Source organism: Sturnira hondurensis, unplaced genomic scaffold (assembly GCF_014824575.4).
Source record: "Sturnira hondurensis isolate 20B ecotype Veracruz unplaced genomic scaffold, ASM1482457v3 Scaffold0009719, whole genome shotgun sequence".
NCBI lineage: Eukaryota > Metazoa > Chordata > Mammalia > Chiroptera > Phyllostomidae > Sturnira > Sturnira hondurensis.
The window spans coordinates 16,337,707-16,408,857 of record NW_028082350.1 but is presented as its reverse complement, the minus strand read 5'-3'; the positions used below and the strand labels follow the sequence as shown (position 1 = coordinate 16,408,857).

Below are 71,151 nucleotides of genomic sequence, written 5' to 3'. Positions count from 1 at the left end.
GCCCACTTTCTGCTCTCCTTGAACTGCAGGAAAGAGTGTCACGTAACTCCCTGACGCTGCAGGCAGCACCCCTGTCCTTCAGTTCCCCGTGTTTTTCTGTGCGTCTCCTTGAATCCCCGACTCATGCCCTCCTCAGAGGCAATCTGGCTTCTGTGAACAGTCTCTTCCAACCAGCACTCTCCCGAAAGTCCTTGCAGCTTCTGTCTGCCTCCTTTTCTGAAGCCATTTTGGTATTTTTAGTTATTTGTCACTCTGGGACCCCACTTCTAAGTACCAAAATCTGTATTAGTTATCTGTCCCTGCATAACAAATTACTCCAGAACTTAGGAGCTAAATTAATAAACATCATTTCATCAATCTGCAGGTCAGAGCTCGGAACAGCCAGGCCGGGTGGCTCTGGCTTGAGAGCACTCATGAAGCTAAAGTTGAATTTTTGGCTGCTGGGGGCTGAAGTTCACTGAAGGCTGGGCTGGGCCTGGGGGGTCTGGCTCCCCTGGCACGTGGTTGGCAGGAAGCCCCCGTCTGTCACGGGCTCCATGCAAGACCTCAGCTCCTCACCAGGGATTCTATTCCTAGGGCTGTGTTTTTCTTGTCATTCCTATTTTATAGACGATTCTGGATCAGTTTGTGGACAGTAGAAGCTCTCACACAAATAAGGAGGATGCCTTGCCTCCTTTATGCCCATTAAAGTTGTGGTTAAAACAAAATCTAGACCCTTGGTTTTCACTGGTCTCCTGTCACAGTCCTCTGGCCGAGTCCCTGGGGAGCGGGGCTTATCGGTGATGAACACTGTGCTTCCCTCTGGTCCAGTGCCTGGCCCCTTACTTTGGAATCAAATTTTGACACCCCCCCCTTCTCTCCATTTTTCCTAAATGTTAATTGTAACCCTCCACCTCCAGCTGGAGTCTCTTCAAACCTCCTTTTGTGGAAGCCTTGCAGGCTCCCCTTCCCTCCAGGCTTGCTGAGTCATGTTTGTGCTGGAGCGGACACATTCCCTGCCGCCAACACTGGAAACAACTAAGAAACTGGAGGGCAAGGTGAGGCTGGGCTTAGGATATCCACTGCTTAGCTGCCTGAACAAGCAAAGTCCTTTCTCAGCCTAGGAGGCTGGTTCCTTCTTTTCTCATCTGTAGCTCACCTCTGAGTAGTTAGAACAGAAAACATAAATGATACCATTGCTGGGTATCATTTTTGATCACAGTTTTTGGAGGCAAAAGATGCCTCTTAAGAACAAGATAGTTCTGAGTTGATGAAAAGTAGAATAAGAGCCAGGGAAGTGTGGACTTCTTTGAAGCGTTCGATGCCTGACAGGAAAACAACCTCTTTCTCAGAGCACAGTTTTCCGGTCAAGGTAGCGAGTGCCGCTCCACCCAGGGCTTCCAAGACAGCTCAGGGGCGTCCTTGTGGACTGGCCGGGGCCCGCGTCTGCCTCCACCGCTGGACGCTCCGGGGGTGCTGTGTGGTGACGCCCACCCACAGGCTCTGCGGGGTGCTCTGGGCTGGCACCCACCGCAGGAAATAGCTGCGTGGCAGCCTTTAAAAACAGTGCTGGGGACCACAGAGACCTGCGATGACAACGATGAACGCTACCATTATTTTTAAAATTCCCAATTGATAAATTATTTCATAAGAGCAACCTAGAAGCATTTAAAAGGGGGTCATATGAGAGGATTGTGAGGAAGAAAACTGACCCTCGCAGGGCTGTGATTTGTGGTTGTCTTCATCACTTCACCTTGATTTGAATGCGCTAAGCTCGGGCTTTACCAGCTCCTCATTCAGCCTCTTCAGGGACCATATGTGAGGCGGGCCCGAGCAGGCTCCAGGGAAGGACCAGGGAGAAACAGAGAGAGGAGAGGGCATGTGGGAGAATTCCAGGAAGAGTCAGAGAAAAACCACAGGCCTGAATGCAGGGGGTCCTGGGCGGCTGCTGGGGAGACAGAGGAAGGAATAGGAAGCCGGACCCTAGGCCCCTGGGAACGGTATTCGGTGAGTGATTGCCCCAGGTGGCTTATGGCCCAAATAGACTCATTGGTCATTCAGTAATCTGCCTCTTTGCTCATTTATTCATTTGCTCTCAATAGACGTTTCTGGACAGCAACCCTATGCCAAGTACCACACTGACCCCCCCAGCCCCAGCCCCGGCAATGGTCTGGCCGGCCCGGTTCCAGGCATGGCCCGTCCACACGTACGGGTGATGCCAGCATGAGCCCATAGCCATCCTAGCAGCCAAGTGCCTGTGCTTTTCACTCCAAGACACAGCAGAGCGAGAGCGAGAGAGAGAGAGAGAGAGAGAAAGGGAGGGACGGAAGGAGGGAGGGGGAGGGCAAGCCTCAGACACAGCCCTTTAAAAGCCAGGCATCAGGTAGTCCGGTGTATTTCCCATCTCGAGGCCAAAGGCTGTGTGAAATCAGGTGATAGGAGGCCAGTGCTCCAAAAACATTCCCTGGGGGGTGACGTTAACCCGACCGCAGCGGGAGCCGCACTGCTGTTCTCTGCTCTGGAAAGGTCAGAGCTGATTTCAGCCAGGGCCTCTGAAGTGGTTTGTGCCGCTGGCACAGTGGCAAGGTCTCTGTCAAAGGCAGAAGGCTCCCTGGAACACACTCCGTGTCTCCCTCTCTGGCTTGCTCACTCGCGTTAGCGGTCCCGTGGGTGTGCTCCCACGCCTGCTGTCCTCCCCCCAGAGGTGTGCAGTGACGTGCGCTCCAAGGCCTGCTTTGCTGCTCTGGCTCAGTCTTTGCAATGTACGACTTCATTACCGATCACCTGAAAAGGCAGGAGGGAGAATAGAACCAAAGTCAGAACTTCGCACAGCCATTGGGCTGACGCAGTTATTCATTTGGGGGAGATGTGTAGAAGGAAATCTGCAGGCCTCTTCAGGCGGGGCGGGGGGTGCAGCACTTGCCCCCAGCCCTGCCATGGGCAGCGGGCCGTGGAGGGAGGCTGCTGGAAGAAGCTGTCCCTGTGTCTCACACCTGCTGGGGCTGGAAGCCGCAGCCCTGGGCAGTTAGCATGGTAACAAAGTGACAGCATGAAAATTTAAAAAATAACGGTCTGTGGAAAATGTCTTGCAGCTAATACGCTTTGGGTTTGTGCGTTAGCATGGCTGTGTGGTGGAAACGCATGCAGACCTTTTCCTACCTGGAGTGTCGGTTTTGCTCCGAAGCTAATGTTCCATTGGCTGACACTGTAATGGCGCTGAACGAGCCCTCAAGGGCTATCTGGCCTGGGAGAAGCCGAGCTCGCACCTGCTCTGTAATTCGGACGCTCCAACCACCCACACCGACAACCGAGTCCTATTTAATCGTACTTTGCATCTGCAGAGAGAGTGGTGCTGGGTCGGAGCTCAGGCAGTTGAAACAATCTTATCTAAAACACTGTCCCTGTTTTAGATAAGATTTGGTTTCTTGCCCTGAGTTCTTCATTACCTTGTTGGACATTATGCAAGTCACTGCGTCACAACCAATCTCCGTCTGCGTGGAAGAAAAGTGACCATCTCTCAACATAAAAGAATTGAGCAATCGACTGAGTCATTTCTGTGCATTTAATGATATTTCCTATTAATGAGTAAAAGACACTGTGAAGGTTTCTATAAAAATCCCACATTAATTATTTGCTAAGGTCAGAGGAAAGCTTGACCTGTCTGAGAATCCGAGTCAGATGTCTGCCCAGACAGATTATTATTTTAAAAAGGAGGGGAAAAAAACCCCAACAATTTGGCGTGTGAGCCTTGGAGGACTTGGAGGTTGCTTCATTTTGCTCTTTTCCTGAGGTGCAAATGCGCCTTCCGCAGAGACCATTGGCTTTTGGTGATGTTCCTGCATTGATCTCCTATGATTAAGTGTTATTCTCCAGCTATTTCACCCAATTATCATCGTCTCCCCGAAGGCTGATGGAACAAGGAATTGGAGCTAATTTTGCTCCATGGCTTGTTAGGCATCCACATGCCTGCGTCAGTGTGCTAAGTGCCGTATGAAGCACGTTAAATAGCTATTATTCCTGCCTTCCACACAGTCACTCCCGAGGTTCCCTGCCACCAGCCTCAGCCCAGACAGTGAAGGGCTGTGTGGCAGAGGAGAAACCAGGGTGTGTGGGCGGAGCAGCTCGGCTCGCAGGGAAGGAGGGAACACGGACACTGTCCACCCCTGTGGACAATGCCACTTCCTCCTGTGGAGGCCTGAGTCGGGGCACGGGGGTCGGCCCAGGATAGAAGTGGGGGTGGGGCGTGACAGCTGTCATTTTTCATTTCACTTGTGACAAGACCGTCCACACAGTAGCCTGTTGTATCTGGGGTTCTCTCTGGCTCTGGCCTTCGTTTTAAATTGGCGCATCCTCCCTTCTCTTTGTAGACGGGGCCTTTTCTGTGCACTGAGGACCGAGGAAGCAGCGGGGCGCGGGAAAACCACAGGCTGGTGCTCGCGCTGTGCTGTGTGCCCCGGCCGACCTCGCATGTGGTGAGTCGTCTAAAATGCACCCGAGTCCAGAATACGGAGAAATGATTAGATGGCCTGCATTGTGTTCGACTACTCTGTGGTGTCAGTAAATTTAGTGAACTTCCCGGCCAAAGGTACCTCACTGTGGATATCAGCCTTGCTAAAGGGAGTGTGTCCTGCAGACACCTCGGCCAGCAGGGAGGGGGCGGCCCTCAGCTCTTGTGGGAGCCCAGTGGGTCCTTCCCTTGGAGATCTGGGCTGGGCAGACATCTAATCACAGGGCGGGGTCCTGTGATTAGAATCATCAGGCGTCCAGAGCCCTATGCCCATCCCAACGCACAGCCAGGCGGAGACCTGCTTGGGCAGAGTAACTCGCTCAGCCTCGCAGCGCACAGAGAAGGGGACCAGGAAGCGCGTTTCCTGGGACGCAGGTGAGTAGGGGCCTGAGAGAGATTGGCGGAACCGATCAGATTTGACACATGGCAATATACTAACCCTGCCCACGACTACATTGATTTCTGGGTCTCTGCTTGATTTCACTAAAAATACTGTAGCCCAATGAGTGGAATTCAAAAGAGAAGATCGTTGTGACCTTATGACACCTGAAGAAGTGGACCTTTTCCTTTAATCCTTGTCCCCTCACGTCATTGTCATCATAAAGGGACTATACTTCTGTATTCGGTCTGCTGCGTGAATCAAAGGTGGTGCTTCATTTTCCCCATCAGCGCAGTGATGGCCCGTCCTGTCCTTGTTTCTTTACGTGTCCGTTTCCTCCGATAGACGCTCCAAAGCTCCGTGGTACCATCCGCACCATTCCCTGTCTCTCCAGTTCTGCCCAGTCCTGCCAAGTCCTGGTGGGGGTGGGAGGTCACATTCATCAAATGGACTACTTGTCAGTATTAATTGGCTTCGGTCAGCTGAAGTGTTCAGAGCAGACTCTGGCACGTCAGAAGTGCACAGTGAGTGTTAGTGATTCTTCACACGGCTGAGCCTTAGTGTCTGTATCGTGTTCTGTAAAGCATGATTTCTCGAAACGTCGTTTTCCATATATGGGGCTCTTTCCCATTGGTCCAATGTCGGAAACCACATTAGATGAATATTTTTGTGCATAGAGCTCATCACCCTCTTGTTGTTGGTTTTCCAGGGAAGCTTTTCAAAAGGGGAATTATTAGATCAACAAATAGATGATTTTTATAACTTTTGAAAGTGATTGCCCTGTTACTTAAGCACGCTTATTATGGAAATGTTCAGATATACACCGAGCCCCCATTGGGCGACCTCATTCGTTTCTTTATTCCATTCCCTGTTGCCCTGTTGCCCTGTTGCCCTGTTGATGGACATTCCAACCAATCCCTCTTTGTGATGAAAAAACTGCTGCGGTCATTCATATAAAAGCTTTTTAGTAGATATGTTTCATCTGTGTGGAGTAAACACCTGACCGTGGAGGTGTGAGCTGTACAGTAAGCGTGTGCTTAGGTTGACAAGAAAGTACCACATCTTTTCCTGAAACGGTGAGGCCGTGTTGTCACCAGCCATGCCTGACAGTTCCAGCTGCTCCGTTTCTTCGCCACCATTCGGAATTGTTAGACATTTTCGGTATTAGTCATTCTGGTGGCTGGGTCCATATTTAAAGGTATTGCTATTTTGTAGTTTCCTTTGCTCTTCTCTGGTGACAATGATGTTGAATATATTTTCGTGTTCTTACCAGTCATTCGTATCCTTTTTTTTGGTGAAGTAATTGTTCACATCATTTGCCTGGGTTTTGGCCTCCATGTACTAGAGTCTGTCATATATTCTGGGTACCCACCCCTGTTGGAAATGTACTGGGATTGTTCTGGGCCGGCCTCTGACTTTCTTGTCATGCTGTTAATACTTATGTTCTAAAGAACAGAAGTTTGAAATTTTGATAAGGTCCAATTTATGAAATTTTTCATGGTTTGTGTTTTTTGTGTCCTGAGAAAGTTTGCATCCATTTTCTCTTCTATTTTCTTCTAGAAGCTTTATAGTTTGAGGATTCATGTTTAGGTCTGTGAATCATTTAGAAATAATTTTTGTGCAATGTTAGGCTGGTTGTTCATTTTAAATATAAGTGTCTCATTGCTTTCTCACCATTTGTTGGAGAGATTATTCGTTCCCCTTGTTTGGGTCTATTTCTCATCTTAAACTCATTTTTGTAGAGGGTCTGAGATGAAAGTTAAGGTCCATTTTTTTTTCCATATGGCTCTTCAGTGGTTCCAGCACACTTTCTGAAAAGATTTTCCTTTTCCGACTGAATTGCTTTGATGCTGCTGGTGCGAATTGGATCGGAGTGTGGATTTATTTCTGGTCCCTCTTCTGTTCCTCTGATCTCTTTAGACTGTGTTACATTTCAGTGCGTGTTTCTGCCGGCCACAGTGATGACATTTTAAAAGCATAAGACAGTGTCTTGGGCTTCCTTAGAAGGGATGACTGAGACGGGGATTTTTATGTGAACGGTTTAGAGAGCGTGTGCATGCCGGAGTAACCTGTGAGAAACCCCAGGGGAGGGAGGCGCTTCGGGAGGAGACCAGCCTCGGCCTGACCCCACGGCAGGCTTTGCCGCAGGAACAGCTCAGAGGTATTGGCGTGGGGTGGCTGTATGCCACGCCAGTTGTTAGTGGCTGCAGGCCACCTCCCCAGGGAGGCTGTCACCTCCGGGGACTGTCCAGGTGAGTGGGCTTCCCGCCGTCACAGACAGTCCCTGGAGCAGGATTAGCTCTGAATGGATGGTGGCTGACACCCACACAAATGGGGACGAGTGGACCTCACCAGAGAAACCTGTCTGGGAGGGCACAGGGGCAGCTGTGACAGGCACACGTTTGAGGACAGCAAGGGGAGTCCCTGGGCTGTGCACAGCACGTCCATCATGCTTCTGCCACCACACCCTTGGTGAGCCTGGAGACCTCGCGCTGCCGTTTTGCCCGCTTCTTTTTTAAACAACCCCTTTGCTATCTTAAGGCAAGACTGTCCGCGGTTATGGGGAGAGTTAACATTGCTCAGCACTGGGTGGGTTAGCATTTTCCTTTGTAATGCAGTACGTGGGCAATATAGTAATAAGAGCAATACCTATGCTCACCAAGGTGTGTCTTTAAGGTGCACTCCTGTCCATCAGCTGAGAAGTGTTTCTCAAATCACGATGCTTTGCAACGGCTCTTAGAAACCCAAAGTTTCTACTATTGCTACAGAAAAATAAGATACTTAGGAACAGATTTAACCAAGGAGCTAAAAGATCTGTACTTGGAAAATTATGACACCGAAGAAAGAAAATAAAGAAGATACAAATAATTGGAAGCGCATGCCATGTTCATGGATATGAAGAATTGACATCCTTAATATGTCCATACGACCCAAAGCAATCTATAGATTCAGTGCAATTCCTACTGAGATACCAATGAGGTATTTCAAAGAACTAGAACAAATATTCCACAAATTTGTGTGGAACCACAGAAGACCCCAAATAGCTACAACAATCTTGGGAATGAGGTACGACATTGGAGGAATCACACCACCTGGTATCAAACTATACTACAAGGTCATAGTTATCAAAACAGCATGGCACTGGCATAAAAACAGGCACGTGGATCAATGGATCAGAATAGAGAGCCCAGAAATAAACCCACAGCTTATGGTCAAGTACCACTGGCAGAAGAGGCAAGAACCTACAACGGGGTAAAAACAGTTTATTCATGAAACGATGCTGAAAAAAAAACTGGACAGATACATGCCAAAAAATTACACCACACACAAGAATAAACTCAAAATGAATGAAAGACTTACATGCTAGACTTGAAACCATAAAAATCACAGGAGAAAATATAGGCAGTAAAATCTCAGACATTGCTCACAGCAATATTTTTTCTGATCTATCTCCTTGGGCAGGGGAAACAAAAGAAAAAAACAAAGAAATGAGACCATGCCACACGGAGAAGGGCTTGCACAGCCAGGGAAGCCATCAGCAAAGAGAAAACACAACCCACCGACTCGGAGGACACATTCACCAGGGATAACAGTGGTGCAGGGTTATTTTTTTCAAGTCCTGAGCTGCAGAACATTGGTGATACCAACTAATTTCATGGTTCGTGACGGAACATACAGCTTCCATTCAATCGCAGACATTTAAAAGGTATTTGAAACAGAAAGGACAGTGGAAATTCCTAATATTCAGCTCAAAATGAGGCATTGTCATAATAGCAGCAAAAAGATTTGCAATAACCTAGTCATTTAATAGGTTTTTAAAACATCCATCACATTAGAGAAGAAAACTTAATCCACATGATGTAAAAAGAAAATGATGCCTGTAAATTGAATCGTAGAAGAGAGACTATGAAGAAGAAACCCCCCTGCCCGCCCGCCCCCTCCCTCAGCTGCAGATAACCACCGTACTGTGCCGCACGCACGCAAACTCTGTAAATGCCACGGGGTGGATGAGTTCGTGAATCTCTATGACTTTTATTTATAATTTTTGAGCATCCTTCTAATAGCCAGATTCTAGCTATATTTTGTTTCTAAAAACAATTTAAAGTGAAAATGATGTTCAGAAAGATAACTAAGGACCGATTCAGGAATGGATGCAACAGGCAACATGAAACCTCCCAGCTCTGGGCGCCTCCTAAAGCCCAGGCGCCTCCTGAGCTGAGCCCTGGAATAGAAGTCTGGGGGTGTCCTTCCATGTACTTGGCATCAGACACACAGGTGGAATAGGAACGCCCCCTCGCTCAGCTTTTTCATGAAGCTTCTTGGACGAAATACACTTTGGAAAGTGAAAAAATCTTCAGTTCTCTTTTGGAGATTGTAATGTCAATTTAACTTAAAAAGAGATATTTTATACATTTATTTTTAGAGAGAGGGGACGGGAGGGAGAGAAACATCAGTGTGTGGTTGCCTTTCATGCGCCCCCTACTGGGGACCTGGCCCACAACCCAGGCATGTGCCCTGACTGGGAATTGAACCAGTGACATTTTGGTTCACAGGCTAGCGCTCAGTCCACTGAGCCATACCAGGCAGGGCTCAATCAAGCTTTCAATTGCCTTAAAAACTTTTCTGCTTTCAGTAAGGAAACAGTGTTAAAGCTTTGGTTTGGAAAGCACAGCTTCAGAGAGCTCGCCACTAGGAAAGTGTCTTGCTTTTTGTCATTGAAAAGTTCAGGCTAACAAGGAAATGGAGCTTTAATCCTTTTGTAAAAAAAGGTGCCAGGTTACCTAATTTTAGTTTTGAGTTAAGAATGCAGCCTTTCACTCCACACAGCACGGTGTGAGAACCCAGGGACCTTCAGCTCATTCCGCTCTCACTCCTCTGTCACAGTCACAGTGGGGCGCTCCTCCGAACAGGCAAGTCCCAGCGTGGTCACTGACTGCTGATGTGACCCTGGGCATGTCACCGCATCACCCTGGGTCACAGCTTCCTTATACGCGAACCACAATGCTGGGAATAATGGGAAGCCACGTAGCTGGGCAGCAGTGAAATCGTAAGAGAGGATCCGTGGTGGGCAAGGAGCCAGGCTGGCGACAGGTCAGTTAGAGCTCGTCCCGTCCTGCTGGCTCGGCTCGGCGGGGGGCCAGCCGCTATCTGCAGCCCTACAGTGATGTGAGACCGTGGTTTCAGTGTTCTCTCCAGGCAAGTGTCTACCCAAACGATTAAGCAAGATGGCTTTTCATCTTATTTTTAAATATTTCTAGGAATAGCATCGTTTTAAAAATGCATTAGGGAGTCTTTCTGTACAGTCACAGTTACAGCAAAAGTATTTTTGTTGTTGTTGTTCTTGAAGTATATTCTTTTGATATCATTTTAGTACACTGCTTCAGCTATTCCTATTTATAATGGTTACATATGTGAAAATAGATTCTCTCATATCCTGTCTCTTCCCAGGACAGATATTCTCAACATTTCCCCCTCCTAGCTTTGTGATTCTGTTTTTTTCTCATAGCTTTGTTGCACCCCTCCCTCTCCCCTGCAGTTTCTTCTCATTCCACTTTAATCGCTTTTGTCAAAATGTATACATTCATCTAGTCAACACACATCGACGTGTTATTACATGTCTGGCACTGTCTCAGATGCTGGTGTATCGACACGAACAATTCCCCCAGTGTCTACAGGCCAGTAATCAAGACGGACAAGTAACTGCTGGTTATAATATTGGGCACGACGATCTCACAGAGAAGTGCTGTTCAAGTTCAGACTGAAGTCCCTGGGTGGGCGGTGCTGGGGGGGAAGTGGGAGGGAGAACAGGAGGGAGGCCGTTCAGAAAGGCGGGGGCACTGTGTGCGAGCCAAAGGGGCGTGGGGGAGCGGGATGCAGTCGAGAAACAGGGAGGCGGAGATGGCCGCCCGGAGGAGCTGCGGTCTGTAATGGCAGACGGACGGAGAGCCGGACCGCTGGGCTGAGTTCAGGTCCCCACAGGCCTGCGACTCCGTTCAGGAGTACATACCTAGGCTGCTTCCACGTCTTGACTGTTGTGAGTACCACTTCGGCGACCGTGGGTGCACGTGTCTCTCTGAGATGGAGGTTTTGTTTGCTCTAGATGGATACACAGAAAGGGGATGGCTGGACCACGTCGTGGCCGCAGTTCAACTTTCCCAGGGACTGTCACTACGATTCCGGGCGTCCGCGCCAGTTCCCCTTCCCACCAACAGTGCGCCCGGCTCCCCCGTCCTTCGTGTCCTCGCCGGCATCTCTCTGTCGTCTCTCTGACGGCGGCCTCTCTAACATGTGTGAGGTGATCTCTCTCTGTGGTTTGCTTTGCATTCGCCTGATGATTGGTGATGCTGCGTGCCTTTTCACGCATGTGTGGGCCATCTGTGTGTCCCCTTTGGCAAATGTCTGTTCAGCCCCTTTGCCCATTTTTAAATGGGTGATGATGTGATGAGGAGGAGGAGGATTTGCTGCTGAGCTGCATGAGTTTCTTACATATTGTTCATGTTAACCCCTTATCAGATACGCACTCGATCGGCAGATGTTTCCTCCCACCCCATAGGTTGCCTTTTCTTTTTTTGCTGTTGGTTGTTTCTTTTTTTTTTTTTTAAGATTTTATTTATTCATCTTTAGAGAGGAAGGGAAGGAGAGAGGGAGAGAAATACCAATGTATGGTTGCCTCTCGTGAGTCCCCTGCTGGGAACTGGCCTGCAACCCAGGCATGTGCCCTGACTGGGAATCGAACCGTGATTGTCTGGTTCGCAGGCCTGCGCTCTGTTGGTTGTTTCTTTTGCTGCGCAGGAGTTTTGTGGTTCCCTGTCCTCCCACGTACTTGCTTTTGCTCCCGTTGGTTGTGCTTTTGGTGCCCCATACACAAGGCATCGTTGCCGAGACCCATGTCAGAAGCCTTTTCTTGGGGGTTTCTTCTAGTAGTTTTATGGTTGCAGGTCCTACATTTAAGCCTTTAATCGACTTGGAGTTAATTTTTGTGAGGGGTGTTAAGGTAGGAGTCTTTTTTGCCCATGAATAAGAATTGATCACTTTAATCAGGTATGACCCCCTGTGAGGGCCAGTGGGGGCTGATGGGGAAAACTGTGTCCCCTGGGAATGTGGAAAGCCAGTCACGGGGGATTAATTTGACTGTGGGCCTGACTTCTCACAAAAGCCCAGATTGCAATTCTATCGTAACTAACCGAGGCTGACTCAGTTTAGTTCGACCCCCAAGAGAGGCCAACAGTGTGTTTGGGGGGAGCCGAACAAGAGTGTTTGGGCTGAGTTGTTCTCATAGCTCGCTGCATTGGTGGCCATCTTTTGATTCCAAATGACAGTCTGGCTGCAGAGGTGGGGCTGCTGCCCAACTCTGGATGTGGGGCACACAGTGCAGCCTCCTGAGTGTGGGGGTCGTGGGTCACGGGGGTCGTGGGTCATGGGGGCTTAGCACGGGGCAGGCGTCTTGCAACTCATGCTCCTTCACAAAACCCAGCACCAACCTGGGCCGGGGGCCAGTCCACGGTTCAGGTTGGAGGTGAGAGGGAAATCGAGGAACCCGGGGGTGGCTGGAGTATTGCATCCTGCCTTGTGCTTGCTGGGCTGCATCCCCACTGCATCCCCCGGGGGGGGGCTTATGGTGTTGCAGTTGGTTGCACCCGTCAAGTTACTGCCCGCAACTGAGCCTCCACAGACTGGGCTTATTGGCAGGAATGTCACCACGGGCGTCACGCAGGTCCCGGCAGACGGACTGGACTGGATCAGCCCTGACCCAGGGGTGCAGGCCCTTTGACGCGGGGTCACCTACAGAAGAGTGGGGAGGGGTTCGGGAGCTAGCAGGGAGTGGGAGCCGACTCCGGCGCTCAGCGGAGCAGGGAGCTGGTCCTGCCCTGGGCCTGGAGGCATGTGGGGGGTAGTGCTGCTGAACGTGGGTGGGAACCCGAAGGGGGACCCGCTCGCCTCACTTCCATTTGTCTCGTGAATTTTTGTGCCTTGACAGCCTCTTCTATAAAAGAACAGAGTAGGTTTTTTGTGTGGAAGCGGAGGGTCAGACCAAACCAACAGTTTCTATTCTCATGCAGGTCACAAGTAGGGAGACCCCACCATTTATCAGCTAAATGGAACCTGTCAGAGTGAAGTGGGGGTGTTGTTAATGATTATGGCAGGACACGGGCATAAACTGACTGTCCCATGGAGGCGGTGACAGGTGTCTGCTCACCCCAGGCCTCTGTGAGGGTGTAAAGGAGGCCCTGGGCTCTCTCTTTAGAGAAACACACGCAGCCCCCTAAATGTCAGTGCACCTTGACATTCAGTCACCTTGAAGGTCCGTGACCCGCTTCCGTTTGTCTATGGAACTGTAGGGACCTCCTTTCCCTACACCTGGGAAGACACCTGGGAAAATTACCCCAAGTTCCTTCTGATTCCAGTTCTCTTCTTTCACCCTCTAGCCTCCTCATGACCCTGAGTCCTTGCTGCAGGGTTTAGGCTGACTCCCACCATAATGCCTCAGCCATCAGCACCTGGTGACTCTTCATGTTTGAAGAGCTTTACCTTGTACCCTTAGGGGACAGCCTCCTTCCGTGGCCACTCAGGAATGGGGGAGAGTGAACAGCCACCGCAGGGGCCCTGATTCCAGCTGCACAGCAGCTGCTCCCAGCGGCTCTCTGCCTCCCTAAGGGGCGGAGCTGGCCAGGGTCTCCAGGGAGGCCCTCCCAAGACACCCTCTGACTCTGTGGCTCCAGGCAGCCCTGCACCCCAGACCCCAGACCTCCTCAGGTCACCATGCCAGGGGACCCTGACACTGTCCCTGGGAACAGTCATCTGTTCAGGGAGAAGTTGATGCCTCAGTCACAGTCATGGTTGAAGTGCAAATACAAGTATCTCCTTGGCTATTGCCTATAAAATCATGGACTTGATTTTCCACTTGAATAAAATGGCTGAGAAACATCCGCAGTTCAAGAAGTATTTAGATCATACAAAGAAGGATGACGGAGGAAGAAGGGACTTTAAATTTATAAAGGGGGAAAATAGGGGAATATGCCTGAATGCAATCCAATGACTAATGTGGCCCAGAGAGGGTTGCTGTTTAGAGGATTTGCACCCTCGTTTGAATTCCCGAGGCCACCCCCCCCCCCACCACTGCAGAACTGCGAAACAGCAAGGACAGAGCGCTGGGAACTGGACACCAGAACTCCAGATGACAGGGGCAGGTTGTGTCCAGGTGTGAGTTTAGGGGAGAAGTCGGAGGGTTGCTTTGGGCAAACTAACTTTGCTGGTAAAAAAAGAAAGGCTACTTGGAAAAATTAACGTTCTCTTCTACATACATGCTCAGAAAAGATCAGAGGAAATATTCACATGCCGTTCCAATCGTGTGTTAAACCCCGTGAATTCACAGGGCGGCGAATTCCAAAGGGTGGGTGTTCTGTTCACGGTGGTGTTTCATCTTTATCTAGAAGTCTCAGTGTCACGAGTATTTGAGTGCGATGCTTCTTTCCTCCAGTGTAAGTTTTAATTTAAGCAAGTGGATAGGCTGAACAACTGTTATTTATTTATAGTATTTGTACAAGGCACATAATCAAAGAGGTCGCACTCACCTTTTAAGGGAAATTCTGCGTGAGCGATTTGGGTGATTTCATAAAGAAACCGCGGCTCCTCCCTAACCCAGGTTTTGTTTTCTGAAGTTTCAATTACCTGCAGCTCCACCTCAGTTTGAAAATGTTACACAGAAAATTTCAGAAATGAACAATTCCTGTCCTGAGTAGTGTGATGTCATCTCCTGCCACCCTGCCCTGTCCCACCGGGGATGCGAAGTGCTCCTTTGTCCAGCGCCTCCCCGCGGCCGGTGGTCCCCACCCTCAGTCGCTCAGTAGCGTCTGGGCTCTGAGACCGGCACTGGTGGTCACGTGGCCACCAGCCACAATTTTACTGTGGCAATTGTTCTATCTTACTATTAGCTCTTGTTGTTAAACTCCCACTGTGTCCAATGTATGAATGAAACTTTTTATAGCTGTGTATATATCAGACAAGCACATAGTATACACAGAGTCTGGCACTGGGCGCTGTTTGGAGCACCCCCTGGGGGTCCGGGAACATGTGCCCTGTGGGTGAGGGACCGCCCGGGCACACCTCAGAGGTCCTGTAGGTGCGGCTCCCGACCACTGCTGGAGCGTGGGAGTTGAAATAAAGAGGGCCGGCATCTTTCTGCTGGCGGAGGGTCTTGCCGGCAGTCTGTGAACAATGCCACATCCGTGAGGTACAATGAAGTGAAGCGCAACAGAAGGAGGTGTGCCTGCGAGTCACGCCCACCCCCCAGTTTTTACTGAAAGCGAAACAGGAGCCACGGATGCCTATTCATGTCCCATGTACATCAGGCTGCAGAGAGAGCGCGGTCTCTGCTCCAGCTGTCTCCTAATGCTGTTAGGGTTTCTTGTCCCTTTCCTCCCGTCCCAGCTCCAGCCCTCCATTCCAACACACGAGCACACTCACACCCACCCCCCCCACACACACCCACACTGCATAATGTGGGAAGAAGTGACCGGGCAAACTTGGCTTGAAGGACCCTCAGTGCCCCGGGGCCCGTTTGGAGATCAGTCCCATACTTTTGAGTTCTTGGATCGTATCACTGCGGCCTAATGTCTTGAATGCTTTTGGTGGTGGTCCCGTGGGTGTGTTAGTGCAGACGTGTCTTGTTCCTCCAGCTCCTGTAACAGGACTGCCATTGGCCCGGTGGATCCTCAGCAACAGAACTTTGTCTCTCACTGCTTTTGAGGCTGGAAGTCCAAGGCCAGGGAGGCAGCGTGGTTGAGTCCTGGTGAGAGTCCGCTTCTAGGTTAGACGGCTGACTTCTCTGTGTCCTTGGCTGGCAGAGAGCAGAGAGAAAGCACGCTCCCCAGGGCTCTGTCAACGTCCCCATCCCAGTCACCCTCATCGAATCCAAGTGACTTCCCCCAAAGCCCTACCGCCTCACACCAACCCTTTGTGAGGGGATTGGATTTTGACATATGCATTTTGGGGGTATACACATTCAATCCAAAACACATATTTTTTGGGGGGGTATTCTTATTTTCATGTCAAAGACTTCTCACCGTCTGAGGAGGAAAACAGAGGAAAGCACGATGAAAATGTAGTCTGCCATCCTCACTCCCAGAAGCCCATGGCCCTCTCACCATGTGGGGAGTGTCACATGAAGGGTGTCTGGAGAACCGGGCCGGGGTTACGACACCCCCAGGGCACAGCTGCTGTTTCTACAGCTGGACTGGTAAACTCCAGCTGAGGTGGTGGGCAGCTGCTGAGGACCAGGGTGGGGTCACCTGCACCTGTTTCTCCAGTTTGCGTGGTGCCACCTGTGGAGTCCCACGTTAGCTGGCCAGTCCCAGGCTAAGGGCTCTGGGGGCAGTGGGCTGGATCTCTGCCTCTTTGTCATTTTTATGACAGTTGACTCCTATGTTGGGGACCACGCTGCGTGGTTTCCGAGACTGTAGCCTCAAGGGACAGATCAAGCAGCTCCAGCTTGAGCTACATCAACCACTTCAGGACACGAAACAATTGAGCAGGAGGTCTTTCAGACCCTGCCTGACAACTTACAATGGCTCAATGCAAGGACTTGGTTTGAAGGACTGAGTTTGTGTGTCTGGGTCATGGGGGCCCTGGGGTGCCTCCTAATCATTGTGGTCTTTTGTGTCTCGAGATGTATATATAAGTTGTTTTCCAGGGATTGGCTACGCAAAGAGCAAGTAGCAGGCTTCATCAGACTTGCCACTCTGTCTGCCAAAACAAATAAAAAAGGGGGAGACGCTGGGAGCCATCCTGCCTGGTTTCAGAGACCGTAGCCTCATGAAGGGACTAAAGAATCCCACAGCTACAGCTGAGTGAAAAGGCCCCGGGGACATGAGCCACAAAGGAGACAGAGCCTATCCCTGGCAGGAGCTCGGCCCCTGCCTCCCTCACTTCCCCCAGGGCGGATGACTGGTTAGCCAATGATGGGGAAGATTCCTCAAGGGAGGGGCAGCCTAAGACAGGCACAGTCGCAAAGGGACCACCAGGGAAGGCCTTAGGGGTCTACAGAGAAAAGGCAGAAAGACCTTCACCCCTCGGCTTTGTCGTAGCCTGAGTAAAAACTCTCATTCCTTCTGTAAGAAGTCTCCTCATCTCCTGGCTGCTTTGCTCCCCCTGCCTGACTCAGCCTGAGAACAAGGCCAGAGGCGGCTGCATCCTTGAACTTGCACAAACAGCTCCCGGGACCAATCTGGCCTGAGAAGGAATGGACGTCTGGTCCTCTGAAGCTGGCTCTGCCTAGCGTAACCCTGTTGATTCCAACAGTATCAGCGCTTCTGGTTATGCCGCCATAACACGCAAAAAAGGGGGAGATGTTGGGGGCCATGCTGTGTGATTTTGGAGATTGCAGCCCCTTGAGAGCAGGCTCTGAAAGGGGCTAGTAAGTGTCCCTGGAAAAGCAGGTAAACATGCAGGTGGCAGGCATGACCCGACTCTAACACGGAGGGTTCCCATGGGTATCAGTCCTGATGAGTACATTGTATCCTCTGACGCTTGCTCTGCTCTGTTTTGCACAGTCCTGGTGATGTAAACCAGATGTTTACATTCAAGGCGTAAGGAGTAAACCCCTTATCCAATGAAACACATTTCAAAGACCTTCTGGGGTCAGCATGACGAACAGACCCTGACCTATGACAAACATCTGTGTTCCTTCAACTGTTATCTGTACACAGTATCTTTCTTTGTATGGCTACTACAGCCTTTTGACATTGGTTGATGAGCGATGCATGTGTGCACCCACACACACCATTCCCAATAAAAGCCATTTGGGAGAAGGGCTCGGGGCATTCTCCACTGGAGGGAATTGCCACCCTTTTCTCTCTGGAATAGCAAGATTGTGTCTGGGACGACTGGCTTCTCATCCGTGGAGTACAGGGGGGTTCTGCCGGCTGGAGCCCCTCCCACAGAACATGTCCTTCCTGTCCAGGAAAGGGGACATCTTTTCCACCTGGGTGTCCCTGGTTTTCTGGCCTTCCCAATCCTGTGAGTTACGTGTGCTGTGTCTGATCACATCTCCTTTGGGCCTGTGTTAGACTGAGCTGGGTTACTTTGCTTGCCAAAAAACTCCAGCTACGTCCTCTCTTGGGAGTGAGAGAAGAACCCAAGGCCCAGGCCTCTCGGCCTCAGCAGGCGCACTGCTTCCTCAAAGTGCTGACCTTGTTCCGGAGGGCGAGAGATAAGTGTTCATTCAGATGATGGGACTTCAAGGCGGCTAGAAGGAGAGCCCTGTGCAGGGGACAGCAGGACTCAGAGGGGCACCTAAGGGCTCCCGAGACTTCCCTGAAGGCCTGTCCTGCTTCCCAGAAATGAGGACTGAGCAGGCGAGTGATGTGGAGTCTGGAAGCTAGGGGTTGCATTAAGTGACTTCCCATGCAAAGTTATTTGTCTGTGGGAAATAAATCTGCCTCCATCGTTCGTGTATTGATCTTTTTGCCAAGCTGGCCGAAATCCCAGGGAGAGAATTTACTACTGAGGATGGCCGTGGGCTGTTGACTTCAGCGTGGTAGCTGTTTTCAGAGGCCCCTTTGGAATTTGAAAGCTCTCAGACGGCACAAGTGGTCTCAGGATCACGACAGCGTGGGGGTAGTCTCCTTTGAATTTGGGGGTCAGGGGTGCAGGTAATCAACACCTTCCCTTCCGGCAGAGATCGTGAACGTTACCACCCCAGAAAGACCCGTTCTACTCCAAATGACCATATATTCCTCCCAGGAAATTGCTCTATAGATGTGCAGTGACTGATTCAGCCCGAAGCATGCGTGGCTGCTCTGCTGTCTGTGGGGTATCCCTCCGAACGTGGAGAGAAGAGACAGCCCCAAATAACTGATCCCACTTTTATTATTCTGCATTTCGTCATTGGTCTATCTTTAATGACGTTTTCTTGAAATATGTATGTGTTCTTGGTGCCAGTTGAATAAATATTCATTTTGTTTGTGTGTTTTTGGAGAAGATCTTGATTTAAAACATGGGGAAGTTGGGGAAAATAATGTTGGAAAATTTATTGGTGATGAAATGATGTAGTCTAGTCTCCACACGTTCACTTTTAAGGGTGAATTAGTGTGATAAAGGACTTCTGTTTGCTTCTCATCCTGTTCGAGTCCTGTGAGGAGATGATGAGAAGACACGCTCTCTAAATGGGCACCTTGACTTTCCAGGTCCGAAATACCCGAGTGTGTTTTCACCTTTTCAGAACAGAAAGGTGCAGAGGCCACTGTTGGGAATCCACAGCAGCCTCCTCGGCGCTGCCGTTTCCCAGAGATGATTTCTGAGGCTTGAGCAGTGTCACTCGAGGCAACAAGCAGCTCGGGAGCTGAGCCTGCCTGGTTCCCACGGAGCCACCGACGGCAGAGATACCCACGCGTGTTGGGAGGCGTTAGGAGCTGTAGAGGATCCTCCTCTGTGTTTCAGGCATCTGGCTAGCAGGTCACCTGACCTGCCCTTGGCCTCAGCAGTACGTGGATAAGCAAACGATACAACAATCCGTGAGGATGTCCTGTCTAGGTCAGGTTCTTCCCCCTGTGTGGTGGCCTTTCTTTGCTTGCTGTCCCTTCTCAGTAGCTCATTCAGACCCCTTTGTACAAGAGACCCCATAGGTGACGTGGAATAGGACATGAGTCCCTATTCTTGGATCTGACCTTGCTGTGGTCCTTGACAGAAGGATGTCTTTGTCAATCTTGTCAGTGGTTCTTGAACAATCTGGGCCCTTACTGATTTGTTTCCACCTGAGATGCTGGGGGTGGGGGGTGTGCCATGGTGATAGGCGGGAGGGAGGAGGGCATCCTGGTGGCCTGGGTGTCACCTAAGCAGGGAGCTGACGCACATGAATTGGAAACAAACGTACCAAGAAAGAGGAATCCAATGAAATGAGAAGAGACATGTACTGTGAACTAAGTTAGACTCAAGGTGTTTGTCGTCCCCAAAGTCTAGGTGGCCCCCGCTCACCCTCTCTTCCTGTGAGGTCAGAACACACTCTCTTCTCAGAAAGAGTTTATTAACTAAGAGTGGGTGGGCATGTTGCTAAGACCCCTGGTTTCGATGTACTTTAATGAACTAATAAAGCGCAAGCAGAGCAGAGAGCCAAGTCAGGTCCTTTTCCAAAACAGAAACAGACACGTGACATCGCTGTGCTGAGCAGAGTGCACCAGCCCGACTGCGAGCACCGAACACGGTGCTTGGATTTGAAGTGGAATCCGCGATTGTTTCCCGAATGAGTGAATGTAGTTTATGACTAGGATTTCCTTTTACGCGTCTTTGTGGGCCCTTTCTCTTGTTTGGGGCATGTTTTTTTGTTTGTTTGTCTGTCTGTCTGATTTTTGTTCCTTCTGATTTGTTTCTCCTACTTTTTCTTTGTTTTCAGTCTGCTGAGGGCTGCCAAGTCTGAAACCTGTTCTCATTGTTTTCCCTCCCTTTGCCCCACCTCCAGCCTCACTGTGTCCTTCCTTCCCCAAAAGATGTATTATATTCCACCTACTCTGGGCTCAAAAGTCATTTGGAGGCCCTTTTTTAATAATAAAAATTCCTTATTATCCAATCATTTCAAGCACTCTATATTGTACATCTGAATTGTTTTCACCCCTGCTGACTTGTTTCCATCAACATCCCCAGCATCCTGTAGCCTCATTTCCTCTTGCCTAAACTATTACAATATGCTGATCTGGTCTCTCTTGTTTCCAGACGCTTCCTTCCCAGATCTGTTTTGCATATTGAAATTAGATTAATCATAAAGCAAAGCTGCGATCATGCAGCCTCCTGTGCTCAAATTTTCCTTGATCCTTCATTCGTACCAAAACAAACACAATGTCTTAGATTAGCTTCCATGTTCTGGTCTTATCTCTACCCCCAGCCTTATTTCCTATTGTTTCCTGCATCACACACACCCTGTGTTCCACCGGGCTGTCTGGAGCCAGTAGTGATGGGAGAGGGACCACACAGACAATGCGTAGATCACACCTGGCAAGAGAATTCTGATCCCCAGTGTGTGGCAAACAGCGTAGCAAGCCAGCCCGTGGTCTGCCGTAACCGGCCCAGGAAGCCTGCCTGCTATCTGTCTGGGAGTGAAGTTCACCTACTCTCTCTAGCAACACTCCAGGAAGGCAAACAGTAAGTAACCTCTGTAACAACCATCCCCAAAGGGCCAGGACTTGATTCATAACTAACAGCTTGTCTAATTTTTGTTCCCACGTCCAACTTCGGGCCAATCAGAGAAAGCCAAACGTGGACCCCCTCACCAAACCACATACAATGCCCCACTCCTAATCCGTGCGCCTGCAGCTTGCCCCGCCCACAGCCTCCAGTCCGGGAACACCTCGGAGCCTCTCCTTCCTCCACTGCAGAGCTGTCTCCCGCTCCTTCTTCCGCAGAGTCTCTGCCAGAACCCACGGGCGATGGCGGGCTGCCTCGCGCGGCAAACTCGGAGCACCGGGCCTTTGCCTGCTTTCCTTTGCTTGGTCTTCATGAATTTCTGCAGCGTCTACTTCAATTTAAACAGTAAATTCATGTGAAATTAGAAGTTCGGTCCTTCAGGTGCACTGGCCAAATGTCAAGGGCTCTGAAGTCTGGGTGGCTTGCGGCACAGCACAGTACACTGTCTCGCACAGTGTGCATGTGGGGCGTCTGTCTGCTCAGAAAGGTGTGTCGGACAGCCCCACGCACGCCCGCGGCCTCCCCACTGTGCGCTCCTCCTCCTGCTGGGCCGGCCTTCCTCCCACACCTCCTCCTGCCCAGCTCCCCCTGACCTTCGTGACCTCGCTCAGTGCTTCCTCCAGGCAGCCACCCTGCCTTTTCACAGCCTGCACCTTCCTCCTGTCCCTCCTCTGACTTTCTCCTTGCGTTCCAGGATCTCCTCCAGTCTCTCGTGCTGGAGACTCCGTGACCTCGGGGATTACTTTAATCCTTGCAGGATCTTCTGCCTCCTAAGACTAGATCCGTAATAACCTTTAAAGAAAATGTCTACGTGGCTTGAAGAAAATAGGGATTGTGCTGAATTACTTTGAGAAGCTGTGGAGTGACAGATGGGACTGAATTCTCTTTTTCATTTGGGACGGGGATGGACAAACGGCAGAGCACATGGCTGTGTTCCCGCCTTCCCGACTCTGCATCTGGTCTCTTCCAGACGGCCTCGCTGTGCAGTGGAGGCGCTGGGAGGGCGTTCATGAGGTCAGCTGGGGACCGTCGTAGGGTGTCCCACTGCTCCTTCCCAGAAGCAGTGCAGGCATCTAGGCGTCTCTTCACAGAGCCGCGGCTAGGGAGGTGGCTGCAAGTTGGAGAACCCGAAACATCTTTAGAGTGGCCAACTCCTTGCGACGTCATTTACACACCAGGCAGATGCATGCCTCCGGGTTTTGCTTGTACTTTCCCCTTGCTGGGAATAGGGCCCCAAACGTTATAGCACCCTTATAGCACGTCTGTTCCTGGTGAACTTCCTTCAGATGTCGAGTTCAGTGTCACATTGCTGACGAAGTTGCTCTAGATCTCACCGTGGAGCCGCTCTTTTTTCTGGCTCTTCATCAATATTTGCTTGTAGGCCTCTTTATTCTCACAGCATGGTGGTTGGGCACAAACTCTGATTCTTAAGGAATGGATCGAGGAGAAAATACACACCGCCTGCGGAAGAAATCACACCACTCCTATTTCTTTTTGGGGAGGTGGGAGTCATTATTGCTGGTGTATTTGGACTTTAGGATAAAGGCTCCTACAGCTCACAGAGCAAAGTCTATTGTTTCTCTCCCTTCAGCACCACCCTAAATCCGACGGCATGAGCTCACCATGTCCCCGAGTGAAGCGACAAACCCTGTCTGCACCCCCCGTGCCCCAGCAGGCTACCTTCTGGAGGAAGACGTTTGCTGTTCAGGGAGTGCCCGAGATGAGGACGTTTGGTTTGCAAGAAACAGAAGTTTAGCAGAGTCCTGGGACTTCACTCATTTGTCAGAGCTCATGGGATGTCCTTGGACAGGGGTGAGAGTGTCACTCCAGGTCATTCATAAGCTGGGGGTGACCCTTTGAGGGGGAAGAGAGCAGGAAGAAACTGAACTGAGGGAGAAAAACCAACCATGGGAAGGGTCTTTGACAGGGCTAGGCTGAGGAGCCTGTTCCTTTTGGGAGTTCAAGGGCAGGAGGAGGCCGTTGGCACAGAGATTTATTCCCCCTGTCACTGTCCCTCCCCTACTCTGTCCTGTTTTGGAAAAATTTACAAACCAATGAATGAAAAACTGTCTAAGACTTCATCATTGTTGGGTCATATTTGGGCAAGAAAACACTGGGAAAGGGGGGTGCCTTGCTCTGGGGTTCATCCACCCTTGGTCCGCCCCATCACTGTGGGCTGTTGGGGGTCAGGACACATCCCTCGCTGGAGAAATGATACGAATAGTCTCCTTTCCGGTTCCCGCCTCCCGGGGAGCTGACAAAAGGGGAGAACCTTCCCCTGAGATTTATAATCGTTACAGCTGCAGTGCTTATGTACGCATTCGTCCAACAGTGTTTGAATTAGATTTGGGGAAAATTGGAGCTTACCTGGACAACTTGAAAGCCAATGCTGCATCGCACCTCTGAATTGGAGGGGAGCAAAATTTGCCCCCCTGGAATGTGTCCGTCTGGCATGAGGATTATTTTTGGCTGATTGTTTTTAATAAGAAGAAGACTCAGGAAGTTTTTCTTTTTACCTCCCCCTAAACTGCCTGAAAGAATTTGCATCTGGAACCTGAACCAGGAAGAGAGCTGTTACCAAAGGTAACTTCTTGTTACATCAGAAAGGCATCTTTGCACAGCATGGCAAAACCTCGTTTACCACACCTCCTCTCTGCCCGGCTCCCTGTGAATCGTCCTCCTGCCCTTTGGGGTCTGAGCCTCATACCCCCTTCCCCTTCGCTCAGCATAGCAGATAAGCCCCAACTGCCTGCCTGGTGGGGGCCTCATCACTTTGGGGTTCCTGTATACAATGAAATGTTTTTCTCCTGTTCATCTGTCTCATGTTGATTGGATTATTAGACCAATCAAAGAACCTAGAAGGGCAGGAGTAGAAATTCCGCTCCCCAACAGCTTAACCCCCACCCTGGCCGGACACCGCTCCCTCCCAGGAGGCTGCCTCGGGGGCCCCGGGATCCCCCACCAGCCCCAGCAGCAGGTGAGAATTCTCACCCCCTCAGTCTCCAGTCTCCGCCTGCCGGGGCCAGTGGGAGAGGTCAGAGACCTTTCTAAAATCTAGATTAGCAGGAGGAAATGTGTGTGAAACTAGTTCTTCGGGTGAGATCTGCTGGGAGAGCCCTCGTTTTCTGCTGATTCTTTTCCTCCCAGAGATGGTCATGGTTTTCTTCCCTTTTCTGTTGGGTGGCAATCAGAAGGAGGGACACCCATAGAGCAGAACCCTGAAGTGGGTCCTCTAAGCCTATTTTTTGAGCCAGCCTCCCGATTGGTGAGTTCACAGTTATCACTAGACCGGCATCTGTTCAGATCAATGATGCTGTGAGTCCCCTTATGGAAACCAGGGGAGGCTTCCTTTTCTCTGTGTCCCGTGCCCTGAGAAGGTGGCCCTGTGGCCAGTGAAAATGTTCTTTCTGGCCTTTGCAATTGAAAGGCGCACCTGTCAGGGCCCATCTGGTCGCCAGCTGACTAGCGACTAGACTAGTTACAATTATTGTAACTGTAACAATTATTCTAAGGTGGGATGCGGAGACGTGAGGTCACAACTTGCTCTCTGTCCGGCCACACCAGCTTTCAGAGGTCCAGCCCAAGAGCAGCTTTTGTCCTCTGGAACTTCGCTGTCTTATTAGTGCTGGAAAAGTCTCATCCCGGCCACACCTGCCTGGCATCTCCCGTGAGCAGGCCTTTTATGGCTGCAGCTCACGTTCTTGTGGACAACGGGAGACGCGTTGGCACTGCAGCGTCTTAGCACCCAAGACACGACGAGTTTTGCTTCTCAGACTGACCCTGGGGGCACACGTTCTGGATCTTGGGGGACCGCGCCCTCTCCTGCTGCACCCTTCTCTGGGACGCCTCTGGCCTCTTTGGTGAAGCTTTACTGATTTGAGTCGCTGTTGAAATTAATAGGAGATCCTACTCACCAATGGCCAGACAATGGATCCTTAGCATTGTCTGTATTTAAAAGAAAACGTGGAGGAAGTCCCTCAGGCCGGTTGTCACATTTCTCTGTAGCCACCATTCACGTGGCCTGTCAATAGACACCAAAAAGACAATTTCAGAATGAAAGCTCTCTTGATAAGATAAAGGAACAAAAATTGAGTATTAAGATCATATCCAAAGGAGATGAAATAGTAAACCTTAATTACTTAACACAAGTTTGTCCACTTTTGGTTTCCTTTTACAGAAAGATTAGTAAACATGTTTTGTGCCCCGCTGAGAAAGTTTTCTATGAGGAAAGCATGTGTGTTTCCAGAAATTATAAAAGGGACTTTCAAGTCTACCAAGCCACAGAACGCTGAAACAGTTCACCACTGTTCACTTCTTACTTCCCACTTGAAAATAAAAGGTTTCTAAGGTTAAGAATTCTAATTAATATATATAATTAAAACTTCTAGAAATAAAAGAGGAGACAGCTGTGTTTGCAAGAAAAGTAAGACTTTTTTTGGCGAAGAAAAGATCGAAGGTGTGAAGATGCGTTTTTGTTCAGGGGAACGAGAGTAATTGTGTCTGAACCACAATTCAGTGGTCAATTCAACCGAGTGGTCGTGGTCGGTCAGGGCCTGAGAATTAATGGGCACTGGGCAGCTCTCCCCAGGTTACAGGAGACCATTCTACCACGCCCCCACGTGCTGCAGCGTTCTGCAGGAGCAGCTCCCCAGGCAGTGGGGTGGGGGAGGGTTTATATCAGCATAACAAGGGGGTGGTTGTGGTTAGGGCTTCCTTGGGGAGGGTGGGGGTTCTGAAAGGCTTGTTCACACAGGTGCACGTTCGCAGGCAGGGGCTGGTGGCAGTGGTCCTTCATTCCCCTTCCTTTCCAGAAGCTCCCTGGGGGACTCACGGCAGCAGAATCCTTACCTTCTCAGGTGGGAGAGTCAGCCCTCTTCCTCCCTGCAGGCCAAACCTCTCTGGAAGCTCTGTTATGTGAGTACGCACTGGCTGTCTTCGAGAGCTCCTGGCTGGCTCACCCCGAGGCAGACGTGGGTGGGGGAGTCACTCCTGTCTCCAACGGGGCCGTTGTGTTATTGAGATGACAGTGGAGAAGGCAAAGATGCTTTATATGCAGTTTGAGGAGCTACCTCGGTGTGACGGACGGGGCTCTCGGAGCCCATGTCCCCCTGGTGGACTGTCAGAGGAGGAGAGTGGCCATCCAAGGTGCCGGCGCCTGCCTGCAAGGGTACCGGTCAGCACCGAGGTCAAAGTCACCTGGGACACGAGCGAGTGGATGCCCGGTGCTGGGGGCCCTCTCAGTGCCTCGCCCTCACCTTGGTCTCCGAGTCTGACTTCATCTGCAGAATCACAACGACACTCTTTCCTTCAAATGAGACTGTGAGCGAATGTGCTGAATGAACTGTGAAAAGACATTCTCTGTGATTTTCAATGACAAGGATGGGCAAAAAGAAAAAAATAGAGGTCAACTGAGGTATTCACAGGGGCTCATGAAGTCCTTGAGTGGGGACCCTCGCTGCTGCTCTGTCTTTGAGACAGTGGACATGCTCACTCAGGTGCCCACCTCGGTCACCTGACACAGGGACCCGACTGCAGCCTCCCCCCCTCGGAGTCCTCTTCCCAGCTAGGCCTCCCCGCCTGGGTGTCTGTGTTTGTCTGTGCATTGCCCAAGCTTTAGCATCCAGTGCCGCTGGTTTGGGCAGAGTCCCCCTCCTCGGGGTCTGGTCACCCCGGCTACCTGACTGGGTGCCTCCCCCTCCCCAGCCCCCAGGGGATGTCTGGTCACCCAGACCTGCCTGTAGCAAGAGTCCTCTTAGGTCAGTTTAGCAAGAACTCTACTACTCTCTTAGTAATTTTCCTGCTTTGGGCTCTGAAATGCCCACTTTTCCTTGTAGTCTGACTTGAACCCAATGTCTCTCTCCCTCTGCAAAACCCACTTGCAGTGGTCCCTGCACTCACCACGGTGACACTGAAGCCAGTCTACGTCTCTGTCCTTCCCAGTGTCCTGGGTGGTGTTTTCTCTAGCACGTTCTATGCTTTTCGCAGAGACAGCAGCACTTCCATCTTATCTCTAGGACCAGTTTGCTGTGTCATTTCTTCTTCCACCTCCCCTTGCAAAATGGCTGTGTGGAGGAAGGTAAACTTTGATGGCTGTGCCCAGGGAGGAGCATAATCTGCAGTGCTCAGGGTAGCCGGTGAAAGAGCCGGGCGACACGCATGTGGAGCTGCCCTCTACGTGGACAGTAAAAGCCAACGAGAAAGCGCACAGAGAGGTCTGTGCAAGTCTTCCCACAGGGGAACACAGCTCGAGGGGGAGGGGTCAAATGTGAATCGCTTCATCGAAAAATGACACAGTCGCTTTAGGGTACTGTGATCTGGTGTCTTTGTCTTGTAAGCCTGGGCTTAAGAATATTTGCAACTCAGTGGTTCTGGAATCTTGAGGGATTTTGCTTCCCTTCTATTCCGCAGTTGATTTCTGGGGCTGCCCGTGGCAGCTGGGAGCTGTTTTCACAAATTTTGGGTGGAGGATATGTCTTTATTTTTTATTTTGTTAGCCTGAGGAGCTTCTTAAAAGTCCCACCCTAGTGACACAGCTCATTTTCCTGACAGCTACTGGGTACATCGATAGCAGGAGAAGCAAGGTGAGATTTTTGTGTGCTTGCCTGTTCCCAAATCTAATCTCGTGCATCAGATTCCGGGGGGGGGTACCCGGAGGAGACAGCAGGAGGATGGGCAGCCTGCTGCTAAGAGGCACTTCCCCGTCCCCCTGCCATGGCACGTTTACAAGTTCTCGCATTTCAGAAATCTCTCTGGGGTAGCTTTTTACACAGAATAGACTCAGTTCCTCAAACTGTACCTGGAAGAGATGGAAGCCCACTAACTTTGATTCTGACATTACCCCTTAAGCAAGTTTTCTTTCATGTTGCTGTGTTCGTTTATGACTGTGACATTGTCACCTGTTAAACCTATTCTAATTCTTCAGCTGCTCTTGGCTGGAACACGGACTGCTATTTCGGATGGAGAATTTCCCCGCCCCATGGTCTGTTGGCTCTCATCAGGAAAATCCCACGTACATCAGGGATGGTCCCCTGTAAACACAAGTGACTCAGGGGACAAATCGTGTGTGAAAACAAGCCCCTTCTCTGACTTTTGGCATGTGAAAGCTGCGGGGTGTCTAACTGGTGAGGGTGAGGTGAACAGCCTCGTGTTTCATGTACATTAGTGTCTACCAACCTGACTTTGACTCGGAGCACGTGCCGTCAAGGCTATCGTGTCCTCCTGCTGAAGAGGTATGTGACTTTCAAGAATGTCCCCGTGTTTGTGGATTACCTCCAAGGCCAACCCGTGCCCTCCACCAGGTCTCCTGATTCCACTTTCAATAGGGGAATGTGAATTCAATAAGGAACACTTTCCTGGTGCTATGATTTTGAGAAGCATATTTATTCTGTTCAGGCATGTTCATTATTTTTTTTAAAGGTGACCTTAGGAAGGTGTGTGGTTTAGCAATTTCTCTGCACTGGGGCTCGCCTTGAGCCGGTGCAGGCGGGTTCTCAGGCTGGGCTCGCTCGTGATGAGTGGCAGGTCAAGAGGCAGAGTGACACTCTAGGCCCTGAGAGTGGATCGCTAACCCAGCCGATCAGAGAACAGCCTGCCTTTGATCCGGGTGGCCCAGACGTGGCCATGACAGGGACCGCGTCTCCTTGGTGTTGCTCTGAGACGAAGCCCTGGTTCCCTCTGAAACGCTTCATCAATGCAGACACACGAACCTAGGGCGTCTTTGATTATCCGTCTTTATAGCTCCCTGTATCCCATTCGCAATTTAATTAAAATGTCAGAATCCTCAACTTGCCTGCGGATCTGAAGTAGACACAAGCAGCTTTGCCGTCCTTATTTGCTCTTTCTCAGAGATGCATCGGGTGTTCACAGATGTTCCCTGAAATCCAGTTTCTAGATCCTTAGATTTTTTTATTTAAACATTTTAACTGTTTATTTGAAATAATTCCAGATGCACCAAAAAAAAAAAAAAGTCACGAAGCAGTGTGAAGAATGTGCATGGACCTCTCACCCGGCTCCCCAAACGTTAATACTTTACACAGCCTCAGTACAGCGACCAAAGCTGGGAGTGAACACGGTGTAACTATTCACTGATGTGAAGCCCTTGTTCACGTTTTCTCACTTGTTGCACCGATACCTTTTTCCGGCCCAGGGTTGGATCCAGGGCTGCGCACCGTACTTCGTCTCCTCCGAGCAGAGACAGTTTCTCAGTCTCCCTTTACTCTTCATGACCTTGACACTTTTGAAAAATGCCAGTCAGTTATTAATAAAATGCCCAACAATTTGAGATTGTCTGCATTTCCCCACGATCAAATTCAGATCATGCATCTTTGGCAAGAATATCGCAATCCTGATGCTGTGACCTATCAACATGTCACATCGGGGGGCACGTGGTGTTGCTGTGTCTCCCCACAGGGGACGCTAACTCTGATCGCTCAGTTAAGGTGAGGTCTGCCACCATCACGGTTCTATTTCCCCTTTGAAATGAGAAAGTATGTTGCGGAGACATACTTCAAGGTCATACAAACATCGTATTTACTCTTATCTCTGGGCTTTCATGACTAAAAAGTGTCGTGGACGAATGAAATCAAAGGGCTGAATAGATGCAGCGACAACCTTCCTCACATATAGGAAGACTCAGCGTGGCCAAGACACCAGTTTTGCCAAGTCCGATCTGCCAAGTCCATCCTAGTCAGAGTCCCAGACGTCGCTCTGTGAATATGGACAGGCTGATTCTAGATTTCGTTTGGAGCGGCAAAGGACACAGAGAGCCCAGACAGTATTGAAGGAGAAGAGTGAAGCTGGATGACTGACAAGTCTTCTGGACATACAAGTGACAGAGATCAGGACAGTAATCAGGACAGTGGTGTTGGTGAAGACTCGGCAGGCAGCTGGATCAATCGGTCAGAGCAGAGGGCGCAGAAACGGACTCGCAGAAATGCACTCAAGTGACCTTTGAAGAAGAAACAAAGACGGTAAAATAGAGCGCTTGTATGTTCCACAGATGGTTCTAGAACTACACCCACATTCAAAAAATAAATCTAGCAATCGACATTACACCCATTCTAAAAATTAACTCAACATGGATCACAGACATAGAAGTAAATCACTAAACTCCTGGAACACAACAGGGGACACTGTAAAGGACTTTGAGTGTGGTGATATATTTTTTTTTAGGTACAACACCAAAGGCACAATCCATCAAAGAAATAATAGATAGGCTGGACTTTATTAAATTGAAAACTTCTCTGCTAAAGAAAATGCCGAATAAATGCAAAGACAAATCACACACCAAGGGAAAAAGGTGTGTAAAAGACACCTGTGGTAAAGAACGGTGGTTCAACATACACAAGCGATGTTTAATACTCAATAATAAGAAAACAAAGACCCCAGCTAAAAATTGTCCAAAGACGGCAACAGACGCCTCACCAAGGAGGGCACGCAGATGACGAACAGGATGTGGGAAGGGGCTGCGCACCAGGTGTCATCAGGAAACGCGGGTGGAACGGCAGCCATCACCGCACACTCTACGGTGGCCAAAACCTCCACGCTGACCACACCAGGTGCTGGCGAGGGTGGGGCAGGAGGGACTCTCATTCATGGCTGCTGGGAATGCAAAGTGGTCCAGCCACCTTGGGAGTCAGGCCGGTGGTTTCTTATAAAACTAACATGGTCTCACACAATGTAGCCATCGTGCTCCTTGGTATTTACCCAAAGGAGCTGAAAAGTTATGTCCACACAAAAACCCGGCACACGAATGTCCACAGTGGCTTTATTCATAATTGCCCAACAAGGGCGCGGCCAAGACGCCCTTCGGTAGGTGAATGGTGGACAAACCGCAGTGCATCCAGACAATGAAATATGATTCTGTGTCAATAAATGAGTTATCAAGTCGTGAAGGAGAGAGGGAGGAATCTAAACACACGTTACCAAGGGGAAAGGCAATGTGAAAAGGCTAATTGTGTGTGATTCCAGCTATGTGACGTTCTGAGAAAGGCAGAGCCACAGAGACAATAGGAAGATCAGTGGCTGCCACGCAGGGAGTGGAGGGAGGAGCGTGACTGCCAGAGCACAGAGGACGTTTAGGGCGGAGAAAGTAACCTGTACGACACCGGAATGACGGAGAAGTCGTTCCATGTTTGTCTAAACCCGTAGAATGTACAACACCAAGAACGGACCACCATGTAGACTGTGGACTTTGGGGGGATTGTCATGTGTCACTGCAGGTTCATCAGTTACTTACGACAAAGGCTCCTTCTGGGGGTCAAGGTTAGTGACGGGAGAGGCCGTGCATGTGCAGGGCAGGGCGTTCATGGGCCCGCTTCATTCCTTCCCCTCAGTTTTGCTGAGCCTAAAACTCCTCCAGAAAAATAGTCTCAATAAGGAAATGTGTTAGTGGGACCAGGCAATATTGTTTTATAGGCAAGCCCCCCAAAATTAAGACTATAAGGATGGGAGTAACGAGATTGGAGGCCTCGGTTCCACTTTGTCACTGGCAAAGACTGATGGTCTTTGTTCTACCAATAGCAATGGTAGCCTGCGGTTTGGGGACTTTTTCCGATTCTCCTGTTGGGTGAGAAAGATACCCAATATACGACTCACGGGCAAGAATGCTGTTTCACAGACTCACTGGGTGAAGTCCATGTCAACTTTTTCTGTATGTCTGGATCCATTTTTTTGCTTTCCTCCTCCTCAGTATTTATTGAGGCCTCCTGTGTGCCAGGCAGGGGTGTAGCAAAGTGACTAAAACAGGGTTTTGACCTCGAGAAGTGCAAGATGGTGTAGACCCCAAGTGGGTGTTGGGCGTGTCGTTGGCCGAAACTGCTCAGTGGACATCGAGGCGCCGCGTCAGAAAGGCTGGAAACAAGGCCAGGAAGAACCTGGGAATCTGACGGAAGTGATGCCCAGTGAACGCGGTTCCGATTCATCGATTCTGCCTTGCTGACTTCTGCTGCTGTGTAGGTCGGACTCAGGGCTACCCGTCTCTTGTTTGTCCAAAGAGAAGAGAACTCAAGTGTGCTGCTGTGGATGTGACCGAGGGGTGTGCTTCTCGAGAGACACTGAAGACCCCACTGCCCACTGCTGGCCGGGAGCCTGGGCAGAGGCCGGGGCCCCCTGTTCAAGTCCTTGGACCCTGAGCCTGGGCTGGCTCTTCTCTACTTACCCCTCAGTCACTGGGGATGGGGCAACTCTGAGCATCTCGTGTAGCTTTAAATCGGCCAGTGAAAGGCCTAACTTCGTTCCATGACTCAGGTGCGTCGCCTTCACCGGCACATTGTGGGTCTCTTCTCCATCTGTGGTTTGTTCATTCCTTCAGTCTCTCATTTCCAGAATTCTTAAAAAGGGTGTCAGACAGCCCTTCATGCATTTTTAGTTCATCGTTTTTTAAACTGTGGTGAAACATATGTGGGCATCACTCCTACAGCAACTGGAGAGGCCACTGCATCTTCCAAAATGACGAGTAACGAAAGGGCTGATAGCACCTGGCTCGGGGAGACGTGCAATGGCATTCCTCACGGGGAACTCTCCGCGCAGAAAAGCAGAGACAGGGACGAGCAGTAAGTCAGGATACCTGCAAAAACATGAAATGCAACAGCAATTATTCACCATCAAGAAGAAGATTCTATGCCATTTCCTGGACCTTTTCTCTGACGACATGAGACAATGGAGAAGGAAAGACGCCATTTACTTTGCTCTGCTGAGTGACGTGACTGTGTGGTCATCTGGGGGCATCGTCACATGACTTCCCGATCGTTTCAGCTTTCCCTACTGGGCCACGCTGCTGTCTGTTCTCACTGAAAGTCTCGACAGGCCTGCACTGGAGACCCATCAGCCTGGGGTGGCCGACTCCGTGACTCACGAAGCTGTCACTGCCCAGGCCTCAGGGAGGAACTCTGACTTCCTGTGGAGCCCACCCCCAGCTCCATGTGTCCCCTTCGAGGGGCAGGTCCTGCTTCCCAAGGCCCCCCAGGGTACCCCACTTGCTGCTAGACAGGAGCAGTCACTAGGGGAGGAGGGGCCCCCTTTCCCTAGCGTTGTGCCGTACTGTGCGCTTGCTTAGTGCCCCGTGTAGAGGGCAGCAGACACTGCCCAAGGCTCCCAGGGGTCAGCGGCGTTGCTAGTTATTGGAAGTCAGGTGCACCTCCTAAGTCTCTGTTCATAGGCAGGGTGAACTTACTTGCTTAGAAATTTAATACACGCCAACATTTGTAGAGAGTTTCAATGTCATGCAACTCCATTAGGAACCTGACATGCTATTTACAAATAAAGTACTCACATTAACTGTGGTCTACACAGTTCTCCCGTTCCTCCCCTCCCCTTTCTCCTTTTAACATCCTCTTTCAACACATTGAAACAGTATGACTACACAGTCTGACTCCAAAAGTATCAGATCTCTCTACCTGGTTTCCTTGAGAAACATCGAACCGTACTTCTCTTTAGTCTGAAGCTGCTATGAAAATGATTATCCATTACACAGCAGCATTAGACTAGGTGACACCACCATTCACCACATGGCCCGGGGAGGCAGTAGAAAAAGAGCCCAGATTGAAAGGGGATTGTGCTCCGAAAGTCACTCACCATGGCAAGGGGCCCCAGCCCTGCGCCCTGAACCGTCTTCCCCAAACCAAGGAGGGAGGCAGTGCGGCTAAGGGAAGGGAGAGGGACAAGGGAGTGCACGTGAGCTTTGGTGCTCATGTTTCGGTGCTGGGAATGAGGTTGCCTCAGCGCTGGGTGGGAGACGGCATCTCTGGCCCCGGGGCATTTCCGCAGGTGTCCAAAGATGCGGGAAGAGGCGGTTCCTATGAGGCCCCTTCCCCGAGCGGGCTGGGCCTGGACACGTGCCGGTGCCTGACCCTTAGCCGTTCTGTCCCCGTCCTGCCCTGCCCTTGAGTGCACTGATCTTGGGAAGTTTGCCAGCTATGGTGAAGTCTTCCGAGGGAATCCAGATGTTGTCGTGGGCCAGAGACCAGGGAAGACAGGGCAAGCTTTGAAAGTCGTCTTGGTGGAAAGAGATAAGTGAAGAACCGGTGAACCGCCAGAAAGGCTGGTCCCGCCCAAGGCCTTTTGGGGTCGAACTAGTCCGGGTTTTTTCAATGAATATGCCACTGGAAAAAGAACGCAAAATGGCACACACTCTAATCGTGTGTACCCCAGAAATAAGAAAATCTGTGCACATTCCCACGACTGGAGAGAAGTACAGCAGGACCTTACGCAAGTCATTTCTGCCTGGTGGCCACACGGGTACATTCTGTCTTCCTTTCACATCCTTATTTCTCACATTCTCTGTAATTGTGAGTATCTTTCTGTGATGAAACTGAGTGGGTAAATGGATACACACACCGAAAACTGTTTTTGAAAAGGATTTTAGACAATGAAGGCAACCGCTGGGTTCTATGGAACCTAAAATTCCATTATATTCCCATTTTTGGTGGAAAGAGGTCTCAAGGAAGGTCTCATGCTGAGATATAAAATATTACATAGAGGAGGGCTACATTACTCAGTGTTAACACCCCGGTATGAAAAAGGAGTCTGATTTTTCAGCCTGGCCGGCCACAGGGAGCAGGGGCCAGAGGGGATGGGGGACAGGCCCGTAGGTGCTGAGGGGGAAGGGCCCTGCGCAGGGCATGGCTCCCAGGGGAGACCCAGGGGGCCGCGGTGCTGAAGAGGCGTTTGTGGCAGGGAAAGGTGGTCTGGTGTATGTGGGGGCTACAGAGGAGGGGGACACAAGAGAACAGCTAAATAAAACCAACCTGCTTTACGCTTGCCCATGTCCTACGCTGCAGCCATCATGCTTGTTTGTTTGTGAGTCTTTGTGCAAATACCCGATTGGTTCATCAGGATGAATCCCCAGAGGTGAAAATAGTCTATCCAAGGTCATGGGTAATCTAAGACTTTCAGTAGCCGACCTCAGCACACTCTAGGTGAAGCGCCCTGTTTACTGGCCGGACTGAGGGCACCTAGTTCTAGAGAAGTTGTGTGAATGAGAAGGAGGCAGCCGTCACTTTCCGGGCAGGACCTCTGCTGGCTTTTCTGAAAAGGGTCGGCTAGGTCTTCTCCCACAAACGTGAGGTTTCCCCGGGGACTTAAATAGTTGCATGGGGAGTGCTTCTGCAGTCGCTTGTCCAGAGGGCCCGTGGAGCCACCAGAATGTGGGAGCGGCAAGCAGCTGCCACCAGGGCTCAGACGACCACCAGCAATCTTGGCGGGCGTGGGCATGCACAGCACGGTCTGCAAGGGGTAGAATTCACGGAGGATAAGCTCAGGAAGGCTGGCAGCTTTAATTGTCACTTAATGGGCCTGTTGCCTAAACTACTTAATCTCTTGTGTTGACTGTGATTGTTGAGGGTCCCCTGAGTAGAGCTAATTTAAATAGAGGCCCAATTTGGCCGGGATTGAAGAACTCCTGGGTGGCAGTTACCCAGAACGAACCTGGGTAACATTCCTTGCATCCGCTGGCTAAAGCATTTGAACTTGAATACATAAAATACAGCCCTTCTGGAATCCTTCCATGAAAGCTTGAAGTCTCACAGAGAGGATGTGATGGTCTCTTTGTCTTCCCCTGAAGGTTCTGAAAGACAGTCATCAGTTAATAAATGAGGTCATTGGTAAAAGAAAATTCTTTTTCAACTGGATTTTAATAGGCTCGTATCTCAACCTCAGCTCAGCGTTTAGGATGAAGAGACACTGGTTATTCGTGTGGCCTCTGGGAGCCCTGCGATGATGGAGGGGAAAGGAGTGATCATCCTTCAGCCATTCACGCTTGGAGGGTTACTTCCAACAGGCACATAAATTACCCGTGCGCCGCTTTCCTTTGGGGGGACACTCGGAGACTGTACGAGAGCCAGGAAGTGGGCAATGGATGGATGTCTGCGGCAGGAGCCTTTTTATTGTGACCCCTTGCTTCCCTCCTTCTCGGTAAGGTCATCCTTGTCCATTAAAAGCATAGTCCGGCTGGATGTCCTTCACGTGCGGCCGCCCCCTGCCCTCCTGGGCCCTCTTCTGTGCAGACGCTGGCCGGGCTTGCTGTCTACTGCGCGGGGCTCTCACAGGAGACTGAGTCCTACCACGGGAACAGGCGCAGGCTTATGTCCTTTGTACTGCCCGTGACCTAAAAGCGGACTCATTATGAACAGGAGCTGGGGGTGGAGCCCGCGGTCTGCTCTCTCCCGAGGCCTGGAGGCCGCCCCTCACACCGCTCAGGAAACGGAGCCCTTCGGTGTCAAGCGTTGAACAAGTATTTCTGCAAACCTTAAAGACGAGGTTTTCCTCCCAAATCCTTCCGTGTAATAGTTCCACTGGAAGAAGTCACCGTCAGGCGGGAAAGTCTTGTGGGAATCGGTGCAGTGGTACCGTCCCCAAAAGCCATGGTTCGTTCCTAGTTACCCTGGGCCGTAGCAGGAGGGGAGGGGTGGGGAAGGACGTCCGCAGGGCGTCTGACCTGAGCGAGGAAACAGTTTGCTAGATGACACGGGCACATATTGGCTTAAACAAAAAATCGGTGGAATCGGCCCTCATCTCTGCTGATGAACAGCAGGCTAATCTATGGAGGAACACGTTTATTTTTACTTATGCCTATAGAAGATGCAGAAGATGATGGTGTAAATCTGAAATAATTAAACAGTCATTAAGCTTCCAAAAAATAAGTGGATGAAACTCTTGCTACAGCGCTGTGGTGGAGAAAGATACCAGGTTTCTCCTCCTGCGGTTCAGAGGCGGGGCCGCGAGCGCACGTGAAGGAAATTGCTTTGACAGTACATGAGGCAGAAGGGAGCACTGGGGTAATTGGGTTCAAAACAGGTGTTTGCAGAATGGAGACAGGAGGGGGTTTTGGTGCATATTAAAAGATGTGAAAATGAATGATTGGGTGAGAGGTTATTCCTGAGGAAAGATATAAAGAGGGATCCTGCTCCAGTCAGAGCAGAAGACAGAAAGAATATTTATTTGACTGTTCCTTTGGCCAACACAGCTACCCTCTGGGATCGTGGCTGAGCATCTGGAGATCCAGCATGAGTGGCAGAAGTCACCATTGCTGGGGCCCTGTGTGGGTCCCTCGGCCGGCTCCAAGGTCACCTGCCACCTTGGGGGTGGCTCCCAAACTCTGAGGACGCTGGCCCCAAAGCACCCGGGGCTTTCTGCCAGAGAGGTCTCTGGCCGCAGGGCTGCCCTTTCCTGGGTAGCGTGTGGGCTGGAGGCTCTGGAGTCAAGGAAAGTCCCAGAAGTGAGTGTCGCACAATGTGAGGGATGCGAGATGGTGGCACAATTTCGTGACAGGAGGCAGTGCTCCGGGGGTCCCCAGCTGGCCTGAGGCACTGTCGCCCACGGTGGTGGCCTGCCTGCTGTCCACTCTTTGTTCGCTCTTCCCCCTTCCTAGTCCGTTTCCTGGGGTTACTTGTATTCCCAGGAATGACTTGTATCTAAATCTTTTCTCAGGCTCTGTTTTGGGGGACAATCCAGATTAAGATGCACGCCGGCCCTGACTGGTCTGGCTCAGTGGGTTGGGCATTGTATTGCAAACCAAAATGTCACCAGATCGATTCCCAGCCAACACACATGCCTGGGTTGTGGGCCAGGTCCCCAGTTGGGGGTGTGCAAGGGGCAACTGATTAATGTTTCTCTCCCTCTCTTCCTCCCTTCCCCTCTCTCTAAAAAATAAATACGTAAAATCTCTTTTCAAAAGATGTATGCTGAACAGACGTTTGTCAGAAAAACTCTGAGGGGCATTTTTATTAGAAAGCATTGATCTTGTCTGAGTTTAGAGTTCATTTGAAAGAGTTTAGCAGAACTGGGAGTGTTTCGGTGGAAGGGAGGGCGGGCAGGAAGAGCGACGTTGGAAGAAACCAGCAAGATGGACTTCCCAGCCGGGGTGACGTGGGTGTGGTCGCGAGGTTGCTCTTGAATACGTCTCTGAGCTTTGGCGATGGCAACAGAGTTGGCGTCATCTCTAGTGACTGACAATGGAAACAGGAAGAAAAGATTTCTGAAGAAAACCCCACAAGAAATAATTGGGTGTGTTACCATGTGGAGTCCTTCCGGGTTTAGGTCTTCTTCCTCCACTCACCATATCATCGAGTTCTTTCCGATGAGATCGGTGAAAATAGTCACGTGCTGCCGTTTTTCCTTCTTTTTGGAAAACCAAGGTGGGGACATCAAGGCAAGGAGACCCCAGTGTTCCTGGGGGGCTACATGACCCCCAGGTATGAATGTATGTTTTCTGCCTGCTTCAAACCTCTCAAAAAACTAACAAAAATGCTTGTAACCTACTATGGAGTTCAAGTTCAAGTTGGCAAGGACATACAGTTGATTCTTTTAAGTGTCTTCATCTTGTTGAATCCTCTTGGCATTTAGTGGCATTCATTAACCCAGGCGCTTTATGAAGCTGATGATACGGTTTGTTTCTTACATCCTATCTTAAGGCTCCTTTTTCTGCTTAGGCTTTTTTATACATTTGTAGTTCTAGTTTGGCTTAATGAGGAGGCTGTTTGTGGAGCCATCTGGGTCCAGGTCTCCTCTCAAGGTTACATGTCGCGTTAGGTGATGACAAGATGACAACAGTGAGATGGAAGTGATTTTCCCAAGCAGCCTCTCTCCCCATCTGACTGCAGCGTGGATTCTAACCTCCGCAGCTGAGCATTGCTAATTGTTGGATTTGCATGAAGATGGTGAGCTCTGGCAAGCCTGAAATTCGAGTTGGCTCATTTCCTAGCCTCATTCCACGAGGCCTCCCCCCACCCCCAAACGCTGAGGCTGAGGGGAAAAGCTCCTCAGTAGGGGGAGGTATAATTTTTCTTACTGCATATAGATGCTTCTGCTATGAGCAAAAAGAATTCTAGAAATTAGAAAACGTTGCTATACCAATCCCTTTTATGTGTCATTGGAAACCAAAGTATGTCACATTCTGTGGAGGAGGGGCTGAGTTTTCCCCATCGGGGCAATTTGGGCAAAGGGTGGGTCAGTTTTTGGGGGGAATTTTCATCATTTCCTTTCAGCTTCTTTAGGTTCTGGCAAGAACTCAGATGGTGGCCAAGTGGGGGGGGGAATCTAGGTTTAAATAGACAGTGATTCAATAGTATATTCCAGCCTTTCCTCAGAATTCATCATGAGGTGTTAGCAAAAATAATTTCACAGGTAAATGAACATTTTTTGGAGGGTAGGGATGTTTTGATGCTAACAAAACTACACAAATGATCACGCTTCTGTGAGTGGTAAAGAGCTAACGTGGCATGATTTCAATGTCTTGATTTCCTTCCGGGAATTTCTTGCCTTTTTAAAATTAGTTCTTGTCTGTTATTCACTCATGTACAATTGCTTGTCTTCCACTTTGTTGGAGCAACAGGTCGGGCAGCGTTGCCACAGTAATGCCTGTCACTGCGCCTGGTCACAAAACGCAGCCCCGAGCTCCTCTGTCTGTAGGGCACCCCGATGAAGGCGGGGTGCTGCGCTCCCACCCGCGTTGTAGCAGTGCCGACTGGCCAGCTCTGCCTTTGTTCCCTGGTGCCTGTCCTTCGTGGGGGGGTGGGGGGGTGGTACGACTTCTTCCTTTTCACTGCCACGAAGTCTCAGCACAAGTTGGAGTGTTGTCACTGAATACGTCCATCTTCCAGCTGCTTGCCAGCCAAGACCAGGAGGAATCCCTTCCCTATCTGGGATCTCGGCCTCTCAACCTGGAGAGTGACGGTCTTCCCAGTAGGAAGGGTTTTCACAAAAATCTGCATCTTGGCCGCAGTTCCACCCCGGACGGTGATTGGAAGGGTCTCTATAATTTCGGTTGATGTCACTAAAAATGGGGTTGCGGTGCCATGGGGAGTCACGCGGCCAATGTCCTCCCCTTACTAAACGCACATGCAGTCCCTGTCCTCGGACTGGTTAGGGTGAGTGTCAACTTCTCCGTGTTACAATTAGCTAAAGAGGCATCCATCTGTATCCGGAGATTTGGTAGACACTTCCTCGCTCAACTACCTATGTTGACCCTGACGGTATAAAACTTGACCCCTCTCTTCTACGTTCATCCTAGACTGAGGAACCATTACCCTTTATTAATAAAGTGCCTTCAGATGTCAGTTATCCAGCTGACAAATAATCCTGTTGAATGGCCAAGGTAAGAACAAAGGAAAAGATCAAGTAAGAGCAACCGTTCCCTCCTCCGAAGGAGAAACTCCGTAAATAGGGCTGGTTCGGTGGATTTGGGGAGGAGAGAGAAGTGAGACCAGTAAGTCACAGATTTTATTACATGTGAATTTTGAATTGTTTGGGGATAATATGGATGCAATTGTAAGCAATTGGGGAGCGCAGCCCTTAAAGAGATTCACACACACACACAGGAGGAAAAATGCTTATGCGAGGGTTGTTTGTTTCTTGATGAAGAGCGCGGAAAGCAACATTCAGGCCTCGTGATCAGCTGCTCTGGATGCCTCAGTCCGCTGAAGGAAGACACTGGATCTGTAGCCAAACTTGAAGATCTCAGACTGAAAGCAGAACCGGGGAGTGGGATGGGGTGGAAAGGATGATGTCAGGAGGTTTCCGTGGCCACATTCTAGACCAGCCCCAAAGTTAGTGACTTAAACAGTAATCCTCCATCTCTCCTCCTGTTTGTGAGTTGGGGATTCAGAAGGAACTCACAGGGGGCCGGGGGCTGGGATGATCGCACGCTGTCGTGGCCTCGTGGGGGTTGGAGCTGCTAGCAGCGTGGGGCTGGAGCCGCTGCGTGATGGCTGGACAGTGCTCGGTCCAAATGCTGGCCAGGGTCTTTTCCGTGGGCCGTTGGGGCTTCGCCCCACCCAGGACCATCTGTGCCTTTGGATAGCTTAGCTGGTGGCTCTGAAATCTGCCATCTTGGACTTCCAGAATTGTGAGAAGATAACTTTCTGTTGCCCGAGGCGCCCAGTCTCTGTCAGCTGGTTCTCTGGTAGCCCTAGAAAACTGATACAAGGCCTTTTGAGAGACTTTTAAAAGTTTAAATCACTGTATCAGTGTGAGAGGATTAATCAGGCAACAGCAGTACCCACTGTCTCTGAGCACCTGGAGACTGAGCAGCCTGAGACTTGAGGCACCGGCAGGTACCAAGAGTACCCAGCTACGCAGCTTCCTCTGGACTCTGTCACCGGTGTGTCAGAATGGTGTTTCCCAACCAGGGTTCACTTATTAGCGAAACGTCACAGACAGAGGTGTTTCCTAGGTCCAGCCAGGCTGCACCAGGAGACCTGGGCAGGAGAACAAAGGCAGCTCTCAGTCGCTCTGGGCCCATCCGCATGGCTGTCTTTCAGAAGGAGAACCCCTCCCCCCCCTTATCACTCAGAATCCCCAAACTGAGCTTCATTGACAGCCAATCGCTAAGAAAGAATTTGATCCATGGTGCGAAAATGTTGCTATTATTTAGGAAGAGTGCTCACTTTCAGTTTTGGAAGGGGCAGGGTAACACACAGAATTCTATGCATGTATTTTTATTTGTGTTGGATAGAGGTGTTTTTTGTAGTTTATGCTTTTCAATTTAATGTTTGCCTAGGGAAGCTCCTGGAGCTGTAGGCCCTGCCCTGGAGTATTGTGGGGACCCTGGGTGCACAGAGGGGCACGGGCCCCTGCTGGGCAGCCCATGCAACACAATTTTCTCAGGCTGACAGCAGCCAGGCGACTGTGCACCAAGTGAGTTCGCAAGGAAAAAACAGATGTGAAGTCAGGTTGGGAGCCCGTCTCTGTGCTTGGGTCTTCTTGTCTGAGAAGGCATCTTCGTGGGGTGGGTGTGCAGTCCGTCACTTTCTACTAAGAAGACTGGGAATTTATATCTCAGGCTTTCACAGCAGATTTTAGTTCGTTAACCTCTTCTTCCCACCCCTCCCACCCCCGCTCAAGTTTTTGTGAACTCTGGCCCCATCAAGAGGATTGTAAAGAGAATTCTGGCAGGAAGGATTATTAACTGTGAAGCTGAATAGGAAAAGAATAAGTTCTTAAGTAACTTTTGCATGACACCTTGATTTCTCATTCAGTTAAAAAAACCTATAAGGATTAAAGTGCTTAGTTTGATAGCAATAAACAGTATCAAAATTATCGCAGATCAGAGGAAGTTATCACCCTAAGATGAGAGTGGAGCATGTTGATTGCCGTCAGTTGAGGGCAATGTGTCACTGTAAGTGGTGGCTTTTCAATCACAGGAATTGTGTTGCTCTGTTTTGGGGGTGAAAGGGCAGCCTTGGAGATCCAGGGCAGGTGATGACGGTGAACGTTCTCAAGGGACAGTGGCCCTGTAAGGTTCCCCGGGGTGTCTCGTTTCTGTCATTTACAGAAGCAATCATCTCATTAGGGATTTTATCCCTTATTTCCATTTTCTAAAAACGAGTCCTTTGGACAAAGATGCCTTTGAAGTGCTTTTGCAGAAGAAGGCACAGACTCCAGAAATGGGTTCCCAAGCTAGAGCCCACTGAGGTCAGCCCACAGAGCCAGGAGGAGCGTGCAGACAGATCGGGCTGGGGGTGAGGCACAGGGCCACTGCCGCTGGATTGCAGGGGGCCACCCGTTGCACCTGCCTCATCTGTGGCTGTTCCTGAGGCAGTTCCCCCTGGTGCTGCGGACGCGAGGTCCTGACATCTCCCTCTTCCTCCTGTGCAGCCAGGAAGGGCGGGCGGTCTGGCAGTGGACGTCTGTGGCCTTCGAAGACACCGAGTGCTCAGGAAGAGGGGGCCGCAGATCTGAACCCACCTGCCTGCTGACCAGCAGGCTTAGCCACTAAGAGGTGGGGTGGGCTGCGGTGGGCTGTCAGCAGCGAGGCCTGTTTGAGCCTCAGCAGTTGTGTGCGCAAGGCGGGTCGACTGCCTCCAGACAGTTACCGGCATCAGGAATGCTTACGGGAGGCTTGCTTGAATGTCGCCGAATACACTGCCACCCAACACATCTCCGTGGGCAGGACAGACGGACAGAAGGTGACGTAAATCTTGCCTCAGCACCTCGGATGGCTACTTGGGTGTAACTTTCCCATGGATGTGTGGGGGAGGGGTGGCTGAGAGATTATTAATCCATTCTTCGTCATTGTTGCTTTAGTCTTACAACTAAAAGAAGTACATTTTAGAACATGGAGGAGATAAAGGCAAACAAAAATAAAATACGAGCGAACCCAAAACGTCCCAGCTGAAGATAACCACCGTCAACCTGTGGGGGCCCATTCTTCCGGTTTTGCTGCGCTGTACGCTTACCGAAAACAGCAAACACAGATTTACCAAAACGCGATCGCATGAGAGTAACTATTGTCATTTTAATGGCTACACAGGAGCTCTTTCTAAGATTTGACCCTAACCCTGACCTCTGTGGCTCAGTCTAGGGGCCCCCAAACCGTGCACTGGCTGCACAGCAAGAGGCCAGCGGAGGGCCACCAGGGCAGCTGCGTCTGCCTTTAAAGCCACTCCCCGTCGTTCACGGCAGCACCTGAGCTGCTCCTCCTGTCAGGTGAGTGGTGGCGGAGGCATCGGATTCTCTCTGGAGTGAGGACCCTGCCGTGAACGGCGCGTGCGAGGGATCTCGGCTGCACGCTCCTTGTAGGGATCCGCGGCCCGAGGATCCGAGGTGGAGCCGAGGCGGAGATTCGAGTGCTGGGGGGCAGCCGCACATACAGATTATCATTCAGATTGGCAGGGGGGTTGACTGCACAGAGACCACCGTAAATCAGTTGCTTTGCAGACTCATATCAAAAGCCCACCAGCGAGCGGTAAGTGACGATGAAGCAGTATCTGGCGGCGGGCTTTAGAGCGGCGAGTGTGTCGCTGCACTTACGCAGCTGCATCTGGCGGCCGGGAGTCGGAGTCGGGCACTTACTTCCGTCTGCCCATGGCCTGCCCGCGATTTTATTTACCGCCTCCATCCACGCCTCCTTCCTGCCCTGTGCACTCACTCTCAGTCACGGTTCTGGTGGGCCCACAGGCTAGCCCGAGCTCGGGGTGAGTTGTGTCATGATTTGATTATGCGTTACAATGTAATAATCATAGAAATAAAGTGCCCCACAAGCGTGATGTGCTTGAATCATCCCGGAACCATCCTGCTCACCGGTCCATGGAAAAACTGTCTCTTATGAGACAGATCTGTGGTGCCAGAAAGACTGGGGGCCACTCACTGGCTCGGGATTGGGCGTCATCCCACAGAGTGGAAGGTCGCAGGTGGGATTCCTGGTCAGGGCACGTGCCTGGGTTGCAGGTTCGGGCTCCAGTCCAGGTGCATTCAAGAGGCACCTGGTCAATGTTTCTCCCTCACATCCATGTCTCTCTCCTTCTCTTTCTCCCTCCCTTTCCTTCTCTGTAAAACAAAAAACCAAAAACAAAGAAATAAGATTCTACCATAATTTTTAAAACAAGACTATTGTTGAGCATTTCAATGATTTCTGTCTTTCCTTTGCTATAAACCACGTTGTTCCGAATATTCCCGTAAATAATAATGTACATCCACATGCATCATTATTTCCTTAGGGTGAGTCCCTAAAGAGAATCAAGAACGTCCAATGTGTGGAATCAAATGGCCGTCCCACGGTGTGGTGCTCATTCTTCATGCACCCAGGGCCATGCACTCGCTGACTGGGCCCGGGGCGTGTGGCCAGCCCTGTGCTGTGATGGGAATAGGTGACCCCACCTGCACCTTCACACCGGTCCCTGTTGACGGTGTCAGCGGCAGTGTCAAACGTCATACGAGAGAGGCTGAGGGGCTCCTGGAGCTTCTGGGAGACCCCCATCAGACTCCCCAGGCCGTTTGTGGGGACCCGTGTGTCCCTGGGGCTTTGCCAACATGTTCCAGCATCCTTTCACTTGCATTTTATATAAAAGTAAACAAAGACAGGCATCATGGGTAAAGCCCTGTGCGGTGACCCCGCCCCACTCAGGGTTCTGGCTTATGAGGCACGGACTCAAAGACTTAAATTCAGTTGATGCCATCGGCAGCCCAGGCTGGGGTTGGCTTTGCCGGCTGCTGAGCGAGGCCGGGTCCCCTCGGTGCCATGAAGGGGCCCGCACTCCTCCATGACGGAATCGGGCTCTTTCCTCCTGGTGGGGGAGTGTTTCGCCATCCTTCGCTCAGGGAACAGAGTAAGCCCACTGTCGGCTTTTTTTATCAAGTATCCTTCCCCCCCTAGTTCCCGAGCAATTTGATGATGGAGATGAGTGGTCCCCGGGTTCGGTAAATGCTCAACAACTGTTGACGGATGTACGACGTGACCAACCGAATGTCCCTCGACTGTCTTCCTGCCACCTGATGGTGTTGGTCGGGTCTCTGATCTTACGCTAACGGAACTCAGACTTGCTTCAATGGTCCATTTTGTAAACAAATGTGAGGCTTCTCTCTTTCAATGCGCCTCTCAAGTCTTCCCCTTAAAGCCTTCCTTCACTGTCCCAGGATGAGGGGGTGACGGCTTGTCCCCACCTTAGTGGCAGAACAGGCTTGAAAGTTGCGCCTGGAGGAGAAAACTTGGAGTTTCATGTAAGAGAAACCTCAAGGTCGGGGGGAGGGATGGAGACCCCACAACTTCCTGCTGCCAGAAAAGGGAGAAGAGGCCAAGTTGGAGGTGTGGCAGGGATGGGGAGGGAGGGGCTGAGGGTGCTTGATGCTCCAGGAGGCTACTCGGGGCTGGGGGAGGCCTTGGCCCCGGGGGCCGAGTGCACAGGGCCCATCCTGAGTGGTGACCTGCAGCTGTGAATCCTGTCCAGCTGAGCTGCGACCAGGAGGACGATGGACATGCGCCCCAAGGCCAGAGCTCTGGGGCTGTCCGAACCTCCCAGTTCCAGAGCCCCAAGGCCACGTGAGCCAAGTCAGGCCCATCCTCATGCAGAGAGCCCAGCGCAGAGGGGAGAGGATTATTGAGCATGTTTTCTTTCTACGGAGGCCAAAGTTTGTATTTTCTTGGTATCTGAGTGGCAGCGTGAGCTGTTCTGCAACTCTGTTAGTAAGTTTGTGCACCAGGGCACCTTCCTGGTTCGAAGAACCTGCAGAACACACAGACTAGCCATCGGGAAGCGCACGCCTCACCTGGGAGCAGGGGCTACGACTCCGCTCTTCTTAACTCATCTGGGCTTGGCTCGACACTGACCCTCTTTCCCGCCTCTGACCGGCTTCCCCTACGGAAATGTTTTATATTCCACGTGTCAGCCCTTAGAGGAAGGACTTCCCTCCTGTTTGTTTGGCTCTCAAGTTCAAAATCCCGGGAAATGATTATATTGGCTTAGTCTGAGTCAGGTGTCCCACTTGGACCAGTCAACTGTAGCCTGGGGGATGCTATCTTCAATATCTCCCTGCACCTCAGTCCTGAACCAACAAGCTATGGTCACAGAGTCAGGGACATTAAGTCCAAGGGAGTCCCCCTGACAGCCAGTATCAAAAGGCAGTCCCACGACAGGGGAGGAGAGAGGCTGATGTTGAAAGTGCCAACTGAACAGCATGGTGACGTCCACCCCCTGCCAGGACGTGTACATCCTCCATTCCTGTGCCTTGGGAGGGACGACATACTCAGTGTCTTGCTCAGGGGAATCCACAGTAAGTGTGTCACCAGCCTCCAAGATGGACCCAGCGTCACCCACCCATGTGGTTCCGCCACTGGCCAGGGTGATAAGCAGATCACAGTGGCGTGCGTGCCTTAGGGCTCTGGAGGCTGGCTCCGTAGTGGCCTTGTGGCTTCCACCTGCTCTCCTGGGGGACTTGCTCTGGTTGGGAAGGTGCTTAAGCAGCCCTGGGAGAGACGCACGTGCGGAGAGACCGACGCCTCGGCCACGATCCAGCACCCACCTGCCGGGCGTGGGAGTGGGCTCTCTTGGAAGATGATCTCTTGTCTTCAGCTAATGGCATCTCAGGCTGATAGCCAATACCAATCTCATGAAAGATGCCTCCAGGTCAATATGCCCGGCTAAGTTGATCCAAATTCCTGACTCGGGGGAACTGTCAAAGATAATAAATGCTTATTGTTGTTTTAAGCTACCGAGTTTTAGAGCAGTTTATTCTATATGCTTTATTCATTTGTGGGTATTCCCAGACCAGTGGAGTCAGGGTGCACTTTCCAGGGCTGGAGTAGCTGTAATTAATGTCCACTATCTCTCCAATGGAGAGAACGTGGCCAGGGAACTCTGCTGTTTTCCTTCTGTTCTTCAGGAATTCTGTCAAACAGGAAAAGAAAAAAGAATACAGAAAGCAAAGAGGCTCCGCCATGCCTCTTACCTCGTTTGCTGATAGCCCTGGACCCTTGGAGATGTGGCAGAGCACGCTGGGAGAGGGGCGGAAACCGGCAGGGCACGCTGGGAGAGGGGTGGAAACGACAGCGCTGAGAGGCATTCGGAATACGTGAGTTCTCATCCCGGACCTCGGTCGTGAAGCCATTTCTGCTCCAGCCTGTCTGGGCTGCTCGCTCAGGGAACACACAAGACGATGAAGGTGCAAACTTTCTAAAAATTGTCAGCACCTCACCAGTGCCACCTGTCATTGTTACAACCTCGAGGACGAAGAGTATGGGTGAGGGTTAAAGTTGGAAACTGGGAAAAAGCCGAGAGAAACTAGGTGAAATACTGCCTGTTTTACGCTGCTATGAAAATATAACATCTTAATAACGGGAAAATAATTTTGAGTCAATTTTGAATATTGCCTGGATAATGTTTGGGAATACCTTTGCATGGGGGAAATAAGAAATCAGATACCCATGAGGCTCCTGAGTTACCGAGTTGGTAATAAGCGAAGTCTTAGTGATTCTCGGTTCCCTGACCTGCTCCTGACACCCCACAGTGTAATGCAAGCGCAGCGGCTGCAAGAGGCTCCCCACAACCCCAGGACACCCGCTGGTGCATGACTTGCCCCCTCCGAACGTGTCATCTATATAGCGTCCCCACGGGGACCCCGCACCTCAGCAGGTACACTGCACGCCTGGAGGTGTAACTGATGGATCTTCCTATTTTATCGTCTGAAACGGGACGATAAAACGCTAGATTTATAGATACCCTTTCCTTGTGCACGACGTTTCTTATTCCCATCTGGTGTGAAGAAGAGAAATGTGTTCTCCCTGGAACGTGTCCTGCCATTAAATGGATGTCGCTGAAGATCTCCAGGAGCTGAGGCATAGCCACCCAGCTGCGTGAAAGGTGCGGGGCTGTGATTGGAATTTTAATGCAAGCCGAGGTTTGCCGAAGGCAGTTGACTGTCATTGCAGGCATTTGTCACTTTTGGGGAAGGGAAGGTCAACCTTAATGTCCCGTGTTGCTAATGAAACCTGTTCTCCAATTAGGTGGGCTCTCCGAGATGCACCCACGGCAGCCCACTCTCCCTCCACTCTCACACTGTTAGGCATGCGGACAGCCCCTTTGTCACCGTGCGTCACACATGCTGCTCAAGGAGGGACTTTCAGTGGCAGCCGCCTCGGGTGGCCTTCGGATGGCCACACAGAAGGGCTCCTGATAGGTCTCAAGGGTTCGAAAAAGCAGGCTCTTATCTCCCGAAACCAGAATCTCACCCCACACACCCCTCCCCCGCCCCATACCTAACAGGGTTTGCCCACTGACTCCCTCTAGTCCGCAGAAAGAATATTTTCTTGGGTGCTCGTACAGTTAGCATGCTCTCAGCACCCAGTATGTCCCTTTGGGGGACAAGTAGGCATTCATCTCGTTACAGTGGAGGAGAGACACAGATGTGTGAGGATCGTGAAGGAGACGGGAGGGGAAATACACAGAAAAAAGAATGTGTATTACTCAAAATCCATGCATTCAAATACTGCTGGTCTTTATTTATAGTTTATTTTATTTATTTATTTACTTATTTATTTTTAAGATTTTATTTATTTATTTATCTTTAGAGGGGAGGGAGAGAAACATCAATGTATGGTTGCCTTTTGTGTGTTCCCTGCTGGGAGTTGGCCTGCAGGGAACTGGCCTGCAACCCAGGCATGTGCCCTGACTGGGAATCGAACCGCGATCCTTTGGTTCACAGGCCTGTGCTCAATCCACTGAGCTACGCCAGCCAGGGCCTATTTATAGTTTATTTTTTAAATGTAAACAAAATTTTAACTTTATTGTTGACACCTTTACGGTTGTCCCCATCCCCCCACCCCCTTTGCCCTCCTCCATGCAGCCCCTGCCCACCGGCTTCCCACTGGCCGTCACCACACTGTTGTCTGTGTCCATGGGTCACGCATACAGGCTCTTTGGCTAATCCCTTCCCCTTCTTTCACCCAGGCCCCTCCTTCCTCCTCCCGTCTGACAGCCGTCATTCTGTTCCCAGTGTCCAGGCCTCTGTCTCTGGTTTGTTTCTTAGATTTCACATGTGAGATCATATGGTATTTGTCTTTCTCTGACTGGCTTATCTCACTTTGCATAGTGCTCTCCGTGTCCATCTGTGCTCTCACAAAAGGTAAAATTTACTCCCTTTTTATGGGTCAGGAGCTGGATGGAAGAAGGTGAAGAGATTAAGCAAAGAGGAAACAGCTCATGGACACAGAGCACAGTATGGTGATGACCAGAGGGAAAGGGTGGGCAGAGGTGCAAGGGGGTGAAGGGGGACAGATGGTGGTGGACCGAGACTGGACTTGGGGCGGGAAGCACGCAGTGCAGTGTGCAGACGGCGTGTTACAGACTGTACACCTAATTCAATACAAATAAAAATACCTTTAAGGAAGCACTCTGAGGGCACGCAAATCAAGCGTAATTAGGATATAAAAGCTTATTTTCCCCAAAATGTAAGAGAAAGAAGAATTTTTTATGACGTTATCATGGTGAGATTTCACCCCGCTCACCAGGGCGCTCCACATTGCCCACTGCCCCCCAGCCCCACCCCTGGGTTGGTTGTCCAGATCACTTGCGGTGCAGCGGTGACACCGTTTAGAACAACTCACGTGGTTCAAATGGGAGAGGACGATAACTGGATCTGAGGCTACTGAGAAGTGGGAAGGACTGTGTGAAGAGACTCTGGTTTTAGTCACTGGTTTGAGAAAAGGCCAGTTCTCGGAGGTTACCTCCGGAGGCTGTGTCGCACTTCCCCGCCCGTGGAGCAGCTCGTGGCGGTAGGGGTGCTGAGCCCGCCCGTGACTCTGGGGCTCCTCAGTGTGTTTTAAAGCAGGGAGGGTGGGCCCTGAGCATTTGGTCTTTTTTCGTAAGTTTTTTTAAAAAAGATTTTATTTATTTTAGAAGAGGAAGAGGTGAAGGAAGAGAGGGAGAGAAACATCAATGTGTGGTTGCCTCTCCTGCGCCCCCTACTGGGGACCTGGTCCACAACCCAGGCATGTACCCTGACTGGGAATCAAACTGGCCACACTTTGATTTGCACGCTGACGGTCAATCCACTGAGCCACACCCACCAGGGTTGTTCTGACTCTTTAAAGGTGTGTGTGTATTCTATGTGGGTGCAAGGGTATTGGACACATAAGTATGTGTGTATATGTATGTTCCACTCCAGTTTTTTTTAAAAAAAATACAGGGGTTGGCACAAATAATGCCCCTTTGTAATTATAAAATCATAAACATATAACAATATCACACTCAAGTACACCACAGGACATTTTAGGCGAAATGTTCAAATTAAAGCCATACATGATCACACTCATATTATTACCCTACCAACTACACTCAAGCAGGCATTACTTCTGCCCCACCCTGTGCGTTTAGTCCTTAATCATAATGTAGTTAGACCTGCATTAGGCAGTGGCTGTGGGCTGTGGCAACCATGCATATTCACTAGCAAAGCCCTTGGGGGATGATGTGTGTTTTTTGACTCTTTCCCACTGTTTGGCTGAGTTCAGTTCTTGATTGATGGCCAGAATTTTAAAGGTTGATTTCAAAGCACAAGCTAGTGTTATCCAAATCCTTTCTTAAGGATTGGCAAAATTGTAAATATTTAAATAGGGGAAAACTCCACTACTCACCTTGTTTTTATTCAACTACTAATACGTTCATTATATACATATACATATATGATAAGTAAATCTTCATCACAGAAAGATATTTAAAATGGCCCATTTTCTTTTTACATGAAGAAAGCATCTGGTTTTCCCTGAAAATTGGTGTGTATTTCATCATCGTTAACCACAAAGTAGTTACTCACTAATTACAAGGGACTTGGGAGAGGTCTCAAAGTGATGTGAGAAAGATGAAAACAAACACTTAGCACCTAGTTATTAGGGAGGGCGAATAATAATAATTACGGTGAACAGTTACCCAGCAGTTGTCTTTGCCAGCGTAGGGAGGTATTTATGTATCATCTCATTGAACACAAAGCGTCCCAGGGAAGAGCCAGGGCAGTGCTCACGAGTTTCAGTTTGCCACAGAGACCAGGAGACGAGGCTCCTGGGGACAGAGCCTGATGGATGTAATGAGGCTTCGCCCTGCGTGAAAGGGTAGGGACGTGGGAGGAGCAGGCAGAGGAGGCTTGTCCGGGAGGCACCTTCTGGAGAGAGCGACTGAGCCGGGAAGACACCTAAGAGGGGACTGACCCGGACAGGTGGACGCGTGACCTGCCTTTTCCTCCGATTGATGGACATCTCTCCCCATGAACGAACAGGACTGCGTGTCAGTTCACTGGCTACATAGTTCAGTAGTCCCTCCTGATCCACGGGGCGTCAGCTCAGGAGGCCTGGTGGCTGCCTGAAACCACAGATAGTCACAGGGCACACACAAGGCCTGCGGGCCGAACCCGGCCCTCCACGTTGTTTTATCCAGGCCGGCACCTGGTTTCTACCCCTCGGCAGGGCCGAGCTCCTTGCCCCTAGTGAAGGAGTGGTTACATGTACACAGTCCTAAAATGACATCCGACTCTTTGAGGGCAACCGCGAGGCCGATGAGGTCCCCGGTGAGAATGAGTTTGACACCCCCGATCTATGTACTGTCTGTATCCTTCTATGCCTATACCTATGATAAAGTTTAATTCATAAGTTAGGCTCAGAAAGTGATTCACAAAAATAACCAATAACAAAACAATAAAACAGTACAGTGTCATAAAAGGGATGTGACTGGTTTCTCTCAAAATATCTGACTGTCCTGTGCTCATCCTTCCTTTTGCAGTGATAGGAGATGATAAAATGCCTTATTTAGCCAAGAACTTGCACCTTCTCACTTAAAGACGGCACCTGAGTTCTCTCTGGTGCATCTAAATTGCTCTTCCTGGGCTTTGGGGCCAATATTAAGTGGAATGCTGGTGACCTGAACGCAGACATGGAGATGCTGTGACAGCTGATCTGATATCCAGGCAGGTCCTAAGTGACTAATGGGCAGGAAACCCCCGCGGCTAAAGGAAAGAATGAGTCAGGGCCCAGGTGGGGTGAGAGCTTTCATCACGCTGCTTGCCGCTCAGGGTGCTGCACAATTTGAAACTCGCGAACTGTTTATTTCTGGAATTTTCCATTTAATATTTGCCAGCTACTGTTGGCTGCGACTGACTGAAACCGTGGAAGGCAAAGCTGCTGCTACGGGGCTCCCTGTGTTCCGCATGACTTCTGTCTCTTATCTTTGGTGGACGGGACAGCGCTGCCCTGCTGCTGAGCCACCTGGCCAGGGTGCTTATCTTTGAGCACAAGCTCAGTCCATTTTTTGCTGCCCTAAATGATGCTACTGGGAGCTGCTTTGCTCCCCCATCCTGAGCTTTTCTCATTATCTCCTGTGATAAATTCCCAGAAGCAGAATTTTGAAGTCAAAACATGCAGGCATTTATCGAACCCTTGACCCACAATTCTGCACAGCCCCGTGTGGCTTGCAGGTGGCCGCGGCAGGGCTCACCCACAAGGCCATCTGACTGAAGGCGGAGTTCCGGCCATCAGGACACTCTCCTGGGGCTCCTGCTGGGAGACTCGGCACAATTTTCCTTTTAATCGTTAAATATCTGCCAACCCAGTAATTAGGCCTTTTGCAAATTCTTGTCACTCGTCTCTCCACATGCCGAGTACTGGAGTCATTATCTCCCTCACTATCCGAGAAAAGGGAAAAATAAGCCCTATTTCCCCACCCTCCGCCTTTGCTTTGTCTATTGTCACCACCGTGCCTTTGGTCACTGAGACCAGGCCTCTTGCTGGCCGCGCCACCAGCCTCCTCCCATCAGCCACTAACCCTGCTGGTCCTACCGCCCTTCTCTGGAATCAGCCCTCTTTTACAGCCCCACCGTCTGCCCGCGGGTCCTTCTCATTGTTTTGCATAACCTATATTTTAGGGGTTCTGTATCGAGGGTCAGTCCTACAAACTTCTGTGCTGCCTCCGAGGAAGGTCTCTGGAAGAGGACGCGTGCAGGAACGGATAGGGTGCAGCCCCTGCTCAGATCCCTTCAGCGTCCCCATTGCCACAGTCCCCACTGTCATTTTGCGTGTGACTCTTCCACAGCCCGGCCCTGGCTGCCTCCTGACCTCTGAGCCTGTCTTTCCAATTTGCGCCCCTCCCTCAGGTCCAGCCGCTGCGCTGCTTCCAGTCCCCAAGCGTCGGGGCTGCTCAGGCCTTCCCTGACGTGGCTCTGTCTGCTGTGTGTCACCTCAGCCTGTGCCACCCGGTCACACTTTCCTCCCAGGGCACACCTTTGCTGGCCTCTAGAATCACGGCCAGGCAGCTGTCTTTCTTGTCATCCTGGTACCTTGGGCACACTGCCAGTGGGACAACAAAGATGAGCCTTTATTCCCTGGAGGCCGAACAACAAACCTCGGTCTGGGTGTCAACCAAAGCCCCACAGTGGGATTTTTTCAGTGAGTCCATCCTGTGGGGTCACAAACGTGCCTGCGTTGTGAGCCGATGCCTGTGAAGCCCTTCAGTGCACGCCCGGCTCATGGCAAGTACTTGACCTTGTTAATCAGCATTCTTATTCTTATTCATCAAACCCATTTCTGGTCCAGTGGGTATTGTTATAAGGAGGACAGGGCAAATTCCCAGTGGCGTAATAAGAAAGTGCAAAAAGATGGAGGGTAAGAGGAACAGTATTTCATTCCCAAATCATGTTAAATAGCGCTGCTGGGAATGTTGGAAATGACCTTCAGGCATCTGTGACAATAGACTAACAGCCCTTACTGTGATAATAACAGTAACAACAATAAAAATAAGAAGGCCGATGACGGCCATTCGGTGCTAGCTCTGACCCAGGCCCCGCCAGGCCTGGTGCTTCCTGTGTCTCGTTGCCTCTCCACGGAGACTCTCACAGCACCCGTTTTCGTCCTGGACTTTGGGAAGATCGCTTTCCCCTCCCCAACTTCTACCCTTGGGAACCGGAAGGAGGGTGGACGAGGTGAGATTCGTGCACTCTCGCCAGGTCCTCTCCACACCGTGACTGACCTCTGACTCCACCCTCCAGTGGAACTTTGCCCTCAGCTCTGCTCACAGGCCTGTCCCCTGCAAGGCGGACAGAAGACACACCAACTTACAGCATTTCCAGCTTCAGCAGAATCCGGCAACACCTCCTCGGTGCCCATCCAGGTGCACTTTGGGAAATGCTTTTGAATTGCAAGGGGCATATGAGACATTAGTCTGAATTTCAAGTTCAGCCACTGAGGGCTTTAGAGGTCCCTGTGAGCCGGGAGGGGCCCTTCTGTGCCTGCGAGTGGGCTTGTGTGGGGGAGAGAGGAGCTGTTGGCGCTGCCTTCTTGGTGGGCTCTGCTGCCAATAGGTGTTGAGCAAAGGAGCTCATATTTGAAGACGTTACCCAGTCGTACTTCAAAAATAGAACCATTAGAAGAACATCACATCACCACTTAATAATACATCACCGCATTAAACCTTACGTCCAAAAGACTGGTGTGTGGGCTATGGTCTAAAGGGAATAAAAAGAAAAACCTCTGTTTCTTTACATATTAATTACAATTTTTCTATATTTATGAACTGTTGGCTGCTATTAATGAACCGAGTAATTAACAATGCATCTCCCGCCATCTGCATGCTTGTTGCGGACATGCTCCATGAACGTGTGTGGTCTGCCACGTAATTATCATCTGAAAGTGAAGTTTCCCCGATGAACTGTTTGTGGATGCACGTGGACTGTTTAGAGACGCAGAAAGCCTGCCTGTTTCAACCCCACCAGAATGTTCCTGCAGGTAGTGGCTGGTAGCTGGTCAGTGAGAAATGTGTTTAAAGAGGCTTTTAACATTGACCTTGAGAGTCAGGCAAGTGACCTTTCACTCAGGCAACTCAGATCTCTTCGGGAAATCCACCTTAGCTTTCTTTGTCCAGCGTGGAGTCCCTGGCTGGCTGGGGATCCCTGCTTAATGGGGGGAGAGGGGGCTGGCTGGGAACCGCTGGGTGCAGCTGTCCACTACAGCAGAGCGTGCACTCGGACTTTCATACTTTGGGCTCATACGAATAACGCTGCTGTAGTCATTCCTTGCATACATGGCTTCTGGCATGTGTGTGTGTGTTGAGTTCGTACCTCAAAGCGGAATTTCTGGGCAACAGAGGATGTGTGTGTTGAGCTGTAAAAGGTCCTACCAAACATCCTGAATTTGTCATCCCCATTTAAATTCACCGACGACAGTTGCAGTGGTTGCTTACTCTTCTAACACTGGGGAGTTTTTTATCTTTTCCATTTTTTGCCATCCTTATACCTTATTAGTGTTTTAGTTACAATTTTCCTGACAACTCATGGTGTTGAGCACCTTTACAAAGGCTTATTGGTCATTTGGACACTACCTTTTTTGAAAAACTTAAAAAAGTTTTGTGACCATTACTCAAAAATTGGGCTCTTGGTCTGTTCTCAGGGTTTTGTAGGAATTTTTTATAAACTATAGATATGTATCCATTATCACACAAATGAATTGCAAATGTCTTGGGTTCGTCTCTTTATTTTTAATTGTGGTTTTTGATGAACAAAGGTTTCCAATTCTATGAAATGTTATTTTTTAATATTTTTCTTTATAGTTAGCAACTTTGGTGCCTTGCATAGGAAACTATGCTCACCCGTTATGTCATGAAGATCTTTTCTTAAATTTATTTCCGGAAGTCACTTTCCTCTACCTTCTTTCCTCCCCCCGCCCCCCCGCCTCTTTCTTTCCATGTACGTTTGGACTCCACTTGTAATTGATTTTTATGTATGGCATGAAATAGGAACAAAATTCTCTTTTTTCATTTTGGCAGTCTATTTGCTTTAGCTGTAGGATTAGAGGTTGGCAGTTCGGTCCTTTCGGCACTGTAAAAACGGCTTTCCATTGTCTCCCCGGCGATGCACGGTGTCCACTGAGAAGCCAGCCACAGCCTTATTACTGCTCTTTGAAGGTAATGAGCCTTGGCTCGCCAGCGCCCCCTTTCTGCGGTTTTGCTGGGAGGTGCCTGGATGTGCTTTTCTTTTCGTTCATACTGCTTGACATTGGTAGACCCTTTCGAATGGATGTCCTGTCATTTCATGTCATCTGTCAGTTTTGCAAAACTCCCAGCGAGTGCACTTTCATGTATTGCTCCTGACCCTTTACTTTTTCCCCCTCCTTCTGAGTCTGATACTGGTTAGACTTTTTTTTAGGGTGTCTCATCCATTTCTTCTTGTCTTTCCTCTCGAGGACGTCTCTGTGCCCCTCGTTTCCCTCCGTGAGTTCAGTCTGCGTTCCGCTGACCCCTTTCCCGTGTGCTGATGCTCCCTGGTCACGCGTTGAATCCATCCTTCCCCTCACCCATCAGAGATTTGATTTAGGTGATTGTAGTTGTCATTTCCATAATTCCCATTTGATTCTTTCTATGAACTATGCAATCTGGTGAAATTCTCATCCCGATCACTGATATTCTAAAATACATGTCTGATGACTCCAATTTCTAATCATCTTTGTTTTTTGCTTTTCTTTTTTTAACTCTTCTTGATGTTTGCTCATATGATTTTCTTACACATTTGAACAATTTCATGTTTTTTTCCTCTTGGATTTTGGTTGTTTGATGTTTTTGCGTGCTTGGGGATTTTATAAAATAAAATTCTTGTTTGTTGGAGAGATACATAGATGCGTCATAAATGGAAGTGTGTAATTACAGTCTTCACCTCACTGAGCCTTCCTCCCTTCATGTTTCTGTGTTGTGAGTTAGACACAGGCTGGCTCTGTCTCACACATTCCACATCCCATAGTGAAACCCATGAGTTGACTGTTTGCCAACTGGGAGGGAGCGGGCACCGACCGTCTCGTGGCCTTCGCTGAAATACACAAAAGTTCAAAGTTCCTTTTTAATAACCTGTTACAATTTGAAATAATTTCATCTTCCCCCCAATATAAAAATATTATTCTTACTTGAAATGTTTTCATTTTACTTGTTTGACATTGTGATGAGTACCTAGAAATATAAGAATTATTGGTGCGTGTGTGCCAATGAAGTAGTTTTCCCAAGGGTACTGGAGGCTTAAGAAACACTGCCCTAAATTGTCAGCCTTTGGATACAATCACATAATCCGTGTGCTAAGAATCAAAACTACCAATCTTTGATCCACTGTAGTCATCTGCTTTTGGATGTGTTGAGTTGGAGGTGCCCGAAGAACACTGATATCCCACTCCCAATAGGCAGTTAGGGATACGTGTCTAGACCTCAGGCACGAGGGTACCATCAGGACACAGAAATCGTAGAAATGGCTGAAACGTTAAAGGCTGTAGAATGAAGCAGAATGAAAGCCAAACGTACGTAACACTCAGGTGCAAGCGAACAGACGGTCTTAAGACGTGTGTCGATCTCCTGAGATTCCCTTTACCCTGATGTTCACACATCATTTTACCTGTGCACACCCTGTGCAAGGGAGCTTGTTGTAATACCTGATTCCATGACCAAGACGGGATGTGTATATTTCCACCTACTTAAATTCACCTGCTCAAAACCAAAGAGGACCTGAGTAGAGCGAAGTCTGACATTGTTTAGACCCATTTGTGTGTGTGTGTGTGTGTGTGTGTGTGTGTGTATGTGTGTGAAGTGGCAATGACTCTGTGATTCCTGAGAATGTGTATATCACGATAGAAGGCTGGTTATGGAATAAAATGCCCTGTTAGCTCAACTAAGCCTCTGTTTCCCTACAGAGGCAAAGTTTGGTACCTCCTTGGGCCACCACCCTGGCCACTCTCTTGTGTATCTTAAACGGCCATCCCTTTGCCATCCTGCCACGCTGCACGCCATTAGCATTTGGTTCCATCCCACTCTGGGAGAGTGTTGACCGCCCTGCGAATTGACCCAGCAATTATGGCCAAAAGGTTGAGGGATGCTCCCGTACATTCTAAACACATCCATGGGCCTATTGATGTGATAATGAGGAGATGACACTTTCTCACTTTCAGTCGCTCCCAGAAAGCCACTGACAAGGGGGTGTGCCCCGGTCTAAGGTAAAACTCCATGCCCACCTGTTCCTGCCGTGTCCGGGGTCCTGGGAGCTGTAGAGATTGGGGCCAAGGGCCGATGGTCTTTGTCTTGGTCTTTGATTCTGCTCATTCCATGAGAGACACAAGCATAGTATTGTGCGAAGCCTCCAAGATCTTTACAACCATTGTGTTGACATAAATTGTCAGTGTCAGATTTCTGGTCTTGTGGGCAAAGATTCCCAATTGCTAAACATTGCTTGTTGTGCTCACACGAACTTAATGCAGAATCATAATGTAGAAATAACAGAGAGTCAAAATCCCTGCCTCCCCCCACTCCCAGGAGCCACGATAGACATGGTGCTCCCAGCTCCTGTTAACAGGCTCTTTCACCTCCCCCTGGTGCTCTCTGCGCCGCACAAGCGTTGTAGGCCCCCGACACTGACCGTGTTGCATGTTTGAGGTCGAGCTTGGAGCCTGAGGAAGGGAGAGGCCAGACCCAGAGGGACGCTCCCTTTTGCCAGGTGCCAGTGCGTTTCACAAGCACGTGGGTGCTTTCCCTGGGGCTTTAGCCTGAAGGGTCGGAACTTCAGTAAACGATATTGTTTTTACTTTTTATACCGCAGCATTTCTTGCCCACTACACACCTGATGTTAGAAACACCCTAGGGTCGCCCTAACATTAAACACAGGTGTGAATCTAACAAGAGTCCTGTTATTGAATTCTGTACGTTCAGCTTTAATAACATTCTCTAGGGCAAGGCGCTTGATCTTTCTGGACTGCAGTTTTCTCTTGCACAACACAAAAGAATGAAAAGGTGGGAGAACAAAGAGAAAGATTTTGACTTTTCTTTCACACATTCTTTCATCAGTTAGTGAGAGAGCAGGGGGTGTATGAGTAAGATACCAAGCGGCCCACCAAACATAACTTCATCGGAGAGTGGCAGAGAGAGGCCCGTGACCGGTGGGCACTCACGCTGTAGGGCAAGCGTTACGGTAGGGCTATCACATAGGGGAGAGGAGCACATTGCGGGAACGAATTCTGTTTATGGGAGGGTTTCCCCCAAGGACATGTCAACTGGGTTGGGATTTGCATAACAATTAGTGTTGATCCAGTAGGATTGTGGGAAAGCAAATTCCAGACAGGAGGAAGGGAATAAGCAAACGCTTATGCAAGCTGAAGGAGTGATGGGCCCTCAGGTGGTACTGAATAGAACGTGTAGATGCTGAGGGTGGCCGCAGGTCAAATGTGAAAGCATCTGTCACAAACCAGTAGGGACACTGAATGCCCTACTGAAGAATATAAGATGGTGAGAAAGTAAAGCGATCATTTCTCTTCCTACTGTTGAAAAAAAACAACCAACATGATAGGCACAAAGAATACAAACCAAGATAAGTCCTCAAGATGAAAATTTGGGGTTGGGTGACCTCAATGAAACGTAGGTAAAAAGAAATACCTGTGCCATTGTCTCTGTCGAGTGCACTGCGAACACCCAGAGTGGGTCTCCTCTTTCAAGTGTGTGCCTCACCAGCCCGTGTTTCCCATGGTTACCAGGGTCTGGATTGGCTTTTGAACTCGTTGGCATTGATTCATCTTTTCAGATAGCTGCTCGTTTGAAGCATCATTGCAGGAGATGTTCTCTGCTGATCTCCACAGAGCGCACACCTGTCAATCACAACAGCAATAGCGCCCAGCTAGCCTGCATATCCAGATTCTGGAGCAGAGTCAGGGCCGTTTTCCCGCTCAAAACCTGCCAAGTTTAGAATCGCCGGCTCCTCTGTGGGCTCGCAGAAATTGTAGAAAGGGACCCGGCTGAAAACTTCAGCCTTTCATACACACGCCTTATACGATTATGACAAGAAGTCTTTAAAGGGCTTCCCGCGACGGCAGAATGACCACACTGCACTGTGGTCCCTGCTGTGGTACGATGACCATGGGCTTCCCCATCACCTCGCCTTCTTCCACACTGGCAGCGGGATGCTGTGCTGGTTCCCTAGCGCCCTGCGCCCACAGATGCTCACAGGTGATAGTCCTTGTTATTCCAATCACTGAGTCCCTTTGTCTAGCAACCTCATGGGGTCAGAGAGGTGACCCATGGGGACAATCAGCAGGTACCTCCCACACACAGCATCTGGATCAGATCTGTCTCACATGCCAAGAGGGTGACCGATCCCAGGAGTTTCCGTAAAGGCTATTTAGTAGGGCTTGTGATGGTCGATCCCATCTCTTAGAATGCCCAGTAGGTGCGGAGGGTGACTTGCTGTGTCTCATCCTCTCTGTCCCTTCTCAGTGTCTGGCCTGCAGGCAGGGCGATTTGGCAAAGCAGGACACCCTGAGTGCCCCCGAGACCAAAGAGTTTCTGGTTCGTATTTGTTTTCCTGTCAGGTGTAGCGGGGGCACGCATTCCCTTCAAGCCACTGCCAACTATGTGCGGGCCAGCGATTCGGCAGGGCAAGGGAATCATTGGCAAATACGGCACAACAAATCGCTGGCTGACAGCAAGAGCTGGGGATGGCTCTGTGAGGGGACCCAGCAAAGCCGATTGTCACCCAGGTGAGGAGTCCCATCTGTGTCCTGAGAAGCTGGACCTGGCGTGGGGATGGAGCGTCCAGGGAACCTGCAAAAGGCAGAGGATTTGTCTCCACCGTCGGGAGCTGTTTGTCTCCAGAAAGGATGCCCAGGCTCCGTGTCTATTACTGAAAACAGCGATGTGACTCGGGGCTTAAAGCCCAGTGCTGTGAGAAATGGTGGAGAAAGATGATAAAAGGACTATGCAGGGGCATCTGCCCTTAGACTTTCACAGACTTTCCTCATCCACTTCTTCTTAAAAATATTTTATTTATTTATTTTTAGAGAGAGGGGAAGGGAAGGAGAAAGAGTGGGAGAGAAACATCGATGTGGTTGCCTCTCATATGTCCCCTACTGGGGACCTGGCCTGCAACCCAGGCATGTGCCCTGACTGGGAATCGAACCAGCGACCCTTTGCTTCACAGGCTCGTGCTCAATCCACTGAGCTACACCAGCCAGGGCCTCATCCACTTCTTTGACAAAGGAAAGATGTTGCAATGATTAAAATGAGTCCTTCGCCAGCTCACAGAAATCCGATGAAGTGGGAGTTAGATGCTGGAAACCGCTGTTCTCAAAATCCCTCGCTGTCACTGCCTGATTGGCTACAGATGTTATTATGTCTTGGATGTATGGTATCACGGCACTGCGTTCAAAACCTCGCATCTCCATGCAGGTACTGACGCACATCTGGATTAGGAATGGAGGGAAGTAACCGCCTTTCCATGACCTCTTTCCTTTCTGCTCCCCACATACTTGGGCAAAAACACCTTCAAGAAAGATGCACAAAGGACTTCAGGAGGTTGCTTGCACAGCCAGTCGGAGGGAGGCCCTGGTGTCTCAGGAGGGAGGCCTGGTCTTGTTCCCGGGGCACCAGAGTCGGGGGCTGCCTCTCCTCAGTTCTTGTCTTGCAAGAGAAAAATTCATGGGGGAGACAAACATGTATAGTGGAATGAGATAGCAAATTTATTTATGACACATAGAGAGAAAATAGGTATGAATAAGTCTGCCAGTAAGTTTGTTCTGGCTACAAGCAGGCACTCAGCTAATCTGAGTGCGCCAGCTATTGGGGTTCAGGGGTTGCATACTTTAGTCAGCTTCTAGGTTCCCCCTCCCCGCTCCTCCCAAGCCTGGGGATTAAGACAGTTTTCCCCCAGTTAGTGGAGACCCTACACACAGAATTTCCAGGGCTCCTCGCCTCCTGTGCTGTTATAGTTTTGTTTGTGATGTTCTGAATGCCTGGCAATCTCAGACTGCGCTCAGGATGACTGAGTCGACGCGTGGTCCCAGCCTCCTGTGTTAAGTTCTATGTTAGACTCGTGGCAGGGCCTCTTGCTGTATTTCCCCTCGGGCTGCTCAGTCCTGGCCGCTGCCTAACGCTGTGACCTGCAAAGAAAAGAGTGTGGAGAGACTCTGGTGGAGGGCACACGGGTGGTGCTGCCCCTCCTCCGCACTGCCTTTCCTCCCTTTGTCTCAGATCACGGGAGACGAGGGGGTGGCGCTGAGACGCTCCTTGGGCGGGGCGTGCGGAGGGGCGGCCAGCCACGAGGACAGGGTGCGGGCACCGGGGACCTGTGAGGTCTTGACTCTCGGAGGGTCCTCCCACGCCTGTCAGTCACGTCCCTCCGTAACCTTAGGTAAAGGGAACAGGGCGGGGGGGGGTGGATTTTGTGAGTGGGAAAACCATTCTCAACTGAAAAAAATTGCTTATAAGACTTCAGAAATTTCAGCTCGCAGATCAGAAGTATCACACCCAAGACGAAGTTGGCGAGAAGCCCAGAACTCGCCATTTTCACGTTAGGTGCAACATTCACACCTGGCTTTTCTTAAATAGCAACCAGGGCATTAAAATGTCCTCCGGGCTTCGGATGTATTTACACACTGTCCGTGGGCACGAATATCTACTCACCAAATGAATTCCGAGCTGGTTTTGTGATTTTGGAACTGTCCAGGAATTAGACGTTCATTTATTTCTGAGACATTTTGTGATCATAAAAAAACCACTGAAGCTCTCACCATGCATATAATTAATGACACGCTGGCGTGTTTTCACCTGGCACCTAATCTTTGTAAGAATCACCCATTACAGCGTTTGACCCCAACTGCGCACGCTAGCATCTCATTAAGTGGTTAGCTCAGTTGAATAAAAGAGTTTTGACTTAACCTCCTCCAGCTCAGTAGGAGCATCTAACGTTTGTTGCACAGCCGTAGGGAGAGGGCTGTGCCCTGTGCAGTGTAACGTGAGACACTGTCGTCCGCTCCGGGACCCCCACCCACCCTACATGCGCCACCGGGGGGAAGAGGCTTGAACAAATACCGCCTCCCCTCACTGTTTGCTGATCCTGGCCTTGGAAATTCGCTCACTCTCTGAAATTCACGTGCCACCCCCAGTCAATCTCCCAGTGCTTCCAGAGTCACAAGCAGACACCCGAGTTACCACCGGAGGGGTGCATGCACAGCTGCCGTCAAACGTGGGGGTGAGGACACTGTGCCTCCTTGTTTCACAGATCAGTCAGTCCCCGTGTTCACACTCCTGTGACTCTGATCGGCGATTCTGACGTTTAAAAGGCCCCGAGTGTAGCGCTGAGGTGCTGTCGTGTGTTTCCAAGTCCAAGTCCAAGGGATGGGCCTTGTGTGGAGGAAAAAAACGCTTGTTAAATAAGCTTCCTTCAGGCCTGAGTTCCTATCTCGGAAGTGAGTCCAGCATTGACAGACCAACTACGTAGTCTGAATAAGGGGCCTTGAGTGCACCCAGGACGAGGCTATGATGAAAATGTGTTTCCAGAGGCCCCTGCGAACCTTACTGTGCATTTCCCTTAGAGCAGCGACTTTCAGCAGGTATGCTGCAGGTGTTTGTGAAACACCAACGCCTGCCCATCAGTCAGGGGCGCTGACCTCTTTCCACCTGGATTGTCAGATTGAAAAAAGACAGCAGCCCACACCACCATAGCCGTCCACTGTGAAGGAGTCAAAATCATACCTAATTTCTTCGTCAGATCGGCAAAAGTTGGAATTTTTTTTTTTGGTGTGACGCAGACTTTTGGCCATGAGTTTCTGAGCACCGTGAAGGGAATGAGGTTGAACCTGCTGTCTTAGGGGCAATGGTTCCGTTTTCACCGACTAGGCATTTGTGGTGACCCTGGGGACGGCGCTGCTGTGGATAACGAGACTCAGCCGTATCCGGCCTTGGTAGATAAGTTTGCTTGGTTGTCTCAGACCCTTTGGCCTACCGGATGTGCCGTGTTTTCTCGGGTCTAGTCCTTTCTCCAACGTGTTGTTGCTGGCGCGTCCTCTGTGCCAGGCCCCGCTGGGTCCTGACGATGAAAGGAAAAAGAGCCGCTCCGGTCCTTGTCTTACCGGCTGGAGGGAAAGACGGTTGTAAACACACAGGTCCGTGTAAAATCACAGAGACATGACAGCGCTGTAAAGGCAGGGCACGCGGGGCACAGGCAGAGGCGCACGGGTACCAGGGAGGCCTGCCCCGGCCAGCAGGGTGGGCATGGAGTTCAGGCCGAGGTCTGCAGAGAACACGCAGTCAGTCCCGCGTGGGGCAGAGGTGGGGGTGACTCGCAGGCACAGGAGCCTCGTGCACGCAGACACCCGCAGGCCGAGAAGGCAGCCAAGTGCATCCTGGAGAATGGGAGGGGCTGGGGCAGGAGGTGGCTTCAGTGGGGGGGCGGGCAGCAGGCGCCTAGAAGTCTTGCAAGATCATCGAAGACTTTGGTTTGTTTCTGAACGTCCTAGGAAGCAAGCCATCCTGAGGTTTTAAGCAACAACGTTGCCAGGTCTGTGTGTCGAGTGATGGCTTGGCTGCAGAGGAGAGAATGGATTGCAGGAGCGGCTTGGGCAGTGGTGCTGCAGAGGGGGTGGTGGGGGTGACCCAGAGCGGTAGGCACGCTGTTACTTAATGCAGACCGATGGATGCTGAATGATACCGAATGGGCGTGAACCGAGTCCCAGCCACGGAGATGCTGGCTGGGCGAGCCTGTGCAAGAGCAGGCGAGGGGTGTTGCTCCCCCGCCCTGAACTGGGGGGCTCAAGATGCTGTTGTCACAGCTTGGTTCCCGCATCTGTGTGGAGGGGTCCCCTAGAAGTGCTCTCGTTGAGCAAAGGGGTTTTTCTGCTTCTGGGAACATGCTTTGAGAAAACATACTGGGCTGGGCTGTTACAGCCCCCTTCCCCCCTATTTTACAAAACAATACGAACAAGCAGAATTCAGCTTTAGAAAATTTAGTGGCCATTAAATGTTGTGATGTGATTGAAAATCACGCTGATTCTGTATCTTACTGCACCATCTTATGACTCTGATGTGCTCATGGGTGTGAATTCTGTTGTTCCGTTTCTTGCAAAGTTTTATTCAGGCCACTAAAAAAAAATTAAGGGCATTGAATGTTCTAGAAAGTCCTTTCCCAATTAATGAAAGGATGAAAAATTTCCTCTTTAGAATGTGAAGATTAATGGTAATTTCTGCCTCTGGAAGGTGTAAATTGGTGTTTCTTTGGTAGGATTTCGTGTTCCCATCTATTCTGTTCATTGTACGGATTGGTAATAAATGAATCTGATCCAGTCCAAATACGCCCTTCCCAAAACGCCTAGAGAGAGGTCCTACGTATAGAAAGCGTTTGGGGGTGGCCAGGTGGATGGATGAGCTTGCAAGGGCACATATTGCTTGCTATGCGAGGCTTGCAGCTCCACCTTTGTTTCTCTAGGCTGTTTATTAAACCCATGATTCAGCGACGGGACCCACAGAGTCCTGTCCCTGGAAGTTCATGTGAGGAATGTGGTCTTTGCCCTTGCCCTTTGCCCTTTGCCCTTTGCCCTTTGCCCTTTGTCCTTCTCCCACCAGGAGAAGTGGGCATGTAAACTCCCTGAACCCCGTACCTCATTGAGAAGGTGCCCGCACGCTGGTCCGAGAGCACAGAGGAAGAGGACTAGCAGGAAGGTTCCGGAGGAAGGGCCAGTGAAGGTCTGGAGGAACAGGGGACTGGCCGGCCAGAGGGGACAGTATGTGCCAGAGCAGGCAGGCATCGGACACACGGTGCCTTTGGAGAGCTGCAGGGACTTGGAAGGCGGCCGTGAACCAGTAGAGGACAATTAAAATCCCCTATGAGAAGGCTTTTTCCTCTCTCCGGAGTCTGCAGCTTGGCACGGAAAACCGTGTTGGCTGTGCGTGAAGGGATGTCGTGAATGAAGTATTTCCTATCATTTCCTTTAACTCACATTAATCAGATAACAAACAGCATAGACAATAGAATAACGTATTTGGACTCTTTGTAATTAATTTTGAAATCTTATGCCAGCTGGGATGGAGAGGAAGTAATGGAAAGAGCACAGATTTCTCAGTAAGTTGCTTTCGGGTTTTGGAGGAACCTGAAGCCGCCTATAAACAGGCCTGCTCTCATCTTGCTTCTTCTCTTTACTTCCTTCTCCAGGTTCAGACATGATAAAAATGGATATTTACCATCTCATTTCGGTTCTTAAGGCAAGATGCTTGGGTTTCCCAGGTGGAAGGGGGTCACGTTTAAACACGTTTCTTGTGGGCCCCTATTTAGATGACCATCGATTCATTCTGACATTCTAAGAATTAAAAGTTTCCTCCTCAGTCATATTTCTTGCTATTTAAAAAAAATTGGTGGCTGATGACAAATCCTCTCAGATATATTCTGTATTTCAGAACTATTTGCTAGTAATTTAGAAATCATTCATAAGATTTCTAAAATCAGGGTTTTAAGAAAGAGCATGCAAACATCTTATTTTAAACAGACTATCTCCCAGAAAGCAATGCTAAACCATTTAATCCAACCACTGACCACCTAACCTAATTGTAAATGTTAGGAGATCTTTAGATAGATCTCATGTGAAGCCTGGGCCTTCTCACAGGAAGGAGAATGGCGGCTCCATCACATCCAGCTTTATTGCTCTAAGAGGTTTGAGGTGGCCCTTTCCAACTTGGCTTCTGGTCAAACCACTAAATACATGAAACATCTTTTTCCTCTTCTCTAAGCTGCTGGGACTCTGGAGGCCTCGGTTTCTTCGGTTGGAGCTGTTTCAACATCTTGAAACGAAACCGCTAATTAAAGTGTTCTGTGTCTGGCGGGGAGCCCTCCTTCCCTCTGGCTGGAGCACGGCCTTCCGCCGTCGTGGACGACGCAGAGTATTTCCATCTCCACGTTTTGCCGTGGAAAATACCGCTGGTTGGGCGACAAAAAATGTGAACGAAGCATCTGACAGTCGATTATCTACCTTGCTCTGCCTGATCCCGAGGGAGGTGCGGCGCCAAGCAGCCGGCGTTTCTCCCGGCTCCGCACCAGCCAGGCCTGCTGGTGAGATGTTCTCTTTCTGTGACTATCGGCTTGATGTGGTGTCCCCTGTCCCGTGTGTGCGAGTGCTTCTTGACTTTGGAAAAATTAGTTTATCAATATTTCTGAGAGCCTATGTTTGCTGGGTTGTGAGGATATGAGACACTTTAATGACACTTTTTATTTCTTATTTGCCCCCTCCATTCAGCGGTAGCCCCCCAGGGCATAGTGTCTGAGACAGTGAAGTCCTACAGGAGTGTGAACTGAATCAGTGAATGGGAGGGCTGGGCAGACACAGCCCCTGCGGTGAAAAGCCACACAAGAGACGGGGACAGAGAAACGCGCCGACAGAGGCGTGAGCAGAGAGCCACGGAGCGCCTCGGACAAAGTTCCCGTGGATTTAGGGGGGGCAGCAGAGGTCAGGGAAAGATTCCCAGAGGATGTGCTGTCTGGGCAGCGCCCTGAGGAGTAACAAAGGGGTCCCTAGCAGGCCTGGAACAAGAAAGACGGGAGTGCATCCCAGACGGAGGTCATCACACTGGCAAGGCGTGCGTACTTCGTGACCACACTCGGCTGAGGTAGAAGGTGGGCCTTAAGGGGAGACACCCTGTGGGTTTGGAGCTTGAGACAAAGTATTTTAATGTGAGATCTTTGCCTAATTATGACTAAATAACCAATAGACAATTTCTAGGCTAATTAGATTTAGCTTAAAGACCGGTTACACACAATTCTGCAGAAGTACTTAAAACTGTACATTTGAGAGAGAGCAGTGCGATTTTTTTTTAAAGGCCAGTAAGATACACTTGTTTCTTTTTAAAGATTTTATTTATTTATTTTTTAGAGGGGAAGGGAAGGAGAGAGGGAGAGAAATATCAGTGTATGGTTGCCTCTGGTGTGTCCCCTGCCGGGAACTGGCCTGCAACCCAGGCATGTGTCCTGACTGGGAATCGAACCACGATCGTGTGGTTCACAGGCCCTTGCTCAATCCACTGAGCTACACCAGCCAGGGCTACACTTGTTTCTTTAAGGAGGACTATGGCCGTGCATTGGGCCCCTCACCCCTGCATGGAGGCCTCCTTCCTTCCAACAACTTGTGTCGTATGGGTCCCATCGGATATTAGTAAAGAGAGTTTTTTGGGGGGCTACCATCCGTATTGTCTAAGAACTTACAGTATAACATGTACCCTTTCATAGTAGACATAAAAGGATAGATAATAAACAAAGAAAAAGCACAGTGCATAGGTCCACCACGGCGGGCTTCACCATTTGGAAGACGATGAAGAGGGGAGAGGAGCAGACGCGACCCTGACCAGCACGCCAGTGCGGAGAGCGCAGGTGCTGGCGCGGCCCACCGGTGTGGACAAGCATCCTGCCGAGCGGGAGCCTGCTCCCCTGTAGGGTCGGGAGGGCTGCTTGGGGTGACCTATGGAGGCAAGGACTGAATTGGGACAAGAGAGGAGATGGGAGCTGATGGGAGGGGCCACTGAGCATTGAAGAGGGTTAGGATGTAAATGTGGGCAGAAGAAGTTAAGTAATCTGGGGCAGTGGGGGCAACTGTTTGAAGCACACACGTGTGTGTACGAACACACAACCCTCCGGAGGCTCTCTGGATTGCAAAGAGAATTGTAAATAGTGAATATTTCATTTCTTCAAGAAAAGAATATTATTGTACCATTAACCACGTTCTAGCTCTGTAGGTAAACTCTTCGGGTTATAGAATTCTATCCAATTAAATCCTGGCCTCTTGATGTTATTGTTTTAAACTATCACCCTCACGTAGGATCTTTCCGCCTGATAGAGCGTGACAGGATCTATGTGCGAGTTCTCTTCTATGTGTGTTACGAGCTGCGCAGCTGTGTTTCCAGTCTGACGTGGGCATTCTGGAGTCTCTTTGTGTGGGAACTTGAGAAGTCAGCCTCCCTGGCGTAGGTTTGGACCAGGGCGTCAAGCGAGGGTGGGCGCTGGGAGTCCTGCTGTGGTGGCCTGTAGGGCATGTGCTGTGTTTGTCCGCTCTGCTGGGACAGTCATCAATTATGTGTGTCCTCCACACATTCTAATCTTCCTTCCAGAAGAAGGTTAAAGGGTGTCAAGAATGTACTTCTGGGCTTCAGCTTGTTAAAAAGCATGAAAAATCCCTAGAGGAGATGAAAAAAAATAATTCAGGAAGTGTGCTAAAAATAAATAAATATATTCTAAAGAAGTTAGAAGGAGTCCTGGGAAAATCAATAGCAGCGTGAAGAGGCAGAAGCAAATGAACCTGACACTGGAGCAGAGCGGATAACTCCACTTGGAGAGGGGAGGATGTGCTAATGCTCTGGGAATACTAAATAAGATCTGCAAGCGCCAGTGAGTGAGCAGAATCTTCTAGAATGGGGGAGGAAGTGAGTCACCTGCCTCCCCCCCACCACCAACACATAGAGGGATGGGTGGCTCCACACCAAGGAATAGGCAGGTCACAAAATGGCAGTGGCAGGGAGTCTGGGTTCTGCCCACTGTCCCTCCGTTCCCCACTACTCGGTGCCTTGGCTTTCTGCGCACCCACCTGGGAATGCACGTTTCTGCAAAAATCAACTGAGGATGTATTGCTAATGATTCCAGAGGTCGGAATCAAAAGCTGATGAACTTGTAGACAGAGTAAGATATTTCTTCTTTCAAGGCCATGACCTTGAAAGGAAGCTGGGGAAAAAATGGGAACTAATGAGAGGGTGGGAGACAAGCGGGGAAATGTGCGGTGTGCTCCTCTGGTGTGGGGTTTCTGACAAGAAAGTGCCCAGCACAGATAGCACGTGGTGAAGACTGGGCGGGGGGCTGGGGGTGGTGGCGGTGGTGCAGGGAAGCAGCAGACTGGACTCCGGAGAACAGAGACCGTAGTTTGCTCGTCTCGGCATCTCCAGCATCTACCACAGTGCTTTTCATATAACAGGAGTTCAAGGTCAAAATGCTTTCGTCTAAGGAGGTGGAAGGAAGGAATTGCACGGCAAAGAAACTAAATCACAATTCCACAAATGACGATGGATAGAAACAAAAACGAAGCACAACTGCAGCAAACCGGAGTGCCAGGGGGGCCCAGGCATCCATTCTCCCGAGAAAGCGGCAGGAAAACCACTCCAGAGCGCTCACTTCTGGCCGAGACCGTGTGCATGTGCCCGTGCGACAACGGGGAATCCAAACTAACAGGCTTGAAGGGCTAACGCAAGAGAGCAGAAGCAATCTCACAGCTCTGGCTGTGTGTCAGGGAGCCAAAGGGACAGACAAGCACACAGCGCTCCCAGGAGAGAGCTGGTACGGACGGGGGGTGGGGTGGGGTTGGGGGGGGTGTAGCAGGGCGGATCAAGAACGTGATTCATTGTGCTCAACGCTGTGTGCCTGTGCAGGGGGCACCACGTGTGGAGACAGAAGGGCCAGGCGAGGGGCGGAGCTGGTTCCCCGCCCTCAGCTGCTGAGTCTCCCACGTGGCTGCAGGTCCTGCTGGGCAGCCCCACGGTCCCTCCAGCTTCCTCCTGGTGGCTCAGCTCCTCGGCTTGATAACCACTTCCTTCTCCCTGGGTGCCTCTTGCCCTTTCTCATCTCTTGGCTGTCCCCCACCCCCCACAGGCTCCTTGGCTTTTCTGTCACCTGTGAATCCACACCCAATAGTGAAGTCCTCGAAATGCCCCACGTGCTGGTTCCTGACTAGGCCTTGGCGTTCAGAGTCTCCCGCAGACGGCCCCATTTCACAGCGAGCATGCCAGGGGTGTTCCTAGAGGTGTCAGTCCATTTTATATGTGGGATGCTGTTGTTGTCTTGCTTGGTGGCTGTGGACAGAAGTTCAATTTACCCTGGACTCAGAGGTCTTCCCTAAAAAATCAGAAAACCTGATGTATTTGGCTACCTTGGAATCTACTCATTCGTCCAGCCAACAGGTTTCACTGGAACCCTGGTCCCCGGGGGTGCACGTCGGCCTCAGGGTACAATTTGGTGATGGGGACAGGTGTGCCCCTTCTCCAGAGAGCATCGCAGGTCGGTGGAGGAACGAGTCCTGCCACAGGCGCATGTGGAAGACTCAGGCTTTGCCCGCAGCGCCTCGGCGTCCGTCCCCATT

At 50.3% G+C, this 71,151-nt stretch overlaps 2 long non-coding RNA genes across 2 annotated transcripts; one reads left to right on the top strand and one right to left on the bottom strand.

Moving 5' to 3' along the window:
• Nucleotides 1–17,630: 17,630 nt before the first annotated feature.
• Nucleotides 17,631–32,592, bottom strand: LOC118994724 (uncharacterized). Its single transcript, XR_005068130.1, has 4 exons — nucleotides 32,583–32,592; nucleotides 23,951–23,954; nucleotides 23,743–23,751; nucleotides 17,631–17,708 (listed from the first exon to the last, which is right to left on the bottom strand). It is a non-coding gene; the product is annotated as an uncharacterized LOC118994724 (long non-coding RNA).
• On the top strand, nucleotides 17,676–36,801 carry LOC118994725 (uncharacterized). The gene is made up of 3 exons (XR_005068131.1): nucleotides 17,676–17,760; nucleotides 24,185–24,187; nucleotides 36,791–36,801. It is a non-coding gene; the product is annotated as an uncharacterized LOC118994725 (long non-coding RNA).
• The last annotated feature ends 34,350 nt before the right edge of the window (nucleotides 36,802–71,151 follow it).